The following is a 64,314-nucleotide window of genomic DNA, read 5'->3' on the forward strand; positions in this document are numbered from 1 at the left end:
GGCATTTTCATTCACCTCAGTAGATGTTGTTTCTTCATTGCCGTCTTTGGTCGTTTCTCCAAGTTGGGATTGAAGATAGGAAGCGCTATTCCAAATAGTGTTCAGGAAACTCATAATTGCTGTACCCGTTTGATCGATTCTTTGTGCATTTAAGTGTTGAACGAGACTTTCATTGTAACTGAAAATTGAACAATCGATGAAAGCTGATTAGACATTGGTTAACATCAGCACAAAACTGCGATCGAGCAAACGCTGGTCACGAGTTCACGCACCGTGTAATAGCTTGAGTTTGCTGAGCTGTTATGCTAATTCATGTCTTGTAGTTGCTTTACAAAAGTCTGAACTAAAATAAAATATTCTAACTTACATCAACTTCTCGAAGTGTTCTTTTAGCCAACGCTCGCACTGAAGGGGTTCCTAAGGGTCATATATTATTTAAAATAATTATCAAAAGTTACTATCGGTAATATAAAGCACATGGTTTCACATTGTCGCAGAGATCTTCTTACATGTGCAGTTGGGAAGCTCGCGTCATGAACTGTCAAAAAAGAGTAGCGGATAACTGCATAAAAATAACAGAGATTGTAGTAGCAACATCTGCCACGCTGAAGTCGATGAATTTCACTGTTGCTCAACCATTGACAATTATCGAGAAGGTTGTAACAAAGAAAACAAAAACTGAAATCAGCAATAAATAAAGCTCTGAAAAATTGAATAATTTCCTTTTAAAAATACAATTCAGTTCATTATAAATTGAAGCCGCCTACAATTTCGAATGTATTAAAATTAAAAGATAGTCGAAACACTTCTGCTAACGAACTGGAGACAATCGACTGGGTCATTCCACTAAAAATTATACAAAAAAATAACAAATCCAATGAACTGTTCCTACTATCAAATTAAATTCAGAACACGAGATGACCAAACAAAAGACTTAACAAACGGATTTAAAAAAATGTCCAAAACCATTTTTCTGCCTGAATCTCGCAAGATAAGCATTTTTCTGTCAGAATCCTGCAAGATAACAATTCATTCTGCGGGAATCCTGCAATATAAGCATTTTTCTGTCAGAACCTTGCTAGATAACCATTTTCTGCCAGAATCGAGCAAGATAACAATTCATTTTCTCAGAATCTTGCAAGATAACCTTTTTTCTGCCAGAATCATGCAAGACAACCATTCTTTCTGCCAGAATCTTACAAGATAACCATTTTCTGCCAGATTCTTGCAACGATAACAATTCATTCTGCCAAAATATTACAAGATGACCATTTTCTGCCTGATTCTTGCAAGCTAACAATTAATTCTGTCAGAATCTTGCAAGATAAGCCTTTTTCTGCCAGAATCTTGCAAGATAACCATTTTTCTTCCAGATTCTTGCTAAGATAACAATTCATTCTGCCGGAATCTTGCAACATAACCATTTTTTGCCAAAATCTTGCACTATGACCATTCATTCTGACATCATCTTGTAAGTCAACCATCCAGTGTCACCTGGGGATACCATTGTAATTTTGAATAAGTAAATTCTTCTTTTTGTCCGTCTTCATGAAGCTTTATTTTATCTACCGTTACCTATTTTATGTTCCCAATTTTTATCTACCGTCTTAAAGGTTTTTTTTATCTACGGTCATAAATTTTATATCAAGAATTGTGATGCATTCTAATTAATTGCTTTTTTAGAGCCGTCTTAAGGTAAGATGTTTATTGGTAATCATATGAGGGACTATAACATCAATGTTCCGCAGGAAATTTTGAAACCTGCCGTATCTGAAATTTTAAAAACAGCTTTCATTTCTCAGAATTGAGAGAACGCCCTAGTCGAGAGCGCTTGATTATCTTGCAGTAATCTGCCAGATTCTAACATAGATGGTTATCTTCCGAAATCAGGCAGAAATGATAATCTTGCAACACTCTGCCAGAAAACGGTTTATTTGGCAGAATCCGCCACAAAAATGATTATCTGACAGAGTCTGCCAGAAGAAACGCTATTTTGCAAGATTCTGGCAGAAAAAATGGATATATTGCAAGATTCTAATAAAAGGGAAAGAGTTAGTACCGGTTGAGCTGCATTTCAATTGGTTAATATAATCTAATCTGCTCAAATTATTTTCTCAGAAAACTATTTCCCGTACAGTTGTCGAGTCGATCTGATAAAAGAGCACGAAATTTTTTTGAAAAAATATTAAACAGCGCTTGATAAAAAGTTGCTTGATAAGATGGTTTACTGAGTTACTTTTCCAAAATCTTTCTTGTAGAGTACATGACAACTTCTTGCGCCTCAATGAAATACAAAACATAACCGACTAACGTCGCGAGAATTGCTCTCTAACGACCGGCGATCGTTTGACTTCGTCAGTAGCTAGCCAAGGAGGGTGCAACGGGGGCTGATGGGGGAAACACCGGGGGCGGGGGTTTTCAACCTCTAAGAACCGCCCTTCACACAATAAGTATGTCTCCAAAACAGTTTCTGTGAATAGCATACTTGGAGACCAGTGAGCTGAATGGCTACAAGAGCACTTAATACCTGCTGGGCGCTACCTGTTTATCCCGTTTTTAAAGACGAAAAGTCAAATGGGTCAGATGAAAAATCGGTCAAGCAAAAAATCACATTAAAAAAAGACCGACAGGACTAATATAATTGCTACAAACCTTGTCTGAGAGTTATTAATAATTACAACAAACGCATTTTCTTATTTCATCAGTTTTTCCAATATTTTAATTAATTAATGCGAGAATACATTACAAGCTCCATTGGCGTTATGTTGTTACACAGTTGTTGTTGTTTTATATTACAGAAATCTTACAAAAAATTGTCATCTTTTGTTAATCTGACAGAAATTGGTTATCTTATAAGACCCAGGCACAAAAATGTTTTTTAGGGATCTGGCAGAAAACCGGTTATCTTGTAGGAATCTGACAGAAATATCTGGCAGAACATGCATCGTCTTGTAAGAATCTGCCTGATTCCCAGAGGATAACCATCCATTCTCGACTACGGCGCTACCAGCCCATTTTACGGGTTTATTAGCAACCATAATTCAGACCACAGACATTTATGGTACCTTTAAGAACCATACTGTAATGCTCTTATATATGGTTGCCAAAATACCATAAACTTGATCTTCTTAAATTGTTTTGTGTTTATGTACCTAAAAATAGGTAGTAGAGCTCTCTTTATGCATTGGGAATTTCAGATGTTTAATGTTTGTGTTATCACATGGCACCACAAATTTGGGTATGCTTGCCAAATCTCCAATCAACTTTTTAAATAGTCATGATTCAATGTCACAAAGAATGCACCGCACACTGAATTTAACAATGTTTTTTTTTTAAAATCTCAAACATGTAAATTCGAATAACCCCAAGGTTAAAGTTACATGTTGTAATATTATCAATCAAACATACTACATCTTTCCCTTGAATAACCAAACATAATAATAATAATAAAAAAACTAAGGTTTAGTTTCCAGTTCTCGTGAATTATTTTATAAAAATAAACTTTTAAAGCCTTCAATTTTTTTGTCCATTGGAACTCGTTTGTGTCTTTTTTGCATCTCTTCCTTTAATTCTTTTTAAAATTTTTTCTTTGATTTTTCCTTTCTGAGAGCTCTTGGAAGTTTATTCCATTTCCGAACAAAGTTTCTTATAATTGAATTTTGACTCCATTTTGATTTACATTTTTTTTGTGATAGAAGAATCATATGTACGATTATTAACTTTAATTTCAACGTCTCCGATTACTCTGAATTTTTTTAGGTCTTGTATGTTTGTCTGTTGGACAATATCCAAAAGTCTATTTAATGAAGTTTTTGCTATTTGAAGTTCTGCGGGAAGTATTTTATTTTCAAGAAGTAGTTTATGAGCACTGTCATATTTTGTTCGAAAAAAGCAAACTTTTATGCCCCATCTAATTTGTTTGTTTATTCTGTCAATTGAGTAGGATGGCAAACCTTGAAAAAATATTGCACTAAATTCTAAATGCGATAAAACAAGTGATCTAAAGAGATTTATTCGAGCCTTTAAAGGTATTTGATTGCGTGCCAAATAAATTGATCTGACAGCTAGAGCCATTTTACTGATCACATTATTAAGTTGTTTTTGGTATGTCAACTCTTTGTCAAGGATAACACTTAAGTATCTGACTTCATCTGTTGGTTTCAATGAATGACTATTGAATTCAACGCAATTGACAGTTGGTAACTTCTCATTTTTGAAAACCATTTTTTCTGTTTTCCCTTCATTTAGAGTCAACTTGTTTTGTTTCATATATTGTTCAGTTTCCATCAGTATTTTTTTAGCCTTTGCTTCTAAACACTGTTCATTTTTTTCATGACATAAAATTGCTGTGTCATCTGCAAATTGTAAAACATTCAAACTTTTCCCTATTTCCTCACCGAAGTCATTTACATAAAGTATGAATACTAGTGGTCCTAGTACAGTACCTTGTGGAACACCATGATTTATAATTGTCCAGTCGGATTCAACTAATCCGTTTCTAACACACTGTTTCCTGTTGATTAGAAACGAATTCAATAAGACTCTTGCGTTTTCTCCAAAACCATATTTTTCAATTATTTGAATAAAAATGTCCAAGGATATTGAGTTAAAAGCTTTCGCTAAATCCAAAAAGATTGTTAAGACTATATCTTTTTCTTCAACATAATGATTTATTTTCTCTGTCAGTGCAATTATTGTAATAAGACACGACTTTTGTTTTTGGAAACCAAATTGATTTTTGTTGATTATTTTATTCATATCTAAATGTTCCGACATTTGCTCCGAGAGGTCTTTCAAAAATTTTTGCTAACGTTGGAGTGACCGATATTGGTCGATAGTTTTCAGGGTTATGCCTGTCTCCTTTTTTATAGATGGGAGTGACATAGGCTTCTTTTAAAATTTCAGGGAATGTGTTTGCGTTTATACACTCATTAATAGCAAACTGTAAATGGGTTCCAACGGACAACTTACAGTCTTTCAATGCCCAAGATGGTATATACCCTGGTCCAGCAGATTTTTGTGTTGGTAGTTTGTCAATAAATTTGTATAGTTCTCTTCTGGTTACCGGCCTGAAATTGAATTCATTTCCCTTAAAATTAAAAGAAGGCAACTTAGGAGCAATTATTTCGCCCTTGTAAAGTCCAAGACGGGCAAAACAATTATTCAAACAGTTAGCAATGCTTTTTTCATCTGATATTACGTTATGGCCCTCTTTCAGCTTTGCAATTTTTTCTGTGTTTGTTTGAGTTAATTTTGTTCTTGATAAATTTCGATTGTTCTTTTGGAGATTCTCGAAAAATTGTTTGGTATAATCGTCAGATGCTTTTCGCAATTTTCTATTAACATTGTTTCTAAGTACTTTGTATCTGTTAAAGAGCTCTTGATTAGGATCTTTTTTCCATTCATTGAATACACGATGCTTTTCATGAATGAGACTACGCAGTTCTTTTGATAGCCATTTTTTGTTCTCCTTTTTTGTTTTCACTTCTATATTCTTCAAAGGTGCGTGACTATTTAATACATTTTGGAAAATTTCAATAAATTTATGAAAAATGTCAAAAATGTTATTTGCTTCAATGATTTTGTACATTAGTGACCAGTCTTGCAAAGCGATATCACGGTTAAACTTACTTCTTATGTATCTCTTTATCTCGCATTAAATATTCAGTATTTTGCTGCTTCCATTCTAATTTCAATGATGATTGATATACAATAGTGAAATGATCATTTTCAAGTATTGACTCTATTATATCTGATTCAAAGATTTGATTTTTAGAAATAAAGCAGTGGTCGATTAAAGAAAATTTTTCTCCATTTGTCCATGTTGCTTTTTTGTGTTTACATACTGAAGCCCATTATCTGCAATGAAGTTGTTTAGTAATTGTTTCCCAGTTTCTTTAAGTATATTTATGTTGTAATCTCCAAACAGGATTAGATTGTCAGTGCTAGAGTAAACATTTGAAATTTCTGATGTCATTTCATCAAGGAAGAATTTTGAAAGGTTTACGTTTGAACAACACGCCACATTTATGAGCAGTTTTTCTTTCAGAGGCTCAGTTACTTCTATCCATAGTGATTCAAAAAAATCTCCGGTTGATGGTGTTCAAGTCATTTCTTATTTTGATTAAAAACTTCTTGGGTATCCATATGCCTACACCTCCCCCTCTTTCCAGTTCAGTCGATGATGATCTCGGCTGGTGAACAAATTGATGACTACTGTTCAAAAAAGAATCTGGAATAGTATTGTTCTCTTTAATCCATGTTTCGGTAACAGCTAGGAAAGACAACTGATCGAGAGTTGTCAAAAAGTTTGATAACTTTTCGTATTTATTATTTAGGCTTCTACAATTCATGTACCAGAACTTGAGATTATCGTCTGTTCTGTTCTTTTCTTTGTAGTACTGGTCTAATGTTTTCAATTTTTCTATTTGAGCTGGGCCAGGGTTTGTTTCAATATCACCACTTTTGCAGAATAATTGATATGACGGATAATAAATACGTAATATTGATGAAACCGAACCCTAGTGAAAACAAATTATTATAATAAATCTGACAAAAATTAAATTTTGGTTTTTTAGTATGATTTGAGTGACTTTTGAAAAAGGCTATTTCCCCCCTTTACAATTAAAGCCTATTATTAAAATCACAAACAAAACAGATGTTTTCCTCAAAAGAAACATTCAACGTTTCTATAAAAGAACTAAGAATTAAGTCACCCAAATGTATCAGAACTCATTCGGACTGTTGAAGTTATTCCATCCCCTTTTGAATGCCAAAAAATTTCCATTTTGCTGTTTAGGACGCATTTGTCTCAATGATATATCGTTTGATGAACAGTTGTAGCCAATGTTTTTCATATGTTTCCGCAAAGTTGTAACCATTTTTGAATTCCATATATGTTTGGGTGTTCACCATCTTGTCTGATATCGTTTGCCTCAAGACCATAATTGAGGACGTATACATTTGACCACTGGAATTCGCCTCTAATTTGGTCAGCAATGCTGTTGATTTCTTGGTTATAAGCATCAATTTCTTTTGTTCGAGTCCCGTCCGTATAGTCCATTTTTAACTTGTGGAATTTGGCATATAGCAACCTTACGGGGCTTGAATTTAGTTAAACATTTACTGACTAAGTCACCCATTTGCTCAGCTGCCCCTTTTCCATCAGTACCTTGGTCAATTGCATTGTGTCCCAAATGAAAAACAAGGCTTTCAGGTTTTCTTCCAGCCGAATAAGAATCAATAATGTTATTAACATCACTTATTGTTGCCGAAGGGTATGAGTGTATTGCAGTTTCATTACTTATATCACCCTGTTTAACAAATTTATACGTGCTGTCTGATATGACAAGATGTTTAGTAAATCGTGGTACAAACTTCGGAAAAAACTGTCTATTGTTGGCATAAACTTGTTTAGTTTCATTGTCTTTGTTGCCATCAATAATTTTTGTCAACATTTTCTCAATTTGTCCTCTCAAAAAAACAATTTCTGACATTGCTTGGTCATATAGGGATTTGCTGTTGTCTAGAGCTGTTTGGAGTTCTCTATTTTCTTGCTTGCTTTTTTCTAAGTCTTTTTTTAGTTCTGTTATTTCATCCTGTTGCAAGTTCTAGTATCGAGTGATGATCTTTTGTTCTCTCTTAGTTTTAGAATTTCCTGAATGAGTTTATCTTTGTTCCATTTCGCTAGAACAGCCGCTTCCATTTTGTCGCTGGATACACTGGGCTTGGTTATAATACACTAGTGACTCATTCTGGAAAAAACGGTGAGAAAAAAAACAACTCAAAACTTTGACCTAAAAAAGACCTGAAAGTAAAACAATTGTTAATTTGGAAAATATTGGATTGGTCTCACCAGATGAAGAATACTAAAAGAAGTCCCAGATAAGAGTGCCGAATAGTCGATTCCAATTAAGATAATGAATGTCTTCTGATTAGTGCAAAAAACTAATAAGTTGTCTTCAGGAAGAAAAAATTCAAAGGTGTATGTAAATTTCTATGGAGCTGACAGCTGACTTCTTACACGCTCAGTCATTTTCCAGTCATTTTGAATCTTTCACCGGTAAATGGTTGCCTGCCAATCTTACCAGACTCCTTATATGGCTTCGTTATGGTTGCCAAAATTTATTGATGGCAATCAACCTGAGAAATAAGTATTAGCTCAAAAGCAAGATGGCCGTTGTGACACGTTGATGTATTTAATTCAATTGTACATAAGCTTGATAAATTTACACGGTTTGTTGATATTACCTTAAGTAATGGTTAAGTACCTCTGCTTGAAGTCACTGAGAACTTCTGGCTTTTATCGAGAACGGCGAAGCGGTTCGAGATATTAAGTCAGAATTTCGAAGTGACTTCTGCAGAGTCACTAAACCATGCTTACAAAATTGAATCAAAATACAAATCGCGAGAAATAACGGGGTACATAATATAAATTACTTGGCATTTTTAAACTAGTTACAGTAGCTTTATCTAATTAAACTAATTTGATCAATTTTACTACTTTTGTTACTTTAAAGATTAATCTAAACAAATGACGTTCCTTCCATCATTTCGCTTCACTGATTTGGGACTGATATCATTAGAACTGTCACTTGATCCAGTAGTTTTTGAATTAGTATCTTGGGGCGAACTTGAGGAACTCTCGCTTTCGTCATCACTAAGGAGAGAAATTACTTCAACCGTAGCCGTTGAACTGCTGACATTAGAGCTCGTCTGAAAACTTCCTGCTGTGATTGACGATGTTGACTTGCGGGTAGATAAGTCGATTGGTTCGCTCTGAGTTACAGGTGATGTGGAGATGTCCTCATTTCCATTGATCTTCTCATTCTGATCATTTTCATACATGACAGGGGTGGCACCTTAAAAAAATAGCAATTAACAAAGCAAGACACAAAACACGTTAATTCTTCAGCTTTGATAGTTGGTCGTCAATTTCTTATTCAAATTGGCAGCTGATGATTAGTTCCACGCATCAGCAAATCTTAAGCCAAAACTACGAAAACTTTTGAGCGGTCAGTCGAAGTGAGGATTGCTCTAAAACAACAGGCGAGGCGTTGGCTTTGGGTGTAGTTAGGTTAGAGCTACGGATGGGAGTGAGGTCGTTTTGGGGAGGAGGGCGGTAATTTTGGAATTTTTGGTTAGGAGGATTGCCTTTTAAGTGATGAAAACTCCTCACTCTCAACTTTTCACCTTGAATTTTACTAGAGGTGACTGGAGATTGTGCATTCGAAACAAACGCAGAACTAAAAGTTGATGCTGAATGTTGGAAATAGAAATCATTGTTCAAAAAGAGAAGTCAAAGACCAAGTCGTGCACCAGCTGTAAACTCTGAAAAAAACCATACTGCTCTTCAAGCCATAAAAAACACGGGACTACAATACCTTCCTCAAACTTCGTTCAAAAGGAATTAAAAATCGAACAATTTTACTCGTTATAAAACTAAACACCTATTTATGTTAGAGTATGTACTCTAAAAAGTTGTGATCATAAGATGGAGCTTGAAATGATAGCTCAATATAAAAGAGCATAGTAAGACTATCGTAATGTGGACCAGTTGGCTCAGTGGAGAGCACAGGATTGCAATCAATTATAAGTTTGTGGGGTCGCAACCCGCGAAGGTCCCAAACTTTACTCTCACTATAATGGTGTCGACATAGAATCAACATAACGAGCAAAGAGTTGCTCTAATAATTTATATTACTGATAATAGAACAACATAAGCGACTAACATCGGACGAATTGCTCTCACACGACTGGTGAGCGTTTAATTTGGTTAGTAGCTAGCTACGGTTTAGAGAGGCTAGGCTATCTTTAGCTCAATTGAAGGGGCGTTGTGTGCAGTATTAAACCTTTCGGAAAGATATTACGAATTGCTCACGAGCAATACCAAAATAGACATTCTATGCTGATCACAATATTAGTGGTCACAATAAAGAAGCCTCCCATGACAAAAACAAATTATATTATATGACTCTCAGATAAAAGTAATCAATTTTATACTTTTTCATCTAATTTTTTGGTTTCATCTAATTTTTACACAATGTTGTCTAATATTTGCCAGCATGTAACCTTACTATAGCGCCCGAGATTTTCATAGCGCCCGAGAATTCGCTGATGTCAGAAACTGATTTTTTATGTTGGTGACGAGGATTGCAAAATGACGATTAAAAAAGTGCTCCGTTTAATTGATGAATACCAACGCCCGCAAAATTTTTTGATAATAATTATTTGATTAAACAAATACTTACTCTATTTGAGTCTAGATTTTTGTTTATTTAAATTCTGTAGGTTACGAGTAACATTTTTTGTCACATAGTAGTAACATAATGATGAAGTTTATTGCGAACAACAACATTTGAAAATGAATAGCATGTTTCAGAGACAATTCAGCAAAGTAATAAAGTAATGATCTATATCTGATAGAATTTAGTGTTTCCTAGGAAATTCTGAAGCCTTCGGTGACACGCGAGACGTCTTGTCCATAACATTTTAATTGACCTATTTGTTATCCATTTAATAATATGTTGCCCCTATCATCCGTCGCCGGAAATCGGCTGTAATCAAATGTTTTTTTGCTACATAACATATCAAACATTGCACCAATTAATTGTCTTTATTTCGATACAGCTAAAACGAAGAATACACACACCTTTAATAGATGAATCGTTGATTTGTGGTTGAGCCGTCAGTATTTCATCCAGCACGTCAATACATCCATTTTTCACCTGACTTGTATCAATAAGAGCCGAGCAATTAGATGATTGTTTTTCTAAATTTTCTACAATCTTGCCTGGTGGAGAACACATGCCATCGCCTCCTCCGTCAATGCTAAGTGCTGCTGATTCTGAAACTAACTGCTTGGGTTGATCTGATAGTGCTGACCTGTTCGCATCAATTCCATCGGAGTCATTCTTATCCTTATCTCTGTAGAGATCAAGGTCATTTTCAGAAATTCTACTTTCTTCATAACTTCCATTAGGCGTAACTTTCATATCTGAACCTTGACTACCTGACTGCGGGGTTTGGTTCGGAGTCGCCACCAGACTATCGTCAAGATTTTTATCACCTTCAGTTTCAGAGTCGCTGAAAAACTCTTCTCGGTTAACTTTCGGCTCATTGCCGCCACTACTCTCAAGAGAATTCGAATCGCTTTCGTTGGATTCCTCTTCATCATCGTCATTTAAATCTTCGTTCTCATTTGAGCTTAGCTCCAACAGAGCGTTGTGGCTTTCGACCACAAGCGTCTTTTCGAATAACACTATTGGTGTTGCTGAGGCCGCTCTCAAAACCTCGACCTGCTGTTCCCTCGATTTGAAACCAAGAAGGTACTTCCCTGAAACTGAAGGTTGTTTCATAACGAAGAGCGAATCAGGAAACAATTCTTTCAAGTCGCCAATTTCGGTGATATTTGCAACGTTTGATACTATAATTGAAAACTGGCTGGCGTTTGCGTAATCTTCTAAGACTTGAGCTTCAGTTTGAATGAGCAGCTTATTCTTCTTGAGCTTTTCCTCCAGTTCGTCCAAATTTTCCTCATTTAACTCCTTGTCTACATCAATTAGATGATTTTTAAAGGTATCATTGTAATCTTTATTCCGCCGCTTCCTGAACATTTTCACGATATCTGAGAAAATCTTCTCGGCAACGGCCTGAACGTTCGAAAACTTAAGCTTCTGCTCATTGTAAACTTTGACAACAGAATGAACATCATTGAAATCAGGTGGTTCGATGCTTCTATTTATCAACTCTGTTACTTTAGCGTTCAGGTCTTCGTAAGCAGCAGATTTGAATCTCAAAGCTTTGAACTGCTCTCGCTGCAGTGACTGTGAAGTTTTCTCAATTTCGCAGATTTTCTTGTACACTTTTACAGCTTGGGCCTTACATTTCTCCAGCCTCAGATACGCGTTGTCAACATCATTCAAGTCATCCAGACTCATTTCAGCACTTTCATACTTTCTTATGTCATATTCAAGTCTCGACAAATTCTTCCGTAGTTGATTCAAATAGCTTTCTCTCCTCAAGCGTTCACGTTGCTGCTCGGGTGTCTCATTTTCATCAATTTCCTCGTCTTCGGACACCTCTGGTTCACTTTTTTTGACGTTTAACTCTGACTTCTTGAGGTCATCGTCTTCGTGTACAGCTGTATTAGAGTCAAAATCAGCTCCGACAGAGCATACAGGTGCTTCATGCGAAATACGTTTGTCTGGCTTATTACAAGCTACCGAGTTTCCAAAATCATTTTGACTATCTCCAGTTTTGGGCATAGAGTCCGGATTGTCCTCTGCTGAGATCCGAGACTTCCTCGGCGGGGTAAAATTGTTTTCTAATCTCTCAGGGTCTTTTCCTTCCTTTTCACTGGTACCAATTTTCAAAATTGTTGCCTCTTCTACAACGCAACTTTTCAGAGGCTTCGAGCATTTAACATCGACAGTAACGTCAACTTGCGGCAGTTTGCGCTTTCGGTGGGCAATTTCGTGCTCTCCCGAATCAACTTGCCTCTCGGCAATTCCACTACTTTTCGATGGACAGTTATTTTGTGAGTTACGACTTGCTGTTTTCAACTCAGTTTTCGGAATATGAGAAAGTAGTTCGCTTAAGACGCGCTTAACAACCGCTTCAACTTCTACGCTTGAATGCGTTGGATTCCTTTCAAGATCACCATATGTTGTCTCAATTTTCTCAAAAAACTTTTCTCTGGTCTCAGCTGTGAAAAATGGTAGCGCTTTTTTGAAATATCTACCTAACAGCGCTTTACTTCGGCCATCAGAGCTACCGAGGCTAGTGGTCAGGGCGTCAATTTTATCCACAAAGTTAATCCAAACTTCACATCCGGAAATATTCACATCCATTATAAATTAATCAGCACGGGATTCTGATCCAAATTCTTCAAGTGGAGTAGTCAGAAAATTTTTAAAGTTAGCATACTGGAAGCAAATATCAGTCGACCAGCTTTTTCTGAAAAAGCAAAAATAAGAAGCAAAAGTATCATTCCCTCCACGAGTTTTTTTTTCCAAAACGAGCAATTGGGACTTGCCACTCGAAAGTCGCGAACATCACCAACCCTGAAGTTCTCACGAATTAACTAAAGAAGAGAGAGCAAACACAATTTAACACAAAATAGAACCCAATAATTCCCAAGAGAAATAGGGTCTTTCCCATTATAGCCGCCCGACCCCAGCTCAGATAACCTATAGCCACCCCCTAAAGATGGAAATGTTCCATAACGGGGGGGGGGGGGGGCGTAATATCATGAAGCGGCTATAATTGGAAAAACCCGAGAAACAATATGTAGTACAAAATTTAATTATGCTAAATTTCTGAAGTTTCATAAATATTTACTGATGGCTGGAAGACAGAAAACTGCTTGTTTCTCAAAAAAATAATGATTTTGATGACGGTACTTCCAATTGGTGGAGTGCTACGTAATGGACAAAGCAAAACATGCCCCATGTGGTTCAACCTATGGATTCCCAAACGAATACCACGAGGCTCACTGAAACAACCATTCTTATGGTATTTTCCTGCTGCGAGCACACTGAAAGCAACCATGGTAACTCGACATAACAATGCACATTGCAATCGGATACTACAGAGCAGTATGGGCTGTGCGACAACATAAGAACACTAGCGTTCTATATGGGTATAAGATAAGAATAAAAGCTCTTACTCAAACTAGAAGTCACAAATGTTTAATTCAAGAGTAATGTTAGCTGGTACTACCAAGAAGACGTTTTGGCAATGGGGGCTTAACTGGCAGTTATCTTGGCCATTTCGATGGAAACTGTTGAAGAAAAGCTGAGTGCTGAGGATGAGATGAGCTTTAGAGAAACAATACTTAAAAAGAGTTAAAAGTCGATATGAAAATGTTAAATTACTCCAACGTTTTCGCATTAACTTGCATCGTCAGTAGTTTAAAACTTGTTACTTATTTACAAATATTCATATATACAGCAACGTGTCTTGATTATCTATTTACATTTCGATTAGGTTTCTACCTTAAATTTGTTTGACTGTAAAAACAAATTATCCCTGTCACAAAATGGTTTGGAATAGAAAGCGAGAAAAGTGATAACTGGTATCACATAGAACGTCAAAAGGTAAGGAGCAATACAAGAAATGGAGGATTTCTTTGAAAATTTTTTCATTGTGAAAACACAACGGATATCCAACAAAAAAAGCTGCAACTTTTTGAAGGATATGCAGATGACATCGTTTGCGCATTGATAGACCAGTTCACAATGGAAAATTTGAATGAAAAGCGTCAACTAGCCTCACTGTATTTTGTAGGTGTCATACTTATATAAAAAAGAGTACTAAGAACTTTGGGCTTTAAGGTCAAAGATGTAGTCTAAAATTTACTTTTTACCTGATCTATAAATGAGACAAGGTTGATTGGTGTCAAGAAAACAAAATTACCGTTCGATTAGACAAAACTTGGGCTTCGAGCATTATCAGCAATATTGATATGTCAATGTTGACTTGGTTACTTTACAACGTTGATAGAACCGATATTTGTTTCTGACCAAAGAAAGGATTTTATTCATATAGTGAACACCAATGCCTAATTATCCATTAATTCAGCCTCATTTAACTTAGCTGCGGCAACACGCTGGCGGTGGTCTTCCTCGAATTCTTCAAGTGCCATCTACTCAATTTGTATTTCAAGCTCGTTTTTTTTCTCATGGCAATTTCGTGTTTTTGTTTAGCGAGGCGCATGGCAGCTTGTTCTTGTTTTTCGGCCTCTTCGCGTTTTAGTTTTGCAATGAGAAAGTCATGTTTATGCTGGCTAGACATTGATGATGTTGTTCGGCGTGATTTTCTCCTAGACTGTCTTTGGGGATTAACGCCCTCACATACGGTGTCTCGGTCAGCAGCTGTGTCAATATAGCTTCTAGCGGCGAACAAGAATTTATCATTGTTCTTAGTTACATCATCCAGCCATTGCTCAAGTACAGGGTAAATTGACTCTGGTTTCTCCGCTTTACTGGCCAAGTCAAATAGTTCTTCATTCTTCTGCACCAGTTTACTGAAGACATCCTTCAACTTAGAAACCAAGCGTTCAACTTTAACACTCCTGTCTTGACGATCTATGGCATCTGTGATGTCCTTATGGATGTTACATAACTCAGATTCTAAATTAGATCTTGAATTAAAGAGCTTTTTCAATTTTTCTTGCTGTTCAGCCATGATATTGAAATGGCTAATTTATCAATGTTGAGTAACTTTCAACCAAGCACGTGGAATGAGGGTTATACCGAACCCAAATGACGACAACTTGATAATCAAGACGTCGAAGAGCGGAAAAGAAGTTACCGAGTAATGAAATACTAGGCGAAAGTGAGTAACAAATTAGAGAGGGCGTCTAACGTGCTTGAAAGCAACGTGAGACTGAACAGGAATACAGGCAACCAGGGAAAGCGGACTGGGTGGACGAAGCACGACGAAACAGGAAACGAAGCGAACGGGGCGGGGAGGACGGGCGAACGGCGCGCAACGCAACAGGGAACGGAACGGAACTGGCGAAAATGCGGGTGGGAAACAAGCAACGCAAGGGACGGGACAGAAACGCGGAACGAGCGACGCACGAAGAAACGGGAAACGGGTCGGGCAGAACGGATGCGTTGAGCGAGTAGCACGCAACGAAACGGAAAGACAGGAAAGAAGAGGCGGGAGCCGATTAGGCAACGAGCGGGGACGTCGGGAAGTACTATGTTAGCAGAGCACAGCAACAAGCTCAGCCAAACAAACTAGCCGTAACTCGAGAATAAACTTAAGTCACACCCTAAGAAGGAGAACTCCTCTTTTGAACCATGGTTTAATTGAACATTTTCTTCTTCTGAAATACCGACTTATTAATTCAGCTTCCTGTTTTTCAATCCTCAATTAGTTTTAGATATAATATATTGTGCACAGGTGCCAGCTATGGAGGCGATGGCGATTAAAAAGAAATGGAAAATTACAACCCAGTAATTAATTGAGCGTGGTAATGCTTTGAAAACAAAATTGAGTTTTTTTGCTTGAAAACCAATATTTAACTCTTGTTAAAAATTTTAGAAAGAGCATAGCAGCTAGAAACAGTTACAAGAATTGAGAAGGAGGAAAATGAGTTGCCGGTTTTTGCCAATCAGCCGAATTAAAAATCTCAAATAATTTTTTCGGTTAATTATTTATTGAGAACTTTGAAAACCGTTCAATTTAGCATGCAAGATAATCAGAAGTTCGCATTGCGGGGAGTGCGGCCAAAAAAATTTCTGCGCGGTATTGAAAAAGTTTCAGACCGGAGACACAGCTTAGATGTAAACAATCGTGCTGTGAACAAAAAAGTAGAAATAACATTCTGGCCGTAATCGTAATTCGAAGAGAGTCAATATTTAAAAACTTTTATAACACCACTACGACTGTTTAAAAGAAAAGTTTTTCATGGCACTCACGTCTCTGCCAGAAGCTTCTCAAAACCCAATTAATATGGTTTTTGCTGTCCTTTCCCAATTTATCTAGACAACGTTATCGTTTTCACGAAACCTAACTTCGTTTTCACAGAACCTAACTTTCACAAAACAGAAGGTACAGTTTCAGAGAACCTACTTTTGGAAATTTAGCGAACGCTAGTAAATTTAAAGTGGTGTATAACGCCAATATACTAATTGAGAACTGACGTATATTACATTGGATGTCAAAAGATTGATATCAGTTTTTTTTTCATTTAGAGAAGAAGTAGTTTACCTATGAAAGCAAAAAGGGTATAAAATTGCGAATGAATTGTGCGCTGACCTCGGTATTTGTCCTCAAGATTCCAAAGGCGAACTTAGCTACTTTCGTTTTTCTATTCATGTTCTCTCAATTCAAAAGTCGATGGGAATTTTGTCAAGTTTTGAGTGGTAAATTAAAAATTATACAGAAAACTCAACCATTAACTCTAACTTTATTGGGAAAACAAATTTTTTTCTTCATCAAATACCTGCATGAAAGACTGCAAAAACAGTTGCAGACATTTGATTTGAAAAAGTACCCCTAAGAGTCTTCTGAGATAAGAGACTATCTCATTATGAGCGGAGTCCTCAAGGGCATAGAATGGAAACTTTTAAAGAAAAGCTAAGTGCTGAGGATGAGATGAGCTTTGGAGAGACAATACTTAAAAAGAGTTAAAAGTCGATATGAAATTGTTAAATTACTCGAACGTTTTCGCAATAACTTGCATCGTCAGGAGTTGAAAACTTGTTAAATATTTACAAATATTCATATATACACAACGTGTCTTGATTATCTATTTACATTCTTATTAGTTTTCTACCTTAAATCTGTTTGAATGTAAAAACAAATAACCACTGTCACAAAATGGTTTGGAATAGAAAGCGAGAAAAGTGATAACTGGTATCACATAGAACGTCAAAGGGTAAGGAGCAATACAAAAAATGGAGGATTTCTTTGAAAATTTTTTCATTGTGAAAACACAACAACGGATATCCATCACAGGAAGCTGAAACTTTTTGAAGGATATGCAGATGACATCGTTTGCGAATTGATGGACGAGTTCACAATGGAAAATTTGAATGAAAAGCGTCAACTAGCCTCGCTGTATTTAGTAGGTGTCAAATTTATGTAAAAATGAGCACTAAGAACTTTGGGCTTTAAGGACAAAGATGTAGTTTAAAATTTACTTTTTTAACTGAGACGAGGCTGATTGGTGTCAAGAAAATAAAATTACCGTTCGATTAGACAATACTTCTGCTGAAATACCGACTTACTGATTCAGCTTCCTGTTTTTTAACCCTCAATTAGTTTTAGATACAATATATTGTGCACAGGTGCCAGCTATGGAGGCGATGGCGATAAAAAAGAAATGGAAATTTACAACCCAGTAATTAATTGAGCGCGGTAATGCTTTCAAAACCAAATGGAGTTTTTTTGCTTGAAAACCAATATTTAACTCTTGTTTGAATGCCAGCGTAAAGTAGCCCTAAAAATTCGAACAACATAAATTGGGTTGTACATGTTCTTCGGGAAAAAATTTGCGTTCAAAATGATCTGTTTTTGAAATTGAAACATTTCGACTAAAAATAATGCGGAACCTCAGGTTTTATTTTATGCTTTCAAAATGGAAACACACTGCCAAAAAAAATTAACACAATTTGAATTTGACTGTAAAAAATATTCGGGGATTCGAATAAAATTATTGAATTAAATTGAACGACCACGGTTCTTAATAAAAAACACGTGAGGCGCGGCTCACCTCAAAAACGCTGCTATTGGATTCAATTACGGGATCAAATTTTTTTGAAAGTTACGTTCCATACTCTGAGAATTTGCCACAATTCTGAAGTTGGCAAAGAGAAGAAACAATTGGCGGAACCGACACTGAATTAAAGAAAAGTCGCTTTAATTTGCGTTAAGGTTACAAAAAGTCGGCTATTGATTTCTCTCGCACACTTTTGCAAGACACCAGAAAAAGCAACGATGAAACCGCAAAAGCTTTCAGACAACATTGTATTGAGAATTAAGAATTATACAGAAAACTCAACCATTAACTCTAACTTTGTTGGGAAAACAAATTTTTTTCTTCATCAAATACCTGCATGAAATGCTGCAAAAATATTTGCAGACGTTTGACTTGAAAACTTATCCCCAAGAGTCTTCTGAGATAAGAGACTATCTCATTATGAGGGGAGTCCTCAAAGGCATAGAATGGAAACTTTTAAAGAAAAGCTAAGTGCTGAGGATGAGAAGAGCTTTGGAGAAACAGTACTTAAAAAGAGTTGAAAGTCGATATTAAATTGTTAAATTACTCGAACGTTTTTGCAATAAATTGCATCGTCAGGAATTTAAAACTTGTTAAATATTTACAATTATTCATATATACAGCAATGTGTCTTGATTATCTATTTACCTTTCGGATAGGTTTCTAACCTAAATTTGTTTGAATGTAAAAACGAATAATCCCTGTCACAAAATGGTTTGGAAGAGAAAAGCCGTTGAATGCGAGAAAAGTGAAAACTGGTATCACATAGAACGTCAAAGGGTAGGAGCAATACAAAAAATGGAGGATTTTTTTGCGAATTTTTTGATTGTGAAAACACAACAACGGATATCCATCACAGGAAGCTGAAACTTTTTGAAGGATATGCAGATGACATCGCTTGCGCATTGATAGACCAGTTCACAATGGAAAGTGTGAATCAAAAAGCGTCAACTAGCCTCACTGTATTTTGTAGGTGTCAAACTTATATAAAAATGAGTACAAAGAACTTTTCGCTTTAAGGACAAAGATGTAGTTTAAAATTTACTTTTTACCTGATCTATAAATGAGACAAGGTTGATTGGTGCCAAGAAAACAAAATTACAGTTTGATTAGACAAAACTGTGGCTGCGAGCATTATCAGCGATATTGATATGTCAATGTTGACTTGGTTAATTTACAACGTTAATGGAACTGATATTTGTTCTGACCAAAGAAAGGATTTTATTCATATAGTGAACACCAATGCCATTAGACGAGCTAACCCCTCTATTGAACCATGGTTTAATTGAACATTTTCTTCTTCTGCAAAACCGACTTATTAATACAGCTTCCTGTTTTTCAATCCTCAATCAGTTTTAGATATAATATATTGTGCACAGGTGCCAGCTATGGAGGCGATGGCGATTAAAAAGAAATGGAAAATTACATTCCAGTAACTAATTGAGCGTGGTAATGCTTTCAAAACAAAATCGAGTTTTTTTTGCTTGAAAACCAATATTTAACTCTTGTTTGAATGCCAGCGTAAAGTATCCCTAAAAATTCGAACACCATAAATTGGGTTGTACATGTTCTTCGGGAAAAAATTAGCGTTCAAAATGATCTGTTTTTGAAATTGAAATATTTCGACTAAAAAAAATGCGGAACCTCAAGTTTTGTTGTATGCCTTCAAAATGGAAACACACTGCCAGAAAAATTTAACACAAGTTGAATTTGACTGTAAAAAATATTCGGGGATTCGAATAAAAGTATTGAATTAAATTGAACGACCACGGTTCTTATTAAAAAAACACGTGAGGCGCGGCTCAGCTCAGAAATGCTGCTAGTGGATTCAATTACGGGATCAAATTTTTTGAAAGTTACATTCCATACTCTGAGATTTTGCCACAATTCTGAAGTTGGCAAAGAGAAGAAACAATTGGCGGAACCGACACTGAATTTAATTTGCGTTAACGTTACAAAAAGTCGGCTATTGATTTCTCTCGTACACTTTTGCAGGACACCAGAAAAAGCAACGATGAAACCGCAAAAGCTTTCAGACAACATTGTACTGAGAAACCTGGAGTTTTCCGAGGGAGGCTAGCTTGAGAACTCCAGCGGCCTGTAGAAAATTAACAGATTCTCTCGGTTATTTGCAGACGTTTGCCTTGAAAACGTACCCCCAAGAGTCTTCAGAGATAAGAGACTATCTAATTATGTGGGGAGTCCTCAGAGGCATAGAAGCTAGTAAGGAGCGACTCACCCTGCGAAAGAATTTAGGCGACGCAGATACGACATTAGACAAAGGTTTAGAAAGAATAGCATATAGAATTAATAACAGGAATTGAGAAGGAGGAAAATGAGTTGCGGGTTTTTTGCCAATCAGCCGAATAAAAAATCTCAAATAATTTTTTCGGTTAATTTTTTCAGTGAAAAATTTAAAGAATTGTCAATCTAGCAGGCAAGATAATCAGAAGTTTGCATTGCGGGCAGTGGGGTCAGAAGATTTTCTGCGCGGTATTGGGCAAATTTCAGACCGAAGATACAGCTTAGATGCTAACTGTCGTGCTCTAAACAATCATATAGAAAGAACATGCTGGCCATTATTGCAATTTATTGAAGTCAATGATTTGTTGGATCGAAGCATGTACTAGTCGAACATTGATTTTGGCGGGATACTTTCAAATGACGCTCGAAAAGTGTCAAAAAAAATTCCAACACCTCTTGGGCTGTTCAAAACAGGAGTTTTTCAAAACCCAATGGATATAATTTTTGCTGGCCTCTCCCAATTTATCTGGACGACGTTATCGTTATCACGGAATCTAACTTCGTTTTCGCAGAACCTAACCTTCACAAAACAGAAGGTTCAGTTTCAGAGAACCTACTTTTGGAAATTTAGCGAACACTAGTAAATTTATAGTAGTGTATAACGCGAATATACTAATTGAGAACTGACGTATATTACATTGGAAGGCAAATTATTGATATCGGTTGTTTATCTTTGAGAGAAGTAGTGTACCTATGGATGCAGAAAAGGTTATAAAACAGCGAAAAGATTGTGCGCTGATCTCGGTAATTGCCTTCAAGATTCTAAGGTGAACTTAGCTACCCGTCAACTCAAATGTCGATTTGAATTTCGTCAAGATTTGTTTGGTAAATTAAGAATTATACAGAAAACTCAACCACTAACTCCAATTTTGTTTCACAGAACTTAATTTTGAAAAACTTTAGCGAAGGCTAGTAAATTGAAAGTAGTGTATAACGCGAATATACTAATTGGGATCTGTAGTATATTACATTGGAAGGCAAAATATTGATTTTGGCTGCTTATCATTGAGAGAAGAAGTAGTTTACATATGAATGCATAAAAGGTTTAAAAAATGCGAACGGATTGAGACTGAACTCGGTATTTGCCTTCAAGATTCTAAAGGCGAACTTAGCTACATTTTTTTTTCTATTCCTGTTCCGTCAACCCAAATGTCGATTTGAATTTTGTGAAGATTTGATTGGTAAAATAAGAATTATACAAAAAACTCAATTATTAACTCTAATTTTCTTGGGAAATAGAAACAATTCAAAGACGAAATGATGGAGATACAATATATTCCTAAAGCGCCTCAACTTCTCGGGGCACATTATCTCCGAGTGTTAGGTCGATTTCAAACCAAAATTCGTAAGAGCGGTAGAAAGCCTGAGATAACTATCCTCTCCAAAATACGTCCGGGCTTTTTTAGGTTTGTTGGCTTTCATCGAAATTATAACCCCGGTCTCGCAAAAACAGCAGAACTTATCTACAGGTTACTAAATAAATCAAATAATTTCTATTGGAGTGCGGAGTGGCAAAACTTCGGTAACAGAAATAAAGAAGAAGCTTTAGAACACGCAAAGTATGCATTAACTGCGGATGCTTAGCTAACACGCATTGGGGGCAATTTTTATACAAAAACAAGGAACCGAAGATGGAATTGTTGCATTTGCTAGGAAAAATCTGAGTAAATGTCAACTTTATTACTCAGCAACTAAATTGGATTTATTCACAATTTTTCATTTTATGCAACATTTTATAGACTATTTGCGAAATCGACACTATCGATTTATAACGGAGCATAGATCTCCAGTCAAGATCTACAGTTTAAAACAACCATTTGGTATGAGTGCAAGATTAAAAGAGAAACTTTGTAAATATATTTTTGACGCCAAGCCTAGAGCAGGGAACAAAATCCCTCACGCTCACTGTCTGTTGGACATGAACAGGGAAGATGAAGAATAAACAGCGTTCCCTAACGCTATTACGAAGGACGCAAAGCAAGACAATCTCGACTATTGGTGTCGAGCTTGGAAGTCACAAAATTTGCTAGAAGTAAAACTGCGAAGTTTGCAGCAATGCGACAAATTTCTCAATTAAGTATACGCATGGGTCATAAACAAAAAAGACATCACTAAACACCCATGAAAAACGGAGCTTCTAAGAAGCTTTGGAAATAATGGATTCATTATACAAATCTTTCTCTCATAGAAAGGATTTTGTATCAAAATCATCAAACAAAACCTAACTTTGAAACTGTTTAGCGAATGCTAGTAAATTGTAAGTAGTGTATAACGCGACTATACTAGTTAGGAACTGTAGTATATTACATTGGAAGGCAAATTATTGATATCGGTTGTTTATCTTTGAGAGAATTAGTTTACCTATGAATGCAGAAAAGGTTATAAAACAGCGAAAAGATTGTGCGCTGATCTCGGTAATTGCCTTCAAGATTCTAAGGTGAACTTAGCTGCCCGTCAACCCAAATATCGATTTGAGTTTCGTCAAGATTTGGTTGGTAAATTAAGAATTATACAGAAAACTCAACCACTAACTCTTATTTTGTTCGGAAACTATTTTTTTTCTGCGTCGAATACCTACATGAAAGACTGCAAAAAAGTTGTCTTTTTGCAGCGAAAGACCAAAAAGAAGGATTTTTGGTTCTTTAACCAATCACAGTCTTGTGTACGTTATGGCAAACTATAATTAACACAAAGTACCTATATTGAGCATTTGCGGCTGTGGTCAGAGTTTCACAACGTGTTTTAAATGTTTCACGGCCCTCGGCATCCTCTGTTCCAAAAAGAACGGTTATGAATTGCTTTAAATAAATTACTTGATAAGAATCCGAACCGTATTTTTGTTTGCGCAATTCCGCTTCTTTCAAGAACTTGATAATCAGCGCTTCAATTGGCATTGCATTGCAGAGCCACTTTTGTGCACTTGGTTGTCCTCCACGGGATTCCTCACGACGTGCCAGCATCTTTGCCTTGAACCGTGAATTAGATTGCCTGGATCGACTCTCGTTACGCTTCGGATAATTTTTCTTGGTGCCGGCAGAATAATTTCAATTTGTGAACTACGTTCCTCCAGATTTCATCACTCTGATATTTGTTTGTTGTCCGTCTGGATTTTGTAATCAACAATGAGCGGAGTTTTCTGTTTTGTGATATCAAATATGTTTTTGTTGGAGTAAAATTTCGAGCAAGATGATGAGATACAAAAGTTATTGTCAAGACTGTCCGTTGTAGTGTATTGCAACTCGTGGCGAAGTTCTTCATAACTCGGTTTGCTACTAAGGTATGCTTTTGCTAGTGTTATCAATTCTTTTATGATTTACGTCAGAAAAGTTAAAATAATTTTTTCTTCGAGCGAACAATCGTTTTTGCCAGTTTAACAAACGAATAGAGCAAACGTCTATTATGAGAAGCTTTTTCTCTCCAAAAAGTCTTCAAAAACTTGGGTGCAACTAAAATTAGTGGATCAAATTAGGCTGTCCTTTACTATATCTTTTCACTTTGATTTTCTGCCAGTTCTAACAATGAATTGTGAACTAATGGAAAACAATTTTTTCAATCTTTCGCAGCTAATGGTTGATCTACTGTAAATTGCTTACAATTGTTTAACCGGTCTTCTCAAAAACTGTAAGTTTATAGTTTAATTTATCATATACAATCCCAATGACATTCATTTTGTATCCTAAGCGCCCAATTTTTCACTGAATTAGGGAAATCGCAAAGAAGTGTCATAAGTTCTCATCAAAAACTGCAAAGAAGAGCCTCAGTGGGTCTTGAATTGGTTAAGCCATCGCCTTTTAGAAAACTCCATGACGCTTTAGGAATTGGTGTTCATGCACTTTTTAATATGTTCGTAGGATACTACTTACTCTGATGGCAGATTTACCCGTTCTTTAGTTTAGCCAGACTATTGCATAGTAATGCTCGTTCTAACCTCTGACCTCCTTTATGTCAACTTTTCTTCCACTGCTCCACATATCAATGTCACTTACTTCTATTAAACTTCTTTTCATATGAAGTCAGATTCAGTACACTTTATGGCAACCATATGCGTCCGGATTTGCCGTTTATTGCAATTCTTACAAACATTTGCCGCTTTAACCGCAATTTTTACATTTCTTAAACCGATTTTAAGCGTTGACACCTCGACCGGGGAGTACTTAGAGATAAATTGCCGTATATTAATAAACCATTCACAATTCAAGATCTTGAAAAAAAATTATAGAACGAAAAACTTATAGAACTCCAGCTGACTGCAGGAAAAACTTCTAGCATGACCTACAACACCGCAATTCTGTGAAAACTTTTCTCAAGCTTTATTAATCTGCAGCATATAAGTGAGTTTTCTATCTAAAATGAGACCTGGATACTTCCATTGTTTCAATTTTGACTTCACACCGTGATGCAGCAAAATGGAAGCAGCCGCGTGACCTCTCAAGCAGCACAAGATAAAAAAACATATATTTCAGGTTCTGTTCCTTAAGTTTTTTTTGGATCAGTGTTTGTTCGCAGTAGCGTATATGCGTTTGGTACATATACATTTCATTATTTTTCTCAATTGAGTCGCATGACATTTCACGCAAATTTATGACAATTTTTTGAAAAACAAAAGTTGATCACCCCACATTGCTATGATTTTGCGATAGGTCCCTGACATTAGCTCGAACTGATTGTCAACATTTTTGCCTTTATGATGTGACCCAAGTTGTTTCTGTACTTTTCTTAGAGTGTCAATTTTGCGTTATTTCCTTCCTTTGTCTTCCGAAAGTTATATGGAAAAAGAGAACGTTAGGCTTTTATAAATCAAGTTCTGTCCCGGGCCGAGGTGTCCACCCCTAATACACCGTTATTAAGCGAGATTAGGGTGTAAAGCGTTTTCCACTCTTAAATAGCAGGGAAAAGAGTGTAAGAGTGTAATTTTTAGAAAATTACACTCTTTTTACACTCTTTACACTCTTCATTCCACTCTTTTTACACTCTTAAAAATTACACTCTTTTGTTCAATTTTTAGTGGGGAAAAGAGTGAAAAGTGTAATTTTGAAGTGATTACACTCTTAGAAATACACCGCTATTTTTAAGAAATTACACTCTTAGAAATACACTACAATTACACTGTTTTGTCCACTTATTTCCTTCTTTTCAACGGGTGTAAATCTTATCCAGGCTCCGCACGGAAAAAAATTACAGAAATTTGTGCTGCAAAAATAAAAATTTGATCTACGTCTTCAACCCAGAATGAAGAGGAGGAGGATACAGATGACAATGAAGCCTTTTTTTGTTAGTTTTTTTGGTTTGGCTTGTTTTTGGGTAACAACATAATTAATTGAGATGACAAATAGCTTAGAATTTTTGTTTACATCTGTTCGGCAAGCTTTCCTTTGAATTGTTTGCATTTGGTTGACCTTCCAATATTGCTTGTGACGTGTTTAAGTTCTTTCAAGCACTGTTAAGTTGCGTTTTGGAAATGAGTAGCTGTTTTAAAGCTTCTGCAGTCGTCTTCATTGGTAAGTACAAATGCAGACCCCCTTAGTTCCAAAAGGTACACTTTATCAAACTAGAAAATAGTTATAACATCATTTTCTAAATGATCGTTTTTAGATGTTATAATTGGCTGTGTAAATAGAACCATGAGTTGGTGATTTTTGATAAATATTCAAACAAGTTTATATATTTGCAAGAAAATACATGTAGTTGTAAACACTCCAAAATTTCACACAGGTTCAGTGTTAATTTCCACCTTCATATACGAAGTTTATTTTTTCGGGTTTTTTGCCAGAAAAAGATAAATAAAATAGCTATAATGTTTGGTTTTTCAAAACGGTTGGAACCTTTACTGTTCCACAGCTCTTCACTTTTCGGGTGGAAATAGGTATTAGTTGAAGCCTTATCTTCATTGGGGATAGAAAAACAGACAAGTTTTGGTTAACAATGGCAGTGGATGCAGTGAACGTATGAGACGAGCGGTGAATGGAGTAAAAACTTATTAGACACAAATACCCGAATTCACTAATTTTGCGACGAAACTGCACTAACTCCACAAGAAGTTCAATGTATTTGATTTCTTAATGCAATTAAAAGCTGGGAAATTAGATAAATTAGACAAATAGATAAAATTAGATGGTTTACCATGAATGGTGGCATTAGAAATACTGGTTGTATAACTCCATCCAATCAGAGACTGAGAAGACGCTATTCACTTTTATATAGAGAGAACTCCACTAACTATAGTCAGTCTAATAGAGTAGTTGCACGATGTACGCACCTCTGACTCCGGAATTATTCTTTATAACTACCGTTATAATTGAAATATATCTTCAGTGTTTTACTGAGTTGGTTAGTCTGAGAGATAGAGGTAAGCCTACTTCGCGGGCAGAAATTTGTAGCCCTAACTCTTTGCACCTTAAGGCTGTAAGAGGAGCCCACAACTGGTCTGCCTTAACTGGTGCGACCAATGAGTTAACAAACTCTAACCGCAAAAAGAACTCACATAAAACACACTATTCTATCTTGAGAACAAAACTTAGTTCTTAAAATCTTAGCTAATATAATTTTATATTCTTTTTACACTTAAAACTTAGAAAACGAGAAACACAATCCCAACAAAATCAAAATACTTGATATTAAAACCTAAAAATGAATTATCACGCTGGTTAAACTTCCTCTAATCTTGATACAAACTCTGACGAACTACAATTAGCTGTTCTTACACAACAGACTAAGTGTCTAACACGCGAAATTTTACCTTTTGAAGTTGAGCACTATTAACACCAAGATGAATTAAATATAATTTTAAACATAGCAAAACAGCTCAAATATCACTATTCTGCAGTAGAGCAATAGCGTCGCCTCTCGTTATCAGAGAAAGCATCACAAGTTTCACGAACTGCTTTCCTTTCCTATTTAAATGAACTTTTTGGAACTCAAATCACAAAGGGCTCGATCGTTTTTCTTTGTGGTCCACACAAAAACACATATAATTCTCTCATATATGACACTTTATTTAACGAACTATCCAATACACAATTTGAATCCCTTAATGGAGTATGGCCAGAAATACAACCCTCGGATAGAACGGGTGAATTTAGAAAATCTTATTTTGATTTTCTTAAACGTTTAGCTTCTACACTTAATACTGCTGCTTTAATCGCGAAAAGAAAGGGGTACATAAAATCGCCCGACAAGAAACAGAAGGTTTCACTCGTCTTCTTAAAACATACGTAAACCCCGTAAAATATGCGGATTTAAACGAAGAAGAGATTCTCGATTCTCTTACACTTCTAACCTCGTATATACACAAATTTTGAAAAAGTTTGATAAGACACATTTTTTCAGCGACAAAAAAAGCTGAAACTCATACAGAGTTTATAACTAAACTACCAGAAACATTACATTATATCTATGATCCGAACTGGTTTCCACAATACTTTACAACTATTACAGAATTACCATCGGAAACTATACAAACATTGTCTGTCAACCATAATAATATCAAAACAAAAATATTTAACGCAGAAAACCAACCATTTAGATGTACAGACATTCCAGAAAACACAAATATTTCTCTTGAAGCATCATCGATATAAAATCTAGATACTATTGTTCACTCACAAACCACGGACACTTAAATTTACGAAAGTACAGAGACAGACTCTAACTCCAGATTACTAGATGATGTAACACTCATTTCATCACACACAGTTAATACTTTCATTGATCTCGAAGATCATTGGCCAAAACACCACTCGAAATAATTATCCTACTATTGCTAATAAAACCACTGATAACACAATCAGTTATCATAATCAACAACACAGACAGCTTGTGAATTCAACTGAATTAACACAGAATTTAGATCCATTAATTGCAAATCTACCTACATTACCAAATGTAAACACACCTTTACCACGTTCATAAAGACAAAACTCTGTACAATTAACACAGAACCTGTTATATTAAATAATTCACTACAACCAACACTGGCCAATAACCAAAAGATTCAAATAACTCCACATCAATTAGCAAATCTTTTTTGGACAACTTAATTCACAAAATGCTCAACGAACAATAAACGCTCCAACCCCTTGCTATCTACAGGCGGCTTGTACACAAACACCGTCAACTGTAGTGCGCAGGAATCCACCGATGATTTACTCTTATTTAGGTGGTTCAGTGCCCATGCAACAGTCTTTAAAAGCATTTGATGATACTGATCCCACATATACAACAGAAGATTCCTTGAATGTTATCACAGCAAATCTGGCAATAACAGCAGGACCAGAGCAGACTGGATCACCATATCATGAAGCTTGGATCGTAAAAGAATTGCTATGATAAAAACGGCCCTAATTGGTCCGGCAGAGCAATGGTATTCACCTTTACCACTAGAAATGAAAAAGAACTGGCAAGAACTTTGTCGTGAATTTCAAAAGACATTTGATAATCAAAAATTGCAAACACAAGCGAAACTACTATTAGAAAGCTGAACAAAAAAACAACTTCTGGTGAACAATAAAAACAACGGCTCTCAAAATTGAACAAATGACTCGAAAATCATATGTTAATAACGCTCCAGATATGGGTAATGCAAAACTGAATGATGCACTCGTCAGAGCACTTGATTCACAATTAGCTAGAATAGCTCTAAAAAAGATTGCAAATAAAAAATCTACTGCACTAGAACCACAGCTTCCTTTTGCACAACTAGTAGAAAAAAGACATCAAGAAGATATCACAAGAACACACATAGATAGACATAAATCAAACACGGACTCCACCCTTTCAACATCAAAAAAACAACCTCTCCGTTGATATTGATCATCTCACAGAAGATGATATACACATGATGGAACAAGTCATTGCACATAGGATCAACATAGTCAGCCACAAGTACTCAAATGATCCAAATTTTAAAAGGAAACCACTTTCTTTCGAATTTTGCAAAAAATGCTCACGCTCGGGACACAGCATTTCTACATGACCCGATAAAAAATACACAAAACAACTCAGAAATCCTAATTTTCAAAAACAAATCTTTAATCAAGCCATGAAAGCTAACCAAAACCTTCCAGACAAACAAGCCAACTCAAATAGTTTGACTGGTAAACCACTACCATTTCCTTCTCGCTCTAGACGCAACAGTAGAGATAACCTCGACTCTTCAAGACACAGAATTTGAAACAAATTGTCACACCCTAATCCAAAACTTTATTACTGTAATAATAATTTTAAATTCTGGAGGAGAAACGGTTTACCATACCCAATATCCTTCAATTATCAGAATAAATCTAATTATAACAAAAATAATTCATACTGAAATATTTCTAGACCACAATCAGGCCACTATAATAGAGATGGAAATCGTCCACGACGACCATTCTCGCTTATTGACTCCGCAATGTACGAAATTACCTTTACTCACTTTTTGACCAAGAACAAACAGACGACACAATGTCAAATACATAGAATCCAGAAACACAAAACATCTCATAGGAACAACTTCTGGAACAACAATTCAATGATTTACTTCTACAATTAAACCAGGATACTTAAGATAAATACTTTAATTGTCAAGAAGAACGTAAAATTCTAACAGAAGAATACATCCTCCTCACATCATGCATCATGCACAAATAATATTTGGGTATTACCATTAACGATACATACCCCACAAATACTTGATCATACGAAAACAATTTCTACACCACATCTTGAAATTGACTTTCTATTAGATTCGGGAGCTACACTGAACGTACTCAAATGACACTTGGAACGAAATTACGGAATATCACACACTACAAATAAAATCATCAACATTTATTCTCTCAGCAGCAAATAGTTCTAAACTACAATCAAATGGCTCAATAAAACTCATTCTCTACCCAGCTATAACAGAAAATCGAACACTTCGGCACACTAAATTCACTCCTACTTTTCATATATCATATACAAAATTTAATATTCTAGGAACACCCTTCTTGGAAAAATTTGTAGAATCAATAAAATGTTCATCTCATACACTAGACATTAACCATAATTACAAATTAAAATCACTAAAATTTTCTGACTCCTCAATTATATCAAACCCATACTATTAACGATTATGACAACCCTTTGAACACAGAATTTTATTTTACTCTTTGACCGCATATGAATGTAAGACCAAATTGGCAAACGGAATCATTCTCCACCACTCTGATTTCTTATTTATACCATTTCGGAAACATATGTTTTTCTCTATCACGGATATAAATAATCTTGAATACCCCTATCAGTCATTTATCCATGTACTCATACAAAATCTTTTAAATCACCCACTAACACTGTTAAAAGCCCTAATTGGGTATGCACAACAGAACATCTCACTCACTGATCTACAAACAATGAAGTATCACATCAATGAACTCACAGAATTCATGGATGCAAACAGTTCAAATTACCTTACACATGGTACATCAGAAACACTAAAAAAGTTTTATTGCTTTTAGTCTCACTGAGCAACAAGAACGTGAACATAAAACACAACGAATAAGGTTTCATAAACCAATCGATGTCTTGAAATTCACAGAAACGGACAGAAATTTTCTCACAATGTTTATTTTTGAACACACAAAACTGACACAATTTGAAAGATTAGCACCGCTTCTCACACAATTTAAACAATGCTATGCAACGGTTAAGTTCGATGTAGGAAAAATCAAACTTGAATTAAATTTACTTTAAAAGCAACAGCTGTATTTAAGAAACAGCGTGCGATTCGCATCCCTCTTCAATTACAAGACCGAGTATAACATTTACTTGTTATTCTAACACATTTTGATATCATAGCACCTGTTAATACAGAGTCTCTCACTACGGGAAACACTTTCATTAATCCAGTTATCATATATAAAAAAATGGAGAATCACTAAAGATCCTTCTAGATGCTCGTCAATTGAACACAATGATTAATGAAACAAATTTTATCTGGCCTATAAAACCAAAACAAATAATACTCACACGTATTAAAGGACCAATTTTCTCTATAGCTGATATGAATAGTGCGTATAATCAGATGCCACTAGATCAACCATCACAACCACTCACAAATTTTGTTATAGCAGGCCAACAATACTGCTTTAAACGTCCTTTCTATGGTATTTATTTTGACCCAGCAGCCTTTTCATCTTTTATGAGCAGTTTTTTTAAGCACTATTTCGCAAAAACAAAGTTATTTCATACCTTAATGATTTTTCATACAAGATACTACCACAGACACAATGTTGCAAACACTTGATAGATATCAAAAAATCCTCAGAAATGAAAATCTCAAAGCTGCCCCTGATAAAACATTTTTTTCTTAGAGACCGTTAAAATCTTGGGATATTATAATCAAAATAATCACATACATCCACTCCAATCCAAAATCGATGGATTTTTATAATTATAAGCACCAAAAAATAAAATTGAAATAGAAAAGTATGTTGGATTTCTAACTTTTTTTGTTCAAAATACATTTAAAAATTAAAAGTTATTTTAAGACCTTTCTATCTCTAATTCCGAGATACAAAAGATTTTAATTGGCCTCAGAACTACAAACAACAGACGTTTGGTAGAGTAAAAAAAAAGAACTCACAGACGGAATACTTCGTCTTGCAATCCCAAATTTGGAGAATCTTTGTATAATTTATGCGATGCCTCTAACTATGGCATTGGCACTGAACTTCTCCAAAAAAATTAGTTTGAACAAATGCAATAAGTACCAGCAAACTCGCTTATTTTCTACCACAAAACTTAGACTTTCAACCATTCTTCGCTCAGCAATAATTTATGCCCTCGCGGAAAAAAAATTCTTCATTCAAGGGTCACAACACCCTATTATCTTGTATTCTGGTCACAAACCGGTTCTTTTTTTTGTTCACACAAAAGGACAAACTAAACCACAGAGTATATAAGTTAAAATTTATTCTAATGAACTTTCCAAACCTTCACATAGTTTGGACAGAAGGATAACATCTTTCAATTCAGATTCATTGGGTCACAACACCCTATTATCTTGTATTCTGATCACAAACCGATTCTTTTTTTTTCACACAAAAGGACAAAATAAACCAGAGAGTATATAAATTTAAATTTATTCTAATGAACTTTCCAAACCTTCACATAGTTTGGACAGAAGGATGAAATCTTTCAATTCCAGATTCATTGAGTTGTTCACTAACGACAACAACACAGGAAGAATACCGCCTTCGAACATTTGAGATCCCTGACTCTACAAAATTTTTTATGACAATAAGAATTCCTCATTTTTATGCGGAATAAGAATTCCTCATTCAAGGGTCACAACACCTTATTATATTGTATTCTGGACATAAAGCGATTGTTTTTTTGTTCACACAAAAGGACAAACTAAAACACAGAGTATATAATTTTAAATTTATTCTAATGAACTTTCCAAAACTTCACATAGTTTGGGCAGAAGGAAAAAATCTTTCAATTCCAGATTCATTGAGTCGTTCTCTCACGACAACAACTCAAGACGAACCCCGCCTTCAAACAATTGGGATCCCTGACTCCACAAAACTTTTTATGACAACAAGAATTCCTCATTTTTTATGAGGAATAAGGATTCCTCATTCAAGGGTCACAACACTCTATTATCTTGTATTCTGGTCATAAACCGATTTTTTTTGTTCATACAAAACGACAAACTAAATCATAGAGTATATAAATTCAAATTTATTCTAATGAACTTTCCAAACATTCGCATAGTTTGGACAGAAGTATAAAATCATTCAATTCCAGATTCAGTGAGTTGTTCACTAACGACAACAACACAGGACGAATACCGCCTTTGAACAGTTGAGATCCCTGACTATACAAAGTTTTTTATGACACATAACCAACACACTCAACCTATGCAGTGTCATTGTAATGTATCAAAAGAATAGATTAACACAGTATCTACAGACACTACAGTAGAATCACCACACTTTCCACTCTACTTAAGAATTAAAGAAATTTATAGCAAAGTACAATTAGAAAATGATCTCTATCTTCCTGTATCGTATCACGAATTTTAAACCAAGGCACAACCAATAGAAGAATTGCAACAAAACGAAATTAAACACTTAAATCACAACCAATTACCATTAGAATTCTATCCTATAGAACAACACACTGACGTCACACTCAACACTAATAAAACAGAATCTCTTACACAACCTCTTTGAAACGCAGACTATGGAGAATTAAAAAATATTATTAAATTCTCACTACCAGCCCTCGATGATTTTGTATCTAAGTCTCCAGAAATTTACAATTACGTTTACAATGAACAAACGGAAAAAAATGATACACTCTTATATGAAACACAACAACAAGATCCGGTTATCCGACAACTTTTTCTTAGGAAAAAATATAAAAAGTATCCCTTCAACCCTTCATTAACGATCAGAACGAACAAAGGATTACTAAACTACTATCGAACTTAAGTACAAATGAGAGTGACAATCCCTTTTATTATCTACAAGAAACTTATTCACCGAAAATCTTGTTACCACTTTCTTTACTATTAGCTATAATCTATGTAGCACACATCCACGATCTTTCGGGTCATCTGGGTCGTGAAAAAACATATGCTACCATAACAGCAAATTACTATTTTCCAAATATTAAAATATGGAAAGCAAAACTCACACAAGATAGCTTAAATTGTCAAACGAGCAAATCCATGCAGAACCTCCTCAACGCTCTACAGCAGCCATTCTTAAAAGTTTCACCATATTTCAACCACCGTATTTCAATGGACACAAAAGGCCCAATCTCTCCGCCTTCGGACAGAAATTTTTACATATAAGTTTTTGTTGATGCCTTTACACATTATGTCGTCCTCCACCCTTCCCCCATAAATGATGCAGCAAATGCACTCATCGTATTATTTGAAAACTGGATTGTCAAATTTGGCATACCTGACGTTTTAGTAACTGATAATGGAGATGAATACATTAACGGACAAATTTCACACATTTGCCGCACGTATAATGTACAATTTAGTTCACAGACGCCATACGCAAAATGGTCTAATGGCCTTGTTGAAAATAGTAACCGCCAACTAAACATATTCCTCTGCACAGTTTTAGATATGTAATAAGACACATGTTCACAAGAAGTAAAAACGTTTCCCTTTGCATTTAGTTCACAGATTAGAACTATTATGAATCTTTCACCATATGAACTCGTCTTCGGCCAAAAGCCCAAAAAACCAATAATGTTCAATATATCTACCACTACAGATAGCTTTGGGAATTGTAAACCTTCGCCTAATTCACCTTGTAATTCCTTCCCAAATTTACACTGACTATCTAGGTCATCATGGACTAATTAAAAAATTACTGAAAGGAACCTTTTCGCACTGGTTTCTCAATCGTGAAAAGACACACTCAGAAGTCTATTATGAAGTTCAAATTTATCTAAAACAAAAAAACATCTCCGCACATGACTTTTATGGCTTTTATGACTATGAAAGGCCGTTCCGGAACGATATAACCAATTAAAATTAATACTTATTTCTTTAAATAAAGCCACAAGTTATAAATAAAGCCACACAAATCGGAGTATCAAAAAAGATCCAACCATAAAAAATTAGACCTTATAAAATAATTGATGACCCACATTAGTCACCTATAAATTAGAAGACTTCTGCGGTAATCAAATTACTCGACCCAGAAGTAATATAGTACCACATTTTTCTAAAGAACTTTTCATTCAAGAACAAATGGAGAAATACTTTTCGGATAACTCTTTACTACGACTTCATCCTAAAAAACCGATGTCACCAAGTCTGAATCTATCTCGTTCAGTCTAGACAACCCAGACACAACATTCACTTTCGAACCCTCTTTCTTAACACCTTTTAATTTGTCAAAATACACGACTCTAAATCGGAAAATTACAAAACAATAGACACTCGTCTTCGACGTCAACCGATAAAAGTTTTTAGAGTTTTCATACCACAGTCAAAAATTTCGGCTTCACGAACGACGCACTTCTAAAATCATTCACACAACATTTCTCTATTACACCAAAATAACTCTTTTCGCATTAGATAACCAAACACGAAATAGCATAACACACTAAACACCCACTAAAAATAATTTAGAGGAAAATACAATTGCCTCGTTCTCTTATAGGAGAAGGGTGATCCGGGTAGTTTCTTCACCCCTCTCCCCCTAAAACAATGACTTTACTGGCGAGAAAATCAATCCCTTTAGTATAGTAAACAAAGCACACGGACTATTTTTCCACCTGGTACCCTAGCAGAATAACAAAGTCCCTCCATCAGGAAATGAAAGGAAGGGGATTAAAGGCCATTCCTCACGAAGATAATTAATAGGAAATTAACTAAAAATTAATATAACAACCGACCCACAACTCGATCCGGGAAGAATTCCCTAATCTCATTTATTTACCAAGATATGTTTCGGTAACTTTTTCTCCCCCGAAAGAAAAAGTTGTAATCGGGAGACACCTTATTGTCTAAAATCACTTTTCAGTCTTGCTCTTGTACAATCTAATTGTTCTTCTTCTCGCTCTTCTCTCTTGAATTTAAACTCAACAAACACTATCTAAACTTCAACTTTCTCTCTTTCTTCACTCTTTCACTCTCATTTCTACTTAGTAAAATTGTTTTTTCTTTCCGAAGTTCTTTCAATTAAATTCAATTCTTTCGCTGTTAAATAAATGAATTGTCTCACAGCACAAATCTTAGTTTCATTCTTAAGAGACAAACAACTTCATACTTTCAATCTCACAGTACTGAAAATCCAGCAAAATCTCTGTCACAATAAGGTATGCAAATTACTTCACAGCACAGACTTGAAGTATTATTTAAGAAAACACAATATGCGGACACTTTTTGATATATTCAAAATTTCAAAACCAAACAGATCTGTTTTCAAGATAATTTCTATAATTTAGAATTATTATGTTCACACAATTGTTGTGAATGGGTTTTTGATATTAGAGACCTCAATAACGAACACATTGCTCTCTTTTAGCTTCCAATTTTTCCGCCACAATCAACAACTAAAATATCTGAACTTTTCCAAACTGTATACACTATTGTATACACTATTAATCTCGACGCTATCCCAGCCTCATAATATAATAAGTACATTAAAGAACTCCTTAGGCTGGATGAGCAACACCAGCCATTCGCCAAACAACCACTCACAAACTCAACACGTATGTCTTCACATTATCTTTTCAATTGCTAGGAAATATCATACAATCGCCGAGTTGTTAAAAGTTTTCTCTTCCGTTTTTTTAGATCTCATCTACCAGCACAATGTCCTCCCACCAGACTCACCTTTTGCAGCAATCAGATATATTAAACCTACTTTAATTTTATTTATAATCGATGTTCCAGTTTTCACTAACTGTAAATTCTATTATTGCAATAATTTCCTCACTCTGGGCCCGAATTTAACAGCACAATTTCGTCCTCTAATAAACAACCCAACACTATCCCAAATATTCCCTCGGTATCCGAAACACCTAGTTGCTCATACAGTGAAGCAAATAAACAATCCACTCCCAAAAAGTCATCACTTAAACTCCTTAAGAAATAATCACAAGCACAAGAGACCGAAGAACACACATACTCAGTCATTACTACTGCCAAATCTGCAAATTGACCTCGTCCTACTGGACACTCCCCCCATTTTACCCCACAATCAGTAATCCCACATCCAACTATCAAAGTCAAGCGCAAATAAACCAAACGCAAGCACAACAACAATCACACCAAATAAATACACAGTCTTTATTGCCACACTCTGGCTTCATTGATAACACACTTCAGGCACCAACTATTATACCTGCCCCAATACGAGCACCACAGCATGAATTGATCAACTATTCCAACACACCACAATTCTCAATTCAGTCTATTAATTTTGCAATTACAGATAAAACCAGGAGTTCTGAATTGCCGCAGCCAATTCACACTGTTTCAACTATAAACGATACTCCACAAGATTTTAGTCTTCTCTCAGACACATCTATCTCGGATCCACTTACCTCACAATTTTCTTCGCTTACTCCATGGGAAAAATTGCGAGTAACTCCTTTAATCCGCCACAAGGACCAGAAACTAATATTGAACGCTAAATTTCACAAGCACACTGGAACCACTCCTTTAATAGAGTCAATTCATCACTTTGCTTCCACAGCTCACTACCACTCAGCTTTCAAGGTACACCACCAATAAGTACACTTAGCTCAAGCTCATCTACACCAGACGCGTCTCAACACTCTCACCACTGTATTGGGAAACACCCAGACACTACTCGAACTTACCGATTTTTAACACCAAAAATTGACACAAAATATGTTGTCCCCTCACCCGCCCTTTTCGGAGATTAAAATAACGGTGAACAACTAGAAAATTGGGCCAAGCAAAAAATTACTAAATCATACGAAATCTCTCTACTACAAAAAACAAAGAGCACACGAATTACTCAAGGAATCTAAAATTACATTTTCTGTTGAAATCACTGTTGAACAAGATAAACTCATTTTCATCCACAAGCTAATGCACCACCGATTTATAGGGTAAAAACAAACCCATCACCCTTTATTTGCCAAAAAATTCACTATAAATTTGATAGATAAACAGTAAACACGGCAGGATATTTTGAATTCTACAATCCTCAGGGTGGATTTTCTTACATATTTGCATCACAAATTTAATTTTCATATTGCTTAATTTATTCATTTCAGACCCACATTAAATAAAACAACCCATAAAATTGATTAACGCAATATTTCAACACCTAAATCAGGCGTACAGGACTTTGTAGTCACACAATATGATTGCTCCTCACAGCATATCACAAATATGCAGTATTATACGCTCAATAAAATTGGCGAATGTAAGATCAAACCGGCAGATTTTCAAATACTCCCAGCCCAAATACAAATGTTTTCAATAATTCGAACACTTCATGTATGCACCTACGCCATACACGCTAAACTTAGTGGCAAAGTAGGCTTCTGTCACAAAATCTAACTCAACAGAGGCTTTAGGTTTGATCACGGTAATTGGTATGTTAACAATATAGAAAGACCTTTCTTTCCCAAAAAATTGAAGCTCGTAGAGAACTTTCACGCGTTGGTCTCTTAAAAAAACACCTCTACCACCCACAAATAATACAGTTTGATGTACTAGATGATCCACGCTGGCGAGCTAATATTGACGCCAAACACGGCCCTTTTCAAATCGATCGCTACCGATCATTTGCCTTCCCACGCGGAAGCATGGTTTATAACCCACGGGTTCATGAATGGTTCCCAAATGCTACTGATAACCCCTGGGCTAATTGTCCAGGCAGAAACCCTGAACACGAATACCATGTCATCCATACACTAGGATGATCACTTCAATTAGCTAACATAAAGCAATTACAATGGTAAAACCCGTATTAAATACGATCTCGAACAAGGCTACTGTCCTCCAAATCACGCGATCAATGCATTAATTATTTGGGAAACAAACAATCAGTGTCGTATTTTTGACGTTGGTAGATTATATGCACGCATGATCGAATTTTAAAAACGCTATTTTATTGAAACACTGGAAAAAATGAAACTGATTCTGGTCACAATCAGAATGCACACATGTACTCTGGTTGTTTTCAAAAACACCTTTATGATGAATCCGTACTTTCTCGTTTTGAGGTTCTCCCAAAACCTCTATATAAATGTAACAAAGATTGCCAATAATATGCTACACATTATCAAGATGTTTTCGTTCAATATCACGGCTTTAACTTTGTTACAGGCAAGGCATCAGAAGAATTTAAAGATGTATACGTAACTCTCCCTAATGGAGCATCTTCAATTAAACCACATACTAAAGCAGATATCCGCAAAGGATATGTTATCCAACAAGAGTGACCTTTTATCGTAAATCTGAAAAGTATTAACTCTTTAGAAAACAAAAAATTGTTTTGGTGCTGTACACCCAAACGTACAGATTGATGCAAAACTCGAATATATGGTAAACCGAATCTCAATAGAAATGGACCGAATAAATTTGCGATCTAGATCAAGACCTTATGCAAACTGCATTAATTCTTTTAAAATAAAAGTTCCACTTGTAGGATATGTCACCACAGGACAGCGACACACATTTGCTACACTTAAAAGCTAACACGTAATTTCACTCTTTCAATCCAAAGTTATTTCATCACCTCTTTATGTATTAGAAAACCAAAGTTTTGAACAAATCCCTATGTTCTACCAAAACAAATTACAGTTTGTTGGCCATGTCACACCTAAGACTTTCCCCTGGTCTATTAAAGCATCATGTAAATCAGATAATTTTGATCAACAAATCTCACTAGATGCGGATGGCGATGAGTCATACCGTTTAACGCTTTATCCAATTAAAGCGCAAAACCCAGTCAGAACTTTCACGCCTGTCGAAGTCGAAAACCAATTCACCCAAGCGGACTTTACAGCACAACAACTCGGCTTAAAAAGTCAACACGATTAGACTAAGCCTATCAATAAGATGAAATTTAACCAATTAGTAGATGACGCCGCCGAGAAATTTGAAGTTGCACAAGCTGTAAGTTTTGCAGACCTTGCAAAACAAGCACAATTACAAGCAAAATTCTCTCAATTACAATGCGAATACAACATTTTTCTTTTTAGACTCTTTGTTAACGGAAAAGAATTTACACTTCGGTGTCTCGATTGGCAAGAACTATTCAACGGCAACTATTTAAAAGAATCCCACATCGGAATCTTTGGATACCCTCGGTACGTATTGAAGAAATAACCGTAATGTGGACTGTCTTTAAGTTTATACAGTGCCTATTTGGCTCATTTGGTAGTGCATTTAACGCACATAATCTCAGATCCCTCCTCGGCGCCAATATAACATTGGCTAATATCTTTACCTCTGGAGTTTTCGGAGTAATTTCATAAACAATATTCCATGTATTACAATCCGATTCCACAAAATATGAACCATCACCTAAAAGAAGAGGGATAAACCCCATTGACAGTTGCATTTCGCACAATCAAGTTGAAGTGAATCTATTACACAAAAAATCTGAAAACTGTTATAAGAAATTCTCTCTCCTGTACACAATAAGTCAAATAAACACCGCGCTTCTAAACTCCCTACGTCTCTTTATGAATGCTATGAATTACCAATAGATTCACACAAAAAACTTGAATTTCAATCTTTACATTTGCACACTTTCCACCCCAATAAACCTAAACGCTCACGCGGTATATCACTCTCAGGGGACGTAGAAGATGATCTTGATTCTCAAGAAAATCCACAAGAACTCATTCTAAATTTACCTAACACTCGTATCTAACATTTTTTTTGTTTCAGCGACTCCACAGTAGTCACCACTACAGCAGAGGATGGAGGTTCACCAATCCCTACAAATGTTGACTCTACCTCTTATGAGCTCATCATGTTGGAGGTCGATGACATCCTGCCCCCGCCGCTCACACTTTTGGTCCAGCCTCACCCAGTACCAGAACCAGTATGCGAGATGCAGACACGAGTCCTCTTCGCGATGGCTCAATCGTCCCGTCAGCCATAGCATGAGGACACAATCAATTATGCGCGTGTAAACTCACTGCCTTCACCCGGCACCTCATCCTCTTCTTCGGGTGAACTTCACTTGAGAGTGATACGAGCTCACCCTCGGTTCCTGTCGGACCACCAACCTCGTCACAAAAGCTGCTCCTTCAAGGAGATCAACCGGTGCCACCTCCGATCTTTGCAGCAACAACAGGCACGGCAATCTCCACTTCACAACCACAACCCCAGCCTACAAGTATCCCCTCTTGAGCTGATTAAGTCGCTATAGCAGAGAAATCAGGTCATTCTACGTCTGAGACAGTTGTCCCCAACTGGGCGCAATACTCTAGAAGGATTCGTGAATCTCGGCCACGGTCCCAACCACTGGTGTACCCACCACCAGTAATGCCCACGCCCCTTTCAAAACAACCATGCGTACCTTCACCACGGTGTGGTTCAACCATTCCACCTCTTCGACCAACCATCACCCTATGATCGACCGACATCAACGGACAATTATCCATGCACTGACCCTTCACCTAGAAGGCGCCCTAGGATCACAACACACGAGATTTACCCCCGTGCGTTCTTCATCAATTCAGGGTTCGCAGTCAACCGCACGACACATTGCAAGCCCCCCACGAGGCCCACAGTCCTTATCCTCTCGTGGTAGAAGAAATCCTTTTGCTCCCACACAAGGGATCATCCACAGATCACCAGGGCCAAACTTCCGTTTCCATCAAATTACGAGTCCTCTCGGCATCGGCACAATTCACGGTGTCCATGTCCCCGAGCGGATTAACTACACAACCACGCCACCACAGCATACATTAAAGCTGACAGCTAGTTCTTGCTCTCCTGGACAACTGGAAAATGAATATGTCCAAGAGGGTCGAGACAGAGACCTTCCACTAGAATGTCTACATTTCCCGATAAGCCCCCCGATTCACGGAACTATTCTGGCACCAATCCAAATACTTTTTTTGACCTTGCGGACCGCCAGAACGAATATTTTAACACGTTCTTCACCCGCGTTGTAACTCCCTATCGTCTTTATCAGAAAAACGATCCTTTTTATCTTCCGTTTGGTTTTTTGCATCTCACACAGGTGGATGTCAAAAACCAGACACATAAAGTCAACAGGGAGAAAATGCTACACACGGTCCACAATTATTTGTTCGTTCAACACCATTTCCACAGAACAAACCCACTCATTCATATGAAATCGCGTCTACAGTATGCAGACACTAAATTGACTTCGCCATACTATATCAATTATAGTTATATAATTCAGCCCAATTATTGCAAATGCACACTCAGGATTTTTGAACCCATCAAGAAATACTTCTTGTTTTTGCCGCCTTATGCAAACACAAATCGTCCGATACTTGTTCCCCTCGAGTATACCCAGTGTTTAGAGAGAGGAACCACGAAATGCATGTGTGACCACACCTTCAATCTCCTCTACAGAGATTGGATGACGGACAATTTGGACAATCGCGAGCCATCAGCAGAGGACACAGAGATGCTTAACCATCTTTTTGCGTTGCAGTCACACTGCAACGTAGACCTCTTCCCCCGTGACCTTGCAGCTTGCCTGACAGGAGATCAAGACTTCTGAGAATTCTTCGGAGATCCAGACAATCGGGCCCTGACTTTGAAATTGAAAATCGGACGTAGGCCACAATCCTACATCATCGGGCTCACAGTCCCTTAAAACTTACAGACTCACTGTTCTGAAAACTCATGAACTGTTATTTTTTCTTTACTATTCTTTCTATTTCACTTTTTATATTTCCACTGTCCATGTTATAATTTGATATTTCTTCTTTGCCACAATTGAAAATTAGGATCAGTTCTTTTCTTCTCCCTCCCGGTCAGGAGTACTAAGCAAGTATTAAATTTAACAAATAAATTTAATAGAGAAAGTAGCTCTCACAGTAGATAAAAGATGGTTTTCCACCAGAAGATAAGCTTGTAAATCCGATTGGTTCAATTCTTGTACCAGATGGAGATAAACAGAAATCTCCTTGTACAAACCAGACAGAGACTACAAACTACAAGCGATCCTCCAACTGGGAACAAATCCTCACTATATGACAGTGAAGAGCAGTTGGGTACACTAAACAGGACTGACGTTACTGGCCAGCACACCCTGTAACTGGCACCCTCCCTGGTTCTACAAAAAACGAACCCCTCACTGACGACACTAGTCACTACTTCACTGACAGGGACTCCAGATGACGATGCAAATCACAACTCCACTTCAGAGATCACAACTCTCCAGCCTGCCATTCAACGAGGATAACACATCCAGCGTATTTCTGCTACAGTTCACAAATTTGGCTTTGAATCTCTTCACCCCGGATGGATGTAGCAGTAGAAATACTGGATGCATAGCTCTATCCAATCAAAGACTGAGAAGTCACTTTTCTCTTTTCTATAGAGAGAACTCCACAAACTATAGTCAGTCTAATAAAGTAGTTGCACGATGTGCGTATCTTTTAGTCTGAGAGATATAGGTAAGCCTACTTCGCGCGCAGAAATAAGTAGCTTGATCAAAATTTCAGAAAATCGACTATTTCGATTCATTTTGCATTGTGGAATCGATTCACTCATTGTATCGATTCACTTATTGTGGAATATTATGTTAAACGAGGAAACCGATGAAAGACCAGCTTTAAAGAAACGTTGAAATTGATGCTAATTTGCATTTTGTTATTTGTTGTATCTCCTATTTACATAATTTACTATTTAAATATTTTTGACTTTCTGACCGTTTTTGTTTAAGAAGTTATTCAAATTCATCCGAGAGGTGTAAGAGATTCTTTGGTTGCCTTGAGTTGTTTGAATTGTTTCCAACGTTTTTTGTTTTGTCCTGTCTTTCAAAAAAGGATTTGCTCTTCTGCTGTCTTTACAGACAACTGACAACTTCAATTTCTTTAAAAGTTCTGAGAAAAGTGTTTTTTTATTGACAAAATTATTAAATGCTTCACCAATAGAATTTGAAACTGCTCAATGAGATCTGCCAATAGCCGCCCCAACTGGGCTTTCTTGATGCTGTCATATCTGATTGAACCAAAAAGTTTTACGATACTGATAAATTTGAAACAGGGAAATACAAAACAATTTCGTGTCCTGCAACAGGGTTTATATTCCGAATTGGAAAACGACCTGCATTCCAGTGAAAAACAAGTGGATGTAACAATCATTTTTTGGTAAAAAACTCCGAATTTCATAGGACGAATTTCAAGAAATTTATTGGAGTGTTTTGACAGCCCCTCTTCCCATCCCACTCCCGTTTAATAAGGCTGATTATTTAATATTTCGCAATGGGATTGGAGACTGAATGGAGTTTCTCAAAATCAGCTTTTTAATTCGATTTCAGTCAATTTTATCCTGTGTTCGTGGAGTATGAGGTTGATAGAGTGGGAGTCGCTCATCTTCAACCTGGCAGACCCAGAGGGGAGCAGTCTCAACACAAAGTGTACAAATCTGAGGTAATATCTGGATCAACCCAAGTCGAGGTTTTAATTTGTCCTCGTTTATGACGCAGACCATTTTCCAACGCACACGGAGGGTACGGTGCGTTCAAAAAATACACGGTCAAGCACTCTTGCTTAACGAGCAGCATAAACGAGCACGTACTTAAGGTCGCTACATTAACGCACCAAGTAATTCAGGTCGAAAACCATTAACGCACCACGTATTTCAGGTAGAGCACCATTAACGCAGCAGGTACTTACGGTCGAGCCAAAGGCAGCACCATAGACGCACCAATTCTGGAAAATAGAAGAGCTGCGTTCTGCCACATACACGATCCACCTTCAGCCCCAAAGAAGAGCTAGAAAGTTTATCATAGGCGAGCTAGAGTTTGCACCATACACTTTTTAAACATAGCAAACGATATTTTTTGTACTATATTCAACGGCAAACTTTTTGTACTATATTCAACCGTCCGGAACCAACAGTACAAAAAGTCAGCTAATACTTAACAGGCTTTTTACCCTTCTAATCAGAAAAAAAACACGTTCTTTTATCGCCGCGCAAGACCTAAGATCATCTTTTCTACGTCTCTTCGGCGCATGGTCTTGCTCAATTTCTTACTGTCAATTGGTCTGTATGGTGTTTGAGCTGCTGCTGCTAGTACTACTACTACTACTACTACTACTACTACTACTACTACTACTACTACTACTACTACTACTACTACTACTACTACTACTACTACTACTACTACTACTACTACTACTACTACTACGGCATTTCTGAATTTGGACCACCAAATCCACGGATTTAGCATACCCCCGCGAACAATGAAAACGCGTTCCGGGTCCAAAACACATGCCATAACGTGATAGGTCAACGTATTTGTAGCTCAAAAATCGAAAAAGCCCCGAAAAAACAGTTCATAGGACCATTTTTAAGTTGATCGAAAATTTTTCAAATTTTTTTTTTTTGCAAATTTTGGTATTTTTTTTAGACTTTTTCTCACAATTTTTCCAAAAAAATTGCATTCTGAATAAAGTACGGCTCACGCACAATCCGTAGCAAATTGATTGATGGTTTTAAATTGAATATTCGAGGATTTATGAACCGAGCGGAGTAGGGTACCAAAAGCGGCCAAACACCACAAAAACTGCGAAATCCAGAAAGTGCATTTTCTCCGCAAATACACGTTCTTTTGCAAAAATTTTTTGATATGTGTCCTGTCGGAGTACTTTAAAGCATATTTGGTATTTGCAAGATAGTGCGTAGTCTTTTTAGAAACGACCGTTTTTTCAGCTTTTGATCCAGGTTTGTACTAGTAGACCTCACCTGCAAAACCCAAGGATCCAAAAATAAGTGATTTGGCAAAAATCATCATAGAAACCTGAAATTTTGCATGTGCCTTCCCTTTAGTACAACGAACTCATATGCAAAGTTTTGAAACAAATGATCTTATTGATTTTGAGAAAAAAGGGTTGAAAAAAAAGCGTTCTTAATTTGGGAGGCGGAAGTTTCCCTTAGTCTGGCCGCTTCAGCATTTCTCCTGAACCCATGAGAATTTGCCACTAAAACAACTCATTTGAAAGTCAAGATTTTAGGCACATGCCGGAGACAAATGCGGCCATAAAAAAAATGCCAGTGACAGTTTTTTTTTTAAGAAGTTGTGTTGATGTCAATTTCGAAATCAGACCGTTCATCAGAAAACTTGAGGCCATTTCAAAGCAATAGTTATTTAACTTTTAAAAAAAGCTGCCTTTGATTGCTGCTGTAATGCAGTGATGGTCTCCTTAAAAAACAGACCTACAAGTTCTAGAAGGGGGCGAATTGAAACAATTTTTCTGCAAGGAAGTCCTAGATTTTTTCATTTTTGAATGATCACTGACACTGACTTAATTCGTTCTACGCCTCGTTTTTTTGCAGCGATCAGGTATTTATTTTTACCGGGATGAGGCTAAAGAAAAAAAAATCTGTAAAAAACGTTTTTGGTGATATTTAGAGCTTTTGATTGCATCAGCGAAATTTTTCTGAATTTGGGTATGGAAAATTATTCCAATTCCAATCCGCTTATATAAAAATACTCTAGGTACTCTAAACGTACCTAAATTGTCCAAAAGCGCAATTTTTATAATCTTAGCAGATTTGTCTGCAAAGGGCATTGAAAAAAAAACATGAACCAATGGTTCTGCTTTTATATAAGTATTCGCATTTACTGCAAATCTATAAATCAAAAATATTTCAATTTGCTTTTCTCTAATCAATCCTGTACTTGAGATCTTCTACGCAAAAATTGGACACAAACAAATATGTCCACGTCAACTACAATGTAGGAGCTTTGCAACGATGTGTGTTTCATTTGGTTAGTTATTCAATTAACATCCAATATCTTTACTTTTTACAAAAATTTTTAGAAATCAGCACGAAAAATGACAGTTTTGAAACAAAGTGATACTTACAGCCCTCTTACGATCCCAATTAGCTAATGGCTGCAACAAAGGTGATTCTTGTCTTCAAAGTGGACTATATATCAATTCACTTGAGTGATTATTCGTTGAGAAATTTTACATCATATACAAATCGAAATTTCAACTCGCTGACCAGTGCTTCTAGGAGACATAAACGCACCTAAACGGTCAAAAAGTGCCCGTTTCTTTTTCCTTGCGCAATTGTCTACACAAGAGCTTTTCAAAACTTTATATAGGGTCATTGTACCAGTCTTAAAAGTGGGCGGACTCAGCCACTATTTACCAAGTCATAATAGCTTCGATTTTTCTTTTATCTTTGAAGCCACTTTAGGTACCCTTGAAGCAATCGTTTACAAAAAATAAAACATACGACTGCAAAGCCTATCTAAAATGCATTAAAATGAGCTATATAGAACGCAAATTGAGCTAATATTTGTTACGTTCTGAGTAAAACAAACAAACATCGAATCTTGTCTATTTTGGGCCTAAGCGTTCAAAGGGTCGTTTCATGGTCAAAGCGGTCAAAAAACGAATGTTATTTTATCATCGCGCAATTTTGTAAACAAGATCTTTTCGAAACTTTATATAGAGCTATTGTACTATTAAAAAAAATGGGTAGACTTAGCCAATATTTACCAAGTCATAAACGACTCGATTTTTCTTTTATGTTTGATGCCAATTTACGTACCCTTGAGGCTTTTATTCATAAAAGTAAAACAATGGCTGCAAGTCCTATTTTATGAGCTTTAAAATGAGCTATATATGAAGCAATGTAAAACAATATTTGTTACCTTTTCAAAAAAAACAATCACTAGTTCTATCTTGCCTTTTTTGGACCTAAGCGTTCAAAGAGGCGTTTCATGTTCAAAGCGGCCAAAAAATGCCTGTTTTATTATCTTCACCCAATTTTCAATACAAAAAAACTTCAAAAATTTATATACTGCAATAATGTCGATCTTAAAATTGGTCAAAAATACCCTCAGGATGACAGAATAGATAGAAAACTTGAAAATATTTCGTTTCTCCAGGTATTTTTGCTTCCTAGAGCAAAAGTTTAGAGAAAGAAAGTGCAAATTTATTGTTTTAATATAATCTCCCACATTGAAGAAGTTCAAAAATACAATTTTTAACTCATTGGACGCCTATTTATACACCACAGGATGACAGAATACATAGAATCCTTGAAATTCGTTTCTCCAGGTATTTTTCTCCCTAAAGCAATGTTTTTCCGCAAAAAGCCTGGAATTTTTTATTAGCGCAAAATGACGCACGCAAAAGAGGTTTGTGATGAGGGGTCAAAAAAAATCCCCAGTGGGCCAAATGGCCCACTGGGGATTTTTTTTATGTTTTTTGCAAATAATTTTTTTTCTAAAAGTAGGCAATTTATCAAGTGAAACTGAGTTTCGGTGCAAAAATTTGACATTTGGAGGAAACTGGCGGTTAGCACATCTTCTCTCAAGGCCATTTCTTTTCCTGGAAAGCCAAAATGTTTGAGATAAAACAGTGATATCGTGCAAACAGTTCTTCAAAAAAGGATCTCATTGAAAAATTTTTCGAAAACTTTTGTGAAAAGAGTGTTTTTACAAATCGCCAAATGCATGAAACGCTAATGTAACAAAACACTTGAAACTCACAAATAACAGACTAATCCAATTGCAGCCGGAACTTCCAAAAAAACGCAAAAAACGTTGTTTTTTAGTTGTTTTTTTAATAGGAACAATATTTTTTTTCACGGCTCTCCACGTCAAAACGAAATACGGCTGTCTTTCCGTAAAACGCCTGGAATTTTTTATTAGCGCAAAATGACGCACGCAAAAGAGTTTGGGGATGAGGGGTCAAAAAAAAAATCCCCAGTGGGCCAAATGGCCCACTGGGGATTTTTTTTATGTTTTTTGCAAATAATTTTTTTTCTAAAAGTAGGCAATTTATCAAGTGAAACTGAGTTTCGGTGCAAAAATTTGACATTTGGAGGAAACTGGCGGTTAGCACATCTTCTCTCAAGGCCATTTCTTTTCCTGGAAAGCCAAAATGTTTGAGATAAAACAGTGATATCGTGCAAACAGTTCTTCAAAAAAGGATCTCATTGAAAAATTTTTCGAAAACTTTTGTGAAAAGAGTGTTTTTACAAATCGCCAAATGCATGAAACGCTAATGTAACAAAACACTTGAAACTCACAAATAACAGACTAATCCAATTGCAGCCGGAACTTCCAAAAAAACGCAAAAAACGTTGTTTTTTAGTTGTTTTTTTAATAGGAACAATATTTTTTTTCACGGCTCTCCACGTCAAAACGAAATACGGCTGTCTTTCCGTAATACGCCTGGAATTTTTATTAGCGCAAAATGACGCACGCAAAAAAGGTTTGGGATGAGGTGTCAAAAAAAAATCCCCAGTGGGCCAAATGGCCCACTGGGGATTTTTTAATGTTTTTTGCAAATCATTTTTTTCTAAAAGTAGGCAATTTATCAAGTGAAACTGAGTTTCAGTGGAAAAATTTGACATTTGGAGGAAACTGGCGGTTAGCACATCTTCTCTCAAGGCCATTTCTTTTCCTGGAAAGCCAAAATGTTTGAGATAAAAACAGTGATATAGTGCAAACAGTTCTTCAAAAAAGGATCTCATCGAAAAATTTTTCGAAAACTTTTGTGAAAAGAGTAACTTTACAAATCGCCAAATGCATGAAACGCTAATGTAACAAAACACTTGAAACTCACAAATAAAAGACTAATCCAATTGCGGCCAGAACTTCCAAAAAAACGCAAAAAACGTTGTTTTTTTAGTTGTTTTTTTATTAGGAACAATATTTTTTTTCACGGCTCTCCACGTCAAAACGAAATACGGCTGTCTTTCCGTAATACGCCTGGAATTTTTTATTAGCGCAAAATGACGCACGCAAAAGAGGTTTGGGATGAGGGGTCAAAAAAAAATCCCCAGTGGGCCAAATGGCCCACTGGGGATTTTTTTAATGTTTTTTGCAAATCATTTTTTTCTAAAAGTAGGCAATTTATCAAGTGAAACTGAGTTTCGGTGCAAAAATTTGACATTTGGAGGAAACTGGCGGTTAGCCGATCTTCTCTCAAGGCCATTTTTTTTCCTGGAAAGCCAAAATGTTTGAGATAAAACAGTGATATCGTGCAAACAGTTCTTCAAAAAAGGATCTCATTGAAAAATTTTTCGAAAACTTTTGTGAAAAGAGTTTTTTTACAAATCGCCAAATGCATGAAACGCTAATGTAACAAAACACTTGAAACTCACAAATAACAGACTAATCCAATTGCAGCCGGAACTTCCAAAAAACCGCAAAAAACGTTGTTTTTTAGTTGTTTTTTTAATAGGAACAATAATTTTTTTCACGGCTCTCCACGTCAAAACGAAATACGGCTGTCTTTCCGTAATACGCCTGGAGTTTTTTATTAGCGCAAAATGACGCACGCAAAAGAAGTTTGGGATGAGGGGTCAAAAAAAAATCCCCAGTGGGCCAAATGGCCCACTGGGGATTTTTTTTAATGTTTTTTGCAAATAATTTTTTTTCTAAAAGTAGGCAATTTATCAAGTGAAACTGAGTTTCGGTGCAAAAATTTGACATTTGGAGGAAACTGGCGGTTGGCACATCTTCTCTCAAGGCCATTTTTCTTCCTGGAAAGCCAAAATGTTTGAGATAAAACAGTGATATTGTGCAAACAGTTCTTCAAAAAAGGATCTCATTGAAAAATTTTTCGAAAACTTTTGTGAAAAGAGTAACTTTACAAATCGCCAAATGCATGAAACGCTAATGTAACAAAACACTTGAAACTCACAAATAACAGACTAGTCCAATTGCAGCCAGAACTTCCAAAACAACGCAAAAAACATTGTTTTTTTTAATAGGAACAATATTTTTTTTCACGGCTCTCCACGTCAGAACGAAATACGGCTGTCTTTCCGTAATACGCCTGGAATTTTTTATTAGCGCAAAATGACGCACGCAAAAGAGGTTTGGGATGAGGGGTCAAAAAAAATCCCCAGTGGGCCAAATGGCCCACTGGGGATTTTTTTTATGTTTTTTGCAAATAATTTTTTTTCTAAAAGTAGGCAATTTATCAAGTGAAACTGAGTTTCGGTGCAAAAATTTGACATTTGGAGGAAACTGGCGGTTAGCACATCTTCTCTCAAAGCCATTTCTTTTCCTGGAAAGCCAAAATGTTTGAGATAAAACAGTGATATAGTGCAAACAGTCCTTCAAAAAAGGATCTCATCGAAAAATTTTTCGAAAACTTTTGTGAAAAGAGTAACTTTACAAATCGCCAAATGCATGAAACGCTAATGTAATAAAACACTTGAAACTCACAAATACCAGACAAATCCAATTGCAGCCGGAACTTCCAAAACAACCCTTTTTAGCCCAATTTTTGATTCGGCCATCATCCCCATAACACTTACCCAAATTCCAAGGAGTAGTAGGAGTGGAGTAGGAAAATGGGCACCGGGCCAATTCCGAAATTGGTCAAAAAATCCATTTCTGAATTTGGGCAACCCTCTTCTGAATTTGGGAGGCGGAAGTTTTTCGTAAAATGGTCTTCTTAATTTGGGTAAAATGTTTTTCACGGCTATTCTGAAAATGGTCGAAGAAATTGCCCAAATTCAGAAAAGGCTACTACTACTACTACTACTACTACTACTACTACTACTACTACTACTACTACTACTACTACTACTACTACTACTACTACTACTACTACTACTACTACTACTACTACTACTACTACTACTACTACTACTACTACTACTACTACTACTACTACTACTACTACTACTACTACTACTACTACTACTACTACTACTACTACTACTACTACTACTACTACTACTACTACTACTACTACTACTACTACTACTACTACTACTACTACTACTACTACTACTACTACTACTACTACTACTACTACTACTACTACTACTACTACTACTACTACTACTACTACTACTACTACTACTACTACTACTACTACTACTACTACTACTACTACTACTACTACTACTACTACTACTACTACTACTACTACTACTACTACTACTACTACTACTACTACTACTACTACTACTACTACTACTACTACTACTACTACTACTACTACTACTACTACTACTACTACTACTACTACTACTACTACTACTACTACTACTACTACTACTACTACTACTACTACTACTACTACTACTACTACTACTACTACTACTACTACTACTACTACTACTACTACTACTACTACTACTACTACTACTACTACTACTACTACTACTACTACTACTACTACTACTACTACTACTACTACTACTACTACTACTACTACTACTACTACTACTACTACTACTACTACTACTACTACTACTACTACTACTACTACTGTTTCAACACTTTAATTCCAAATATGAAATAAAGGCACGGTTGGCAACAAATACAAACAAAACAAGAAGAGTTATTTGTTTGGTTATTCTGTGAAGTGCTGTTCGACGAAATTGTTGAAGGCATTCTTTGACCCGGTTGCTGCTTTCTCCTGCAATCTGGTGAACGATACTTTGTTTCGTACACAGTCTCCTTCGATTTGTCTCATCCACGTTTTCCGTTGCCCCCCAGGAGCGCGTCTAGCATGGACGTATTGATCGGGCGGGTCCCAATCGAAGGCACTGCGGGCTGATCTTCCTGGTTCCATTCTCTGGATGTGTCCGTACCATTTTATCCGTTTGAGCATGATCATCGTGGATAGTTGGGGCATTCGTGATCTGGACAAAATTTCTTCGTTCGTTGCTTTCTCCAGATATGACACACGTAAAATTCTCCGAAGACAACCACAGTGAAAACTCTCAAGTTTTCTCTCCATTAATTTCGAAAGAGTCCAAGTCTCTGAGCTGTACAGCACGGCTGATAAAACGAGTGCTTTGTACAAATTGCACTTGAGGTGCACGCTGAGCTGCTTGCTCTTCCAGAGATTTTGGAAGTTAGCAAACCGTTTTCTACCTTGCAAGTTTGCAATTGACTTCCGGCAGGTCTCCATGCTTGAGGCTGACATATGATCCGAGATACTTGAACGCTTCTATAATTTCAAACTCGTTTCCGAGAACATCTTGTACTTTGCAGGAAAACACGCGTGTGGCAACTGCTTTAGGTTTGCCACAGTATCTCGATTGGTGAACGTTTCGGCCATTGACTGTTTTGAACTTTTTTTCACACTTGTCACAGGTAAGGCTCGCCTCTAGTTGCTCGAACTTTGACTTGTCGACGACATTCTTTGACAAACCGGCTTTGCAGAATCTTGTTTGGTGCACTTTGCGTCCGGTAACTGTACTGAATTGCCGCTGACAATTCTGACATCTTAAAGACTCTTGGTCAGCCACCACTGACCGACTCTCATTTTCTAGCGACTCTGAATCTGCTACCGCAGATTGTTGTTGTGAAGCTACCAACGCTGGCTTAGCCACCGCTAAGCTTTTCAATCTTAGCTTCCGGCCATCTTGTGTTTCGAACCAGCCCGCTTTCTTTTTCGTTCCCAGCAGCACCTCCGTGCTGATGTTTAGTCGTGACTGGCTAGATGTCTCTGCCAGGAGTCCTAGTTTGCCTTTATGTGTTCCAGTGAGTATCTCCACGTTCTGTTGGATATTACGGCACTGCAACAACATTTGGGCTGTCGCATTTTACGCCCATATTCTTTGTTTTGGCCACATTAATCTTCAGACCAGCGGCTTCCGCAAGGGCCTCGATTCGATGTAGGTTTTCTTGCCTAACGCCCGTTCTGACATCAAATAAGCGTCCTTTCTCACCTTCGGCTTTGACTCGACATTTGAATCCATCATAGCTGTTTCTTATGATCTTATCACTTTTTGCGGAAGACCATAGTGTTTCATTATCTGGTACATCTGCTCACGATCGACAGAATCGAATGCCGCTCGAAAGTCTATGAAACAAAAGCTAATATCCAATTGAAACGCCATTGATTTCTCTATTATTTGACGCAGGGCAAAGAGTTGATCGGCGCATCCTCTGCTTTTTCTGAAGCCGCACTGCTCTTCCCTTAAGACGCTATCCACTGAATCTTTGCATCGATTGAGAATAACGGAAGCGAACACTTTGCCTGGTACTGACAATAGAGAGATCCCTCGGTGGTTCGAACACTCTGACCTCTTTCCTTTACTCTTGTATAATGGGACAATTTCTGCTACCTTCCAGTCATCGGGCAGAACTTCCGTCGACCAACACTTATCTATGATGTCCCAGAGCCACTCGACAATACCCTTGTGTGCTTTCAACATCTCACAGGAAATGTTATCGGGTCCACTTGCCTTGCCATTCTTCAACCTGCGGACAGCTTCAAGCACTTCTTCAAATCGAATTGGGCTCAGGTCAATCGACAAGCTTTCAGCTGCTTCTTCGGGATCCAATCTCGTACTGCAACTGGATGTTGAGGGATTCAGGAGTTGACTAAAATGTTCCGTCCAGCGTTCAAGTCGTTCCTCTTTCGTCCGTAAGTTGACGCCAGTGCTTGAAACTAATTTGGTCAACTGGGGACTCCAGTTTCGGCAAATCTGCTGTGATGCCCCAAAAACCTCCTTCAAGTTGCCTCTGTCCGCAAAGCTCTGCACTTCTTGGCCTTTGCGTTCAAGCCATGCCCGTTTGTCTGCACGTAGAGCTTTTCTGACTTCCTTACAGAAGTTTTTGAACTCTAACAACGCCACCGCGCTGCTGTGTTTCTTCAACTGTAGATCAGCTCGTTTCCGGATAAGTTCCAGAGAATCTGGAGAAATCCAAGGTTTGTTCACTCGCTTGTCCGGAAGGAGGCATTTCACTGCTGCTTGGTTCAGGGCTTTTCGAAAATTGTCCCAAGACTGCTCTGTAATCTCGAAATCGCCGCTCTTATCAAGATGTAACTTGACCTCCTGCGTGAATAAGTCACGCGTTGTTTCATCTTGCAGCTTTGCAGAACTGATTCTGGGCGTGAAACATGGCTTTTTAGACAAAAGTTTCATAGATACTTCCGCAATGACCAGTTCATGATCGGTAATTGTGGTTTTCCCTCTTCTGGTTCTCACATTCGTCAGACATCCTCTGTATCTCTCTGCAAACAGAATGTGATCCAGCATCTTTTTTCGACAACTCGGATCGGGAGGGTTGTAGGTGTACCGATGCACTTGTCGATGCTGGAACCATGTACCACCTACGAGCAATTTGTGTGAAGTGCAAAATGATAACAACTTTTCCGAGTTTTCATTTTCTTCACCCATTCCAAACGGGCCTCTGCAGCTCATGGTGTCATTCAACTGGTGTCCAGGCTCTGCATTGAGGTCACCGATGACACAAATACGCTCCCTATGTTTGAAGCTGGAAACTAGGTCTGAAAGTTGACTCCAAAACAAATCCTTCTCTTGGAGACTAGCTTCATTCGTAGGTGCGTAGCAGACAACAACAGCTAGATTGGCTCTCCTCCGAGCCGCGAACTTGACGTAGCAAATACGTTCACTTAGAGCCACTTGTTCTACGATGCTGTTTATCAATGACTTCTTTACAGCAACGCCCACTCCTCCTTGTCTCGACTTTACACCAGACAACCACGAGTCAGACAGGTAGAGCTTGTGGTCTCCGAGATCAATTTCTTGCTCCTGCAATCTCGTCTCCTGCACTCCCAGAAAATCCAACTTGTATTGCGCCAGATCCATTTTCAAAGCCTCTAAAGATCTGGCTTGGGTCATTGTTCTGACGTTTAAAGTTGCAATTCTGAGTTGGTTCCTCGGGAGATTCTTAGCACCCCTTACCCGGGACTCGGGGCCATGGTTGAATGTACTCATTGCTTTGGTGTTTGAAGGCTAAGATACGACTAGTTGCGCCACAAACTAGAAGACCAGTGCCTCGTTAGCTCGACCATGTGAGCGGAGAGCCGCAGCACATGACCTACCCCCAGGGGACACCACGTGGAGGTGAGGTTGGATTTTGTCCCCCACTACTACTACTACTACTACTACTACTACTACTACTACTACTACTACTACTACTACTACTACTACTACTATTACTACTACTACTACTACTACTACTACTACTACTACTACTACTACTACTAATACTACTACTACTACTACTACTACTACTACTACTACTACTACTACTACTACTACTACTACTACTACTACTACTACTACTACTACTACTACTACTACTACTACTACTACTACTACTACTACTACTACTACTACTACTACTACTACTACTACTACTACTGTTTCAACACTTTAATTCCAAATATGAAATAAAGGCACGGTTGGCAACAAATACAAACATAACAAGAAGAGTTATTTGTTTGGTTATTCTGTGAAGTGCTGTACGACGAAATTGTTGAAGGCATTCTTTGACCCGGTTGCTGCTTTCTCCTGCAATCTGGTGAACGATACTTTGTTTCGTACACAGTCTCCTTCGATTTGACTCATCCACGTTTTCCGTTGCCCCCCAGGAGCGCGTCTAGCATGGACGTATTGATCGGGCGGGTCCCAATCGAAAGCACTGCGGGCTAATCTTCCTGGTTCCATTCTCTGGATGTGTCCGTACCATTTTATCCGTTTGAGCATGATCATCGTGGATAGTTGGGGCATTCGTGATCTTGACATAATTTCTACTACTACTACTACTACTACTACTACTACTACTACTACTACTACTACTACTACTACTACTACTACTACTACTACTACTACTACTACTACTACTACTACTACTACTACTACTACTACTACTACTACTACTACTACTACTACTACTATTACTACTACTACTACTACTACTACTACTACTACTACTACTACTACTACTACTACTACTACTCCTCATATAATTAAAGGATCAGAACTTTAATAAAACTTTGACAGCCCAATACGTTGCAAATGTTCTTTAAATGTCTTCGTCATGGGCTTATTTTAAACATCGATTTTTTCTTTAAACACGATTGAGAAAAAGTCTGGATCATAAGTGTTTTTGATCAGCCTTAGTCTTTTCATTACTTGAACGAGCCAAAGTCTGGATCATGAACTTTTGGTCTTTCTGAGTCTTTTCATAAATTGAACGAGACAAAGTCTGAATCATATCGCATTTTGGTCTGGAAAGGTCTTTTCATAAGTGTTTTTGAACGAGCACATGAACGCACCGAAAATTTAAACGAGGCAAAGTCTGAGTCATAGGCATTTTTAGCCCGCTTGGGTATTTTCATAGGCAAAATTGGTCTGGATGGGTATTTTGATAAGAATTTTTGAACAAGGACCTTAACCTGGGTTAAGAAAGAGTCCAAGTCAGGCCGATTTAGTTCGCAAATGTCTCTTAGTATGATCATGGGTACTGTGTGCAGTATAAAAACTCTTGAGGCATGTTTAATCTGAAAAGTAATTGCAGATTTTTTTGTTAACCAACCTGCAAACTGTGATCATCCAAAAAAACGGGTTCCTTCAAATGCAGAAAATGTGAGCAACAAATTTCCAGCGTAGGAACAATTGTAGTCCTTCTGACACTTGTTTGGAACCCACGTGTCTAGACATGTTCTTAGACGTGTTTAATTTCAAAAAGTGACATTGATGCCTAACTTAAGTATTATAAAATTTCCAATGTCAAAGTTTCTCATCAAACTGCACAAATATGTCCATTGGGAGTATTGCGAATTGAGTTCGAGCAATGTCATAGCCTGTATCGTTTCTTGTTGGCGATGGACAAGTGATTCATATGTATAAAAATCTTTCTCATGTCCAAATCCGACTGTTACAAATCCGTCTGAAATGTGGGGAATATTAAAAGGGCAGCTGAGAACAGGCCCCTGTGGCCTGATGCTGTTCCGCTGCGATTACGCGGGAACCACAATTATTTTATTATTAATAATACTTTGCACAATATGGTAAAATATTTACACCATTCTTGCAAGACTTTACAGATTAATACCAATTTGCAAGATCAAACAGTCTTTCCAAGAAAACCAATTTGCAGGAAAAACCGTCACGGTAAGAGTCTGAAAAGATCTTAGATAACCTTCGGGGTTTGTCTTGGGTAGCAAATTGGTTTGTATTTATAGTTACAACTTCTGCACATACGGATATTTCATTCGCTCAAGAGGACCAAGGACATCTTTAGGCTTCTCAGATGAAGCGGCTTTCACAATTACAGCTAGAAATCACTATCAATCAATCAATTGGTACTCACTTGATCAACTTGAGTTCGGTTAGTTTCTTGTTTCACTTTGCCGATGTCTCTTTTTCATTTTAGATAAATGTTCACATAAACACACGATTAGATTTTTCCGGTAATTTTCCTGAATTGGGATTTATACCAATTTTTTTGGTTGTTTTACAGAAAATTGTGTTAGTTTACGGACAGTTTCATGGAGAGCCTGCTACTTGTGTCAAGAAATTGCCATTAATCACTATTAAAACTCAGTCCTAGCGGGATTCCGATAATTACACGTGGGAAAAACATCGAAAACTTCTTTCATAAACATAATAATACAAACAAACAGGAAGGCTTTTGTATCCATAAGTGATGCTCGATTATAAAATATAATGTTTTTTGGTACGACTTTTTTTTTATCTTCCTGTGTTTTTTCAGTATGAAGATGAACGAGCTAAAGTCTGGATCATATCCTGTTTCGGTCTTGATGGGTCTTATAATACGGCCTTTTGGACGCATCGAAACTTTGAACGAGCCAAAGTCTGGATCGCAGACGATTTCCGTCTGTCCCTTATTTTCGTAGATTAAAATGGTCTCGATGTACATTTTCGTATTATTACCTCAACCTGAAAAGGTTTCCTAGGCATGCTTTGGAGACAGATACCTGTGATTAGGAGGATGTTGTGAGTACCATAAGAGACTGTATGACGTAGAGGGAAGAGACAAAGGGGGGCTCACTCACTTTCAATACTTCTCAAGGATGATGGACTTTTATTCGAGTGGAAAAGAACTCAACTACATTGGTGTAAGAACAATTTTGTTGCACTTTTTTCGAACTTTAGAGTAATTTCTGTATTGATCACCTCACTTATTTTTTGCTCTTTGATGGTAACACTATCGTGCTTGGCAGGTATTTAGCATGAAAGAGCTGGGATATCGGTTCACGTGTCCTTGATTTGTGTCGCAACTCGAATTTCTTTCCCCGAGTTTCTCGACACGAGACAGTTTTCTCGACTTTTGATGATTGCACCCTGGTCTATACTTTGTTTGTTTTTCTCATAATGCAGTCAGAGGTTTGCATTTTTTCGGTCTTTACGGAGTGCAGGAAACATGTAGCCTTTATCAATGTAGCCGTTCCTGAACTTAGTCCTATTTAGGCTGTATAGCCCCCCAAAATACGTAAAGATACAAACAGGGGGCTATAATTGTGTCGGTTGATATGTTGGGCTGAGTGAGATTCCTTCAAGTTTCAAATCAATAAGAGGGAAAATGTCAAGGCTGTCTTCAAAAGAATTCAAATATAAAGCGAGCCAGTAAAACTTTACACATGATGCTGCCAGTTGATCAAATGAAATGGTCCTATACTCTGTAGACGATTCCACCAATTGCAGTCTAATCACCTTTGATACTTCACTTTTTACCCTCCGGGGGTGACCCTTCTTAGATACCATATATGGTTCCATCCGAGTCAAGGCCAAATTTCTTGTATGATCTTGCTATGGTTTCTAAGAAGCCATATATGATTTTGAATATGCTTTTCAAGATTTTACATGAAAAAAGAGAGTTTCAGCAGAGCAGCACGCTTTTGATAATTTTCTCACAGTTCGAATATTTTATGATCTTGGAAATGGTTTCTAAGATTCAGCTCTGATAAATTAACCTACCTGATTTTACCCTTCATAAAAAACTATTTTTCGCTTTTACTTCAAACTAGGAAGAATACAGGCAGGTCATTCAATATGGGTACAGAAAAGAACAAGGTAGATGATCGTGAACTAGATAATTAGGGCCTAATGCTTTCGGTATACCCCAGGTTTATTCCTTGTCACAGCGGTAAGCCTGTTCGCAGTGTTACTAGTACCTTACCGCAAGAAACCCTGGGCATTAGAATTGCCGATACCACAGTTTCAGAATTAATTGAAAGTGTAACACCCGCACAAATGTGCGATGACTGAATTTTTAGGTGAGATCAGACGGGTATGGAGGAAACGTTATCTCCTCAATCGGGTTCGGGAAAGGATGTTTGACATACCTACCTGTCCACAGAAATGGCAAAATACGATTTCCACCAACACGGCCATTCCAATTGACGCCCAGAAATCATGGAATGTTCAACAGCTCATATCAGCTATTGCACACAGTCGACTTTGATTGGTTCAAACGATACGTCGTATGTTTCGAACGTCCCTGGATATGCTCTCATTTTGGTCCCAAAATTCCAATTGTTGATTACGTTTTGTCATAAAGAAATCATTTCACGATAATTTCTCATCAAATAATATCTAATCAAAACCTAGCCTACAAACTTTTATTTTAACATTGATCTCATTCTGACATCCATATAACGATTTGTTCTTTAAACCCCAAACAAGCAAGCCTAAAAGGCGTGCAATAGCTATTGTTTATTTGTAGTTTTAAAGCATACTTGATTATTTGAATTATTTGCAAGTTTTCCGCGCATTATGGGAATGGTCTAAATGCGTTTATAAAAGAACTAAAATTTTACATTTGTGAGATTTCATACGAAAGGGATTTCATACATAGACAGAGGGAAATAACTTTCTTCTAAAAGGCTGTGATTTGCAGAGTTAAAATCGTTTTTTTAAGAGTTGTGTTGAACTTTGAATTAAAATTTAGGCTTTTCCGCTCCTCAAAAAGAATTATGGTGTAAAAATTAGTTCAAGCGTGCTTTTCTTAGTTCGCTGACACGTTTGTTAATCACAATTATATCTTTCACACCAAGAACTTTCGCGGGTAAAACAAATAAATCCGATTTTTGACATTCAAATACAAGTATGCATCCTAACAAAAACAGCCAATGAAACAAACACTTAGAACTCAAAACACTTGTTTTAACAAAGAAAAGACCAAATTAGCACATAAATCCCCAACAATACCACAAGTGGTGTTTTGCAAGACAAATAACACCTGATAATAGGCACACAAAATTGCGGTGCGATTTGGGGCAAGGCAAATAAGACCAAGATTATTCTTGTTGGAAAACGTCGTCATTCACATTAAAACTTATTACGTTGAAACTACAAACAAAGGAAATCAATTCATTTCCCTTAATTTTTTCAGTTAAAAGTGAATTTAGTTAATTGTCAATATTGGCCTTGCTCCAAATTTCGTCAGGCTTTAAATAATAATAGCTCTCTCGCCTTATGGACAACAAAATTGTGAAAGAGCAACTCGGAAAGGCTCAAAAAAGCTACCTCCGGAGCCTGGAAAAACGCCACGGGCAGAACATATTGGGGTCTGCTCTAATACTAAAACAAAGAAAAAACAAAGATCCAACTAGTGAATAAAGACCCTCGCTTGCGAAGCAAAACGAGCAACAACTGCAGCGAACTGAGTCACATCTTCAGCAATGCGAGCAACAACAGCAACAAAGCGAGAAACATCAGCAGCATTGCGAGCATTAGCTGCTGCAAATTGGGCAACATTAGCAGCAAGGGGAGCAACAACAGCAGCAAAGGGAGCAACATCAGCAGCAAAGCGACTAATAACAGCAGCAAAGCGAGCAACATTAGCAGCAATGCGAGCAACAACAGCAGCAAAACAAGCAACATCAGCAGCAAAGCCAGCAACAACAGCAGCAAATTGAGCAACATCAGCAGCAGAAAGAGCAGCGTAAGCAGCGACACGAGGAACAACATCATCAACCAACTTATGTTATCGACTTGTCAGAAGATGGGAGTGCTGAGCAACACGCTGATCAACACGCTTTATGGAAATAAAAAAAGTACAAAGTGTGCGTCCTTATGCTGAGTAAAAGTTAACTCTAATTTAAGTACATAGTTGCCATGTTTGTGCTGGTCCGGCTTAATTAAATTTGCTATCAAAATTGAACAACTGACCCCTCATTTTTTGCATTAACACAAGAAAACAATATAACAATACGTTGTTTCACTACTCGTGCCGCACTTTATTTAAATTCATCCCCTATTTGGGCGCATTTTGTTTCCAGTATAACAATCCTAGTCAGCTCACTCGAACTCATTGGTCTCACAAATCATATAGGATTTTTTCCGTTCGTGCCCCCCCAGAACGTTATGCTCCTCAAGTTACAGAGAATTTACCATTACATAGTAAATCATCATTTAAAAATATGGCACAAACGACTGGGCGGTGCAAATATTATGCTTCCACTAATTTGGGGGCGGGGGTCACAAACGGAAATGATCCAACGTTTAAATATTAATTCGAAAGGGTCGGGTTAGCATTCTAAAATCTGTTATTGCAACAAAATCAAGATTATCTGGGCCATTAAAAAAAGTCAGCACACATCAGTTTTGATAAGTGGCGATCCAGGCCTTCTTTCCGCAAAGAAGGACCAATTTCTTCAAATTTTCCGCCTCTATTACGGTTTTCCGTCAAATTGTGCCAAGTGCAGCGTACATGCAATTAAAATTAGGATCAATAGTGTCCACAGTTTCAAGAATAAAGGCTGTAGGGTGTAACGAAAGGGTGTTCTTGAAGTAATTGTTTTCCAGTAACGGCCTTTCGTTAATAACTAGACTCATGTCGTTACAAATTCTATCACGTGTAAGGCGAGTATGATGAAATAAATGGCCGGTAAAATGCCGATGAATGATGTGATCAGAGCAAGAATCGCAGTTACGTACTACTTCCCGAATGATGGGCTGAGCTCCCTGAACATCGTAACATTGTTTAACAAGACGTTTGAGCTTAATCGCTTTAAAATGCTCGTGGTCTCGATGTAGTTTTTGAAAGATGGTTCTGATTTCTGGAATGCAAGACTTTGAGTTCAGTCTTCCTATTAATAAGGCATAGCCTTGGCTTGAGATACCGACTACATAATTGTTTGAAATTCAATTGTTTTGCCTATCAATTTCACGGTTTTTAGAAAAGAAATTTGGCAATAGAAATTTAAATTATCTTGATAAAGGTGAGAACCATTTGCGCTTTTGATATAAATCAAACAAAAGCAAGCAAGTGGCGCTAAATAGAGTGAGTTTGTGGTTTATCACTAAAAAACATTTAAGAAATGGCTAGCTATTACCAACCTGGAGCTGAATTGAGCTTGAAATTGTTATTCAGCGTGATATATCTTGCTAAATTGTTCGAAATTTTCTCAAATATCTCCACCCCCTCGCAAGTCCTCAAAACCCTAGTTTCCCAAGCCCGATTGCCCCATAAATTTCAACTGGCCAGTCCTAGGAAAATTCCATTTGCAATGAGAAAACAACGGGCTTTTTCCGGCAACCGAAATGTTTTTTTTTCCCTTCAAAAACAAAAAAAGAAAGAGACGATATTTAAATTTTTGTGTTTCTATAAAAAGCAACACTTTAACCAGAGTCAAAATTATTACCAAGACCTCATTCAGACCTGAAGAATTCCGGTAAATTACCTTTCAATCTCAAAGTGTTAACGTTGAAACTGTTTTATAAGGGAAAAGTGCACAAAGATCTAAATTTCTCCTTTTTTCCTTTTTATGAACGTAACTAGAGGGGTAAAATTTGTTAAAACTAAACGTCGCTCAATCTTCAGGTGGAAACATAGGTAGTCATAGGTTAAATCAGATGAGTATCCGTAACTGGGAGAGGGTGAGAACCAACATGCATAAGCTTGCATACCGAGTGCTGAGCATGAAACGTGAATTGTGCCATGTTCTAAAACTTTGAATCCGAGTTGAACGCGCAACTCCGGTCAACTCGAGCAAATATTTACATTAAAAAAGTTGCATCTTATGACTGACTTTCTACACTCACTATTACAATTATGCGTTAGGTGAAAATAGTCTGAAAGGAACGATAGGTGACGTTTTGTTGTAAAAAAACTGATAAAGTTGAGTACACTTAGGCACAAGAAAAACGCTCAGAGAGAGATTAGCTTATCTGAAAAGCAGTGGTTCAGTAATTAAATTAGTGATAGATTGAGGGACGAAGTTGACACGTGAGTTCAACTTGCTTAGGTAAAAATTGTGTTGAGAAAAAAAACATAACCGATCTTTCTGATTGAGATAAATTACATGGACTAATTGTTATCGGGATTCCACCAACTGCTGTAAGTTATATCTTTGTATTTGCATTTTCTTGGATAATCTTTAGC

The 64,314-nt window shown here is 36.9% G+C and overlaps 3 protein-coding genes across 3 annotated transcripts in view; 1 reads left to right on the forward strand and 2 right to left on the reverse strand.

Annotated features, from left to right (window-relative positions):
* The window catches only part of LOC142342883 (synapse-associated protein 1-like), a 14,305-nt gene extending 14,038 nt beyond the window's left edge, over positions 1–267 (reverse strand). Inside the window, exon 1 of the mRNA XM_075394530.1 lies at positions 1–267. This exon is cut by the window's left edge and continues 195 nt beyond it. Coding sequence (XP_075250645.1) covers positions 1–114 — 114 coding nt within the window. The 5' untranslated portion in view covers positions 115–267.
* An 8,147-nt stretch (positions 268–8,414) lies between these two features.
* On the reverse strand, positions 8,415–12,989 carry LOC142342882 (uncharacterized). Its single transcript, XM_075394529.1, has 2 exons — positions 10,652–12,989; positions 8,415–8,861 (listed from the first exon to the last, which is right to left on the reverse strand). Exons 1-2 carry the CDS (start codon positions 12,849–12,851, stop codon positions 8,521–8,523), a joined length of 2,541 nt encoding a protein of 846 aa, XP_075250644.1. The 5' UTR covers positions 12,852–12,989; the 3' UTR covers positions 8,415–8,520.
* Positions 12,990–25,907: 12,918 nt separating this feature from the next.
* Positions 25,908–60,680, forward strand: LOC142342300 (uncharacterized). The gene is made up of 5 exons (XM_075393589.1): positions 25,908–26,040; positions 44,515–44,626; positions 58,148–58,293; positions 58,914–59,044; positions 60,203–60,680. The coding sequence occupies exons 1-5, from the start codon at positions 26,001–26,003 to the stop codon at positions 60,482–60,484; spliced, it is 711 nt and encodes a 236-aa protein (XP_075249704.1). The 5' UTR covers positions 25,908–26,000; the 3' UTR covers positions 60,485–60,680.
* The last annotated feature ends 3,634 nt before the right edge of the window (positions 60,681–64,314 follow it).

This window comes from Convolutriloba macropyga, chromosome 7, assembly GCF_964194025.1.
Source record: "Convolutriloba macropyga chromosome 7, txConMacr16.3, whole genome shotgun sequence".
NCBI lineage: Eukaryota > Metazoa > Xenacoelomorpha > Acoela > Convolutidae > Convolutriloba > Convolutriloba macropyga.

What these genes read in the sequence shown, in the direction of transcription:
- LOC142342882 (XM_075394529.1), bottom strand. Translation starts at nt 12,851, where the DNA reads ATGGATGTGAATATTTCCGGATGTGAAGTTTGGATTAACTTTGTGGAT. An exon ending in CAACGATTCATCTATTAAAG is followed by an intron (nt 8,862 to 10,651) that starts GTGTGTGTATTC and finishes TATTTTTTTAAG; the next exon opens with GTGCCACCCCTGTCATGTAT.
- LOC142342300 (XM_075393589.1), top strand. Translation starts at nt 26,001, where the DNA reads ATGAGTAGCTGTTTTAAAGCTTCTGCAGTCGTCTTCATTG. An exon ending in TTCTGCAGTCGTCTTCATTG is followed by an intron (nt 26,041 to 44,514) that starts GTAAGTACAAAT and finishes ATTCGATTTCAG; the next exon opens with TCAATTTTATCCTGTGTTCG. An exon ending in AAGAACTCAACTACATTGGT is followed by an intron (nt 59,045 to 60,202) that starts GTAAGAACAATT and finishes CTGAATTTTTAG; the next exon opens with GTGAGATCAGACGGGTATGG.